General features: G+C 41.2%; 1 long non-coding RNA gene across 1 annotated transcript; it reads left to right on the forward strand.

The window, feature by feature from the left end:
* Nucleotides 1-6,793: 6,793 nt before the first annotated feature.
* Nucleotides 6,794-40,771, forward strand: LOC149119205 (uncharacterized). Its single transcript, XR_016228619.1, has 3 exons — nt 6,794-6,934; nt 39,801-39,899; nt 40,697-40,771. It is a non-coding gene; the product is annotated as an uncharacterized LOC149119205 (long non-coding RNA).
* The last annotated feature ends 31,318 nt before the right edge of the window (nt 40,772-72,089 follow it).

A 72,089-nucleotide genomic window follows, 5' to 3' on the forward strand; every position in this document is an offset into this window, starting at 1 on the left:
GCATGTTGTTCAATCTCCATGTGTTTGCATATGTTCTAGGGATTCCTGAGTTGCTAATTTCCAACTTGATTCCACTATGGTCTGAGAAGCTGCATCATATGATTCTAATTCTTTTGAATATGTGGAGACTTGTTTTATGGCCTAGTATGTGGTCAATCCTAGAGAAAGTCGCATGTACTGCTGAGAAGAATGTATATTCTTTGTGTGTAGGATGAAAAATTCTGTAGATATCTGTTGGATCCATTTGGGCAATGGTGTCCTTTGAATCTACTGTTTCCTTGTTGATCTTCTGCCCTGTTGATCTGTCTATTTCTGAGAGTGGAGTATTGAAGTCCCCCAGTACTATTGTATTGGGGTCTAAGTCTCCCTTTAAGTCCCTTTACATATCTTTTAAATAAACCGGGGACCTATATTTAGGTGCATATTCATTAATAATCGTTATATCTTCCTGTTGAATTGATCCCTTAATCATTATATAGTGCCCTTCTTTGTCTCTCTTAACAGTTTTTGTGGTAAAGTTTATGTTGTCCAATATTATATGGCTATGCCCGCTCTGTTTTCATTTTATATCTTTTTCCAGCCTTTCACTTTCAGTCCGCATGCATTGTTGTTGGAAAGATGTATTCCTTGTGAGCAGCAAATACATGGTTTTTGTACCTTGCCCCATTCAGCCAATCTGTGCCTTTTAACTGGAGAGTTGAGGCCATTAACGTTCAATGTGACTATTGATAGGAGTAATTTTGCCCTGCCATTTTCCCAAAGATATTTTCTAGCATATGCTTTGAACTTCCTGTGATCTTTTGCTGTGAGGTTTCCTTCCGTTGCCTTCTTTCATACTGATGACCGTGTTTCGGTGTTTCTCTGTGTAACACATCTTTCAGCATCTTTTGCAGGGCTGGATGAGAAGAGACAAATTCTTTCAATTTCTGTTTGCTATGAAAGGTCTTTATTTCTCCTTCATTCACAAATGGGAGCTTTGCAGTATATAATAATCTGGGCTAGTAGTTTTTCTCTGTTAGTACCTGGGCTATGTCTCGCCATTCCCTTCACAAAGGCACAGGTATTGTCCCATCTTCCCACCTCTATAGTTCCAACACCTGGCTTGGCCCTTGGCATGTACTGAGGCTCTGAGTTCTATCTGATAGAAAACTCCACAACATTAGGCACTACTGGAAGGCCAAGGGAAGTACATCACTTTCCTTGAGAGGAGGAGTGTCAAGGAGAGCTTCCAGGATAAAGACACAAGAGAAGTACTTGTTGATGTGGCAGTGGAGAAGCTGAGGGTCAAGAAGAAGCTGGGACAGTACTCTAAGTGGAGGAGAGTGTGTAAGTGCTGGGGAAGAGGGTGATGGCAGCAGATGATGGCTCAACTAGCTGAGTGTCTGTCATGCACCTGTGAAACTTGGATTTCATTTCCACCTCCTGGCTTCAGCCCCACTCAGCCCTGGCCTTTGTGGGCATTTCAGAAAGAAACTAATCGATGGGCGCACTCTACCAGTCTCTCTCTCTCTCTCTCTCTCTCTCTCTCTCTCTCTGTCTGATGCTCTCAAATAAATAAATAATCTTGGGCCGGTGCAGCAGCTCACTAGGCCAATCTTCCGCTTGTGGCGCCGGCACAGCGTGTTCCAGTCCTGGTCGGGTCACCGGATTCTGTCCTGGTTACCCCCCTTCCAGTCCAGCTCTCTGCTGTGGCCCAGGAATGCAGTGGAGGATGGCCCAAGTCCTTGGGCCCTTCACCCCATGGGAGAACAGGATAAGTACGTTGCTCCTGCCATCGGATCAGCGCGCTGCGCCGGCTCCAGCGCACCAGCCATGGCAGCCATTGGAGGGTGAATCAACGACAAAGGAAGACCTTTCTCTCTGTCTCTCTCTCACTGTCCACTCTGCCTGTCAAAAACAAAAACAACAACAACAAAAAAAAAAAAACAAAAAACAAAAACAAATAAATAATCTTGAAAATTTATTTTGGTGCAAAACCATTTAAAAACCATCATCAGTTTTTTTCCATAATATTTGCTTTAATGAACTTTTTGAAAATGCCTTACATTTGCCTAAAGCAGCCTATGCAGACCAAGACAGGAGCTATTTTGGCTTATTGATGAATTGACCCCTTTATCATTATGAAATGACACTTTCTCCCTACTACTATTCTTCATAACCGTATCAGCACTGGGACCAGCATTGTGGTGCAATTGGTCGGGCTGCTGCCTACAATGCTGGCATCCTATATGGGTGCTAGTTTTGAGGCCCAGCTGTTCCACTTCTGCTCCTGGCTTCTGTCTAGGCCAACCATAGCTGTTGTGGCCACTGGAGAGTAAGCCAGCAGAAAGATCTATCTTCCCCTCTCTCCACAACTCTCCTTTTCAAATAAATAATGTTTTAAACAAATCAGACCAGTACTTGGGATATCCCTAGTGTTACTTAAAGTCTATTTGGATGTTCATATAGCAACCCAAGCTTTCTTATGATTAAAGTTAGCATGGCCTATCTTTCTCTGCCCTTTTATTTGTGTCTGTGTCTAAGGTAGGTGTCATGTAGGCAGTATATCATTTCGTGTTGCCTTTTCATCCGTTTCAACAAAAGCTACATTTTGGAGTATTTAGATCATTTACATATCATGCTATAATTGATACAGTTGTGCTTAAATCTACCAATACCAAAAATACCAAAAGCTGCAATATATGTGTATGTGTATGTGTATGTGTATGTTCATATATATGAATATATATGGGGCCCTGCACCCACATGGGAAACCTGGAAGAAGTTCCTGGCTGTTGGCTTCAGATCGACCCGGCTCCAGCTGTTGGGGACATCTGGGAGGTGAACCAGTGAATGGAAGACCTTTCTCTCTCTCTCTCTCCCTGTCTCTCTCTCTCTCTCTGTGTGTGTGTTTAACTCCACTTCTAAAATAAATACATTTTTAAAAAGAAAAACTTTCGTTAAAATTAAAAACATAAAACTGTACAGATCATAGAAACCCTCAAGAACCCCTTGGGAACCTCGGCATGAGCACCTTGCTTCTACCCTATTTTCTTTCACAACAGCGGTAAGTTCCTCCATCACTGTAAGACAGAAGTTTGAACTTCAGAATATCTAATGAAACCACCTACCCAATCCGTGGCTATGAGAACACCAGGACCAGAAGATATACTATGGCTAATAAGTACACGAAAGATGATGAACACTCTGGGCTCTCAAGGAAATGTAAATTAACTGCACTGAGATTCCATTACACACACATTCTACTCTGCAAAGGCTATAGCAGCACATCATCCAAGTTTACAGGAGGATATGAAGTTAATGAAACTGTCACTCATTGTTAGTTGAAATAAAAAGGTGGTACAGCCACTTATTGGTATGCCAGTTTTCCCCTAAAGGTAAACATTCACTTACTATACAACCCAGCAACGCCTGTCCTAGGTAATTACTAGGTCAAAAAAGCATGTCTACACAAAGACTTTTACCGAAATGTTTGTAACAGCTTTGCTCATAACAGGTGAAAAATGAAGAGCCTAATTGCTCACCCCTCGCTAAACCCATTATCAATGGCACATGCACATGAGATAACTTAATGCAGGAGTGCTCCAAGGACACATGCAAGATAGCTGGATGAATCCATGTGGTAACCTGGAACAGTGAAAAGAGCTACACACCAAGGGTCAATACCACTTGAATCCACTTCCATGAAGCTTTTGAAAAGACAAAGTAACAACAGAAAGAAGTTCAGGACTCCCAAGGCCTGGAGTAGGGCACGGCATGAATGGCCAAAAACAGACATTCATTCTGTGGGGGCAGTATTTGATCTAGAAGTTTAACTTCTCTGCCCTATTTTAGAGTGCCTGGGTTCAATCCCTGACCCTAACTCTACCTTCCTGCCAATGCATGCCTTTGGAGGCAGTGGTGATGGCTCAAGTACATAGGTCCACACCACTTATGACATGGATTGAGTTCCTAGCTCCTGGCCTCAGGCTCAGCTAGGGACAGTTGGGAGCATGTGCAGAGTAAACCAGTGTGTCGGAGCTCATTTTATCTCTGTGCCTCTTGAACTAACAAATGAATGAATAATACATATTTTGAAAAGGAATGGTTGTAGGGTGACATATATTGCTGTAGTGGCAGAGCCATGATATATCTGACAAAACTCAGAAAGAACAGAAAGTTGTGGATTTTGTGTTTTTTAACCTTATTATGGTCTCCCTGATCGGCGACAACTAACTGAGCACCAAAGGGGAAACCCGTTGAAGTGAAATGGACACTATGAGAAACGCTGACTTGATCAGCCCTTGCCCTTACTGCGGATGAACAACTTGATACGTTATCCCACTTAGTATATTTTATGTTTGTTCTACTTTAGGTTGAATACTGTAATCAATACACAGTTATTCTTAAGTGTTGAAACTTAACTGAAAAGTGATTGCTGCTAAATATAAGAGTGGGAATAATAGAGGAAAGAGATGTGCAATTTGGGACATGCTCAAGCTGACTTGCCCCAAATGGTAGAGTTAGAAACATATCAGGGGATTCCAATTCAAGGTGGCATGTACCCATGCCATCTCACTAGTCTGAGTGATCGATTTCTGTTCACAATTGATCATAATGATAGGACTAAGAGCCAAAGGGATGACATAAGCAAGACTAGTGTCTGCAAATACTAACCGATAGAATAAGAAGGGAGAGAACGATCCACCATGGGAAGCGAGATACACAGCAGACTCAAGAATGGCGGATGTCCTAAACAGCGCTCTGGCCTCAGAATCAGCCCTTAAAGCATGTGGATCCAGCTGAAAAGCACATGAGAGTATATCAGGCATGGGAAGCCAAGACACACTGGGGGAAAAAATGACCTAAATGAAAGTTCTCCACAGGTGAGATCCCAGTGGAAAGAAAAGGTCATCAAAGAAGGAGGTACCTTTCTCTGAAGGGAGGATAGAACTTCCACTTTGACTATGACCTTGTCTAAATAGGATCAGAGTCGGTGAACTCAAAAGGCTTCCATAGCCTTGGCAACTCATGACAAGAGCCTAGTGTGATTACTGATGCCGTATACAAGAGTGTCAAGTTGTGAGCCGGCGCCGTGGCTCAATAGGCTAATCCTCCACCTTGCGGCGCCGGCACACCGGGTTCTAGTCCCGGTTGGGGCGCTGGATTCTGTCCCGGTTGCCCCTCTTCCAGGCCAGCTCTCTGCTATGGCCAGGGAGTGCAGTGGAGGATGGCCCAGGTGCTTGGGCCCTGCACCCCATGGGAGACCAGGAAAAGCACCTGGCTCCTGGCTCCTGCCATCGGATCAGCGCGGTGCGCCGGCTGCAGCGGCGGCCATTGGAGGGTGAACCAACGGCAAAGGAAGACCTTTCTCTCTCTGTCTCTCTCTCTCACTGTCCACTCTGCCTGTCAAAAAAAAAAAATAAAATAAAAAAAAAAGAGTGTCAAGTTGTTAAGTCAACAGGAGGAGTCACTGTGCACTTACTCCTCATGTAGGATCTCTGTCTTAATGTGCTGTACAGTGTGATTTAATGCTATAACTAGTACTCAAATGATATTTTCCACTTCATGTTTCTATGTGGGTGCAAACTGTGGAAATCTAGACTTAATATTTGCTAAACTGATCTTCTGTATATAAAGAGAATTGAAAATGAATCGATGACAATGGAAGGGGGGAGGGAGTGGGAAAGGGGAGGGTTGCAGTTGGAGGGAAGTTATGGGAGGAAAGCCATTGTACTCCATAAGCTGTACTTTGGGAATTTTTATTCATTAAATAAAAGTTAAAAAAAATTCGGGTTCATTCTTGAGGGGCACTCTATATATTTAAGAAAGAAATCTGCATGCTTCGATTAAATATTAAATATTTAACAGTACTTAACAAATTGTATTACCTGGCTATAATAATAAACAGAAGAGTAAAAAGAAATAGTAACTTGCTTTTCGGACCAAGAATGCCTAAAACCAACTTACATCAACCAAGTAATACAGAATCATTGGAAGCTTTTTCCCTGGGAATGGACTCAGACAAGCTCTCCTCTTTTCACTAGCTGCCTCCGACATTGCACTGAAGTGGTGCACTCTTGGAAACACGCTTTAAGGACTGACATTTAAGGAACAATATTTGAGAGTCACACTTTCGGATGAAAGGTAACTCCACATAATCCAAACCCAGCTAAATCAATTTACTGGATGCAATATCAATAACTGAAATTCACAGAATTACTATGTAGCAACAAACACAATAGGAAAATAAAACTAAACGACAAAACACAGAATAGGAACTACATATCTAAAGAATGAACCAAAAAAGGTCTAATCTATGTAATATATGTAAACATCTATCAGTGAAAACGGTACGTTAAGAAAAGACTAGGAAGACCTAACAGAAAAATAGATCGAGCATATGCAGAAAGCAATACTAAAAATGGTCCAAAGGCCACTGAATGTTCAGTGGACTGTTAAGGCACCTTCAGCAGGTTACTGCAAACTGCAGATCATAACTTGCTAGCGGGAACTCAGACACATGAGGTAAAGAGGGAAGCACGAAGTGGGACGAACAGAAAAGTGAGCACCCTCCATCTTTTGAGAGGTGTGGGACAAAACAGAAAGCAGCCGCTTCAAATCAGACCTCAAACCTCGACATTCACTTCCCCAGTCACCCGGCACAACTCCACGTGACCCCACTGTGACGGAGAGGGCTTTGATTGGCTGAGTCACTCGCTATGGCATACGCACACAATGGGCGTGCAAACTGTCCAATCAGCAGGCACGCTAGTTGCACCAATAGGTACTCCGACTCCGCGGGATCCCTTTGAGAAGACGCCATAGTTGCGCATGGGTTTGGCTGATAGACGTTGAACAGCGCTTAGCGCTTCAAACTCTCCTTTCTGGTGCCCTTCCTCTGCGCGGGGCGGAGCAAAGGAGAAGCTTGGGATCCCTTGGAAGCCGGAAAGTGGTGAGTGCACGAGGCTGGGCCTCTCATGGGGATGAGTGAGTAACCGGTGGCAACACACTGGAAATGACTAACGTGAGCCACAGGGCTCCCCGTGCTCAGTTTCATAAGTTTCAGAGCCTAGTTTTGTGCTGGGGCAGCAGCTACCTGGATCCCGCCCCATCCATGGCGTGTAGAATGGGCCAACACCGAGGACCCTAGTCATCCCAAACCCCTTCCTGCAAGCAGCGGCGTTGGCTCAGTATGAGCAGCTTTGTACCATCAGCCCGTGTCTACAGCGAGGCCACGGTGGTCACTAAGGAAAACCAGGACTGCAAGCGGGGATTGACGCAGAGAAAACCTGCTGTCTGTGGGGCCGTCAGTCACTCCTGTCCTGGTAGTGGTTATCGGAATCCCCTGAGTTTCCTGTCCCGAGTCCCTGCAGAATAGCCTTCCTAAGGGTCCAGTCCTTTTTCTCTGCCTGTTGACACAGAGCCACAGACAGAGTAAGTTGGAAACAAAACTTTTATTTTAGCTGCAAGTTATGGTCCTCTACATGGAGGAGGCCTGAAACTTCGCAGGACCTAATGTGGAGTCAGAAAGGATCAGCAGGAGACACCAAGCCAGTTAGCCTTTTTTAGGGACACTGCTGAGTTTCCTCAGGTATTCTTAAGGGAAAGAGCCGATGGGCCCTTAAAGAACCTCCTTTTTCTTTCTGATAATGGAAATTAAATTTTCACAAGAAATTCAGATGGGTGTCATCCCGTAGCCATCTTCTTTCATTTCTTTAACAGAGTCATGCTGCTGTTTGATTTCTCTGAGCCCATCCGTTTTGGAATTAGTTCCATGCTTTGTGCATGATTGTTTGATTTCGTAGGATTAACCTGAGTAGAAAGGATGATAGGGAAAATTCGTGAAGTCATTGTTTTCTGCTAACTTCTAGTAGGAATAGGTGCACCCATGGATTGACCACCCTGGTAGCTCAGTGAGTTTGGGTCAGTTCAAATGACTTCCTATTCCTGTCCACCTTTGCACCCAGAGGTGACCCATTCCTGTTTTTTTTTTTTTCCATTTGGTTGTACTTTATAATAAACATTGCCATTTCTACCAAAGAGTAATTTTGCAAATTTTGAAGAAGTTGCTAGGAATTATTGTTATTATACTGGAAAGAGTTTTCCCCCTTTTTTACACACATGTGTGTCTCAGGCTGTGCTTAGGTAGTTCACTGATTCAAGTGTTTAGGGGTCTTGGCTTCTTTCAAGTTTATCTTTGAAGGTGTTGGTAGTGCCATTCTTGCTCATGACAGTGCATTGTGATTTTTTTAATGTTCTGAGGAAAATCAGGTTGTAGGTTGTAAATAAATTTAAATTCAGTAGGAAGTGTTGTCAGTATAGAGAATAATATCCAGGTATATTATTCTTGTGAATTACCAATACTTGGAGTGGTCTAATGTATCCTTTCCATATAATTTAAGTAGCTTCACTCTATGATAAAACATTGCTAAATACTCCTCACCACTACTTTTGTATTTATGGAGTGCTATTTAATTACACTTTTTGTCATTAATGTGTCTGTAAATTCACTTGTAATTCTGTAAGCTTTTGCCTTATGCAATTTCTTCCCTGTGTAGGTGCATACATATAAGCATTTTTCTAGGTTGGAGAACTTTCTCCTTTATTTTTATCTAATTTCAATAATGTTTATACTTATACCGTTATAATTTCTAATGCATGATTTGTGAAAATCAGTGTCACCAATCCATTTCTTTGAGCTGCTGTTAGAATGGTTTTTCCTCTTCACCTTTATTTTAACCTAATTGATTCTTTTTATTATTTAAAATATGTAATTCTTTGTCTCAAAGCAGCAAATATTGAATATATTTGTTGGTTAAAGATGGAGCTAGTAAATACATCCAGAATGCAGAATGGCTAAATCAAGCTAATTTTGGTGTGTATTATACACATGTTTTATCAAAATAAAATTTGATACGTAATCTCCCAGCGAGTTTCTGTAGAATACACTGTTGTTAAACAGTGCCACCATGTTGTACAATAGATCACTTTATTGATTTTTTTAAAGATTTTTATCAATTCATTTGAGAGGTAGAGTTACAGACAGTGAGAGGGCGAGACAGAGAAAGGTTTTCCTTCTGTTGGTTCATTCCCCAGATGGCCACACGGCTGGAACTGTGGCGTTCTGAAGCCGGGAGCCTCTTCCTGGTGTCCCATGTGGGTGCAGGAGCCCAAACACTTGGGCCATCTTCTACTGCTTTCCCAGGCCATAGCAGAGAGCTGCATTGGAAGAGGGGCAGCCAGGACTAGAACCGGCACCATATGGGATGCCGAGCTGTAGGCGGAGGATTCACTCACCTCGCCTCGGCGCCCACCCCTGTAGGTCACCTTAATTTACTCTGATATAAATGAAATTTACCACCCTTTTGATAACATGGCCTCAAATCTGACTCCTCTGTGTGTCTTTATTCTTTTTGTGTTTTTGGACAGGCAGAGTTAGACAGTGAAAGAGAGAGAGAGAGAGAGAGCGTGCGAGAGAGAGAGAGAAATGTCTTCCTTTTCTGTTAGTTTACCCCCAAATGGCCGCTACAGCTGGTGTGTTGCAGCCCTTGTGCTGCGCCAGTCAGAAGCCAGGAGCCAGGTGCTTTCTCCTGGTCTGCCATGTGGGTGCAGGGCTGAAGGACTTGGGCCATCCTCCACCGCCTTCCCGGGCCACAGCAGAGAGCTGGACTGGAAGAAGAGCAACTGGTACTAGAACCCGGCGCCCATATGGGATGCTGGTGCCGCAGGCAGAGGCTTAGACTAGTGAGCTGCGGCACTGGCCTTTATTCTTAAAACATATGTTTTTTGGACACAGTAGTGTGTGAAGTCTCATTCCTCATGTATTGCATCAGTCTCTATCTTTTAATTGGTTATCTAGTCTTAATACTCCTTTATGTGTTCTGGACATCGATATCTTGTCAATAAATGTGTTGCAAGTCATTTTCTAGTTTTAGAATTTCATTTCCATTGTCTTTATAGTAACCTAGTTTAAAGTTGTTTAAGTTCAATTTGTCTAAATTTGAAATACAAATTTCCCATGAAATACAAATTTCATATACATATATTTAGGAACACAGTGATATTTTCCAACCTGCCCCCGTTGCGCCCTTGAACCCATAATCCCATGCTCCCACACTTCCAACATTTTCCCTCCTCTATCACCTTTTCTCATTCTTAGTTTTTAAAAGGATCTGTGTTCAGATTACTTCAGACTCTTAAGATTAAGCATTCAAAAAGAGTAGGAAACAATAGTAAAAACAATGATACAAAACACTTTTCTTCAACAATAGAAACTAAAGCTGTAAACGATCGTCAAATAGCAAAACGTCGATTTCAATCGTGTGTGTTTTAATATTAGGTACTCTGTTAGTTACCATAGATCAAGGAAAACATACTTTTGTTCTTCGTGTATCTAGCTTTTTTTTCACTAAGTGTAATGGTCTACTTGCATCCATTTAATCGCTAGAGACAGGGTTTCATTTTTTTTAATCATTGAGTAGTATTCCATAGTATTTCTCTACCTGTCCTCAGTTGATGAACATTTGACTTGAATGTATGTCTTTGGTATTGTGAATTGGGCTGCAATAAACATTAGAGTACAATCACTCCTTCATATGCTGAAGCTGTTTTGTTTGGGCAAATTCCCAGGTATCGGATCATTTGATCTATTTTCATACTTCTTTTTTTCTAAAGATTTATTTATTTGAAAGAGAGAGAAAGAGAGAGAGAGAGAGAGAGAGAGAGGACTTCCATGCACTGGTTCACTCTCCAGTTGGCCGCAACAGCCAAAGGAAGCCAGGAGCTACTTCCAGGTGTCCTAAATTGGGTGCAGGGGCCTGAGGACTTGGGCCATCTTCTACTGCTTTCCCAGGCCATAGCAGAGAGCTGGATTGGAAGAGGAGCAGCCAGGACTAGAACAGGTGCCCATGTAGGATGACAGTGCTTCAGGCCAGGACTTTAAACCACTGTGCCACAGCGCCGGTCCCTATTTTCATACTTCTGCGGTATCTCCATATTGTCTTCACAGTTGCTGCACCAGTTTACATTTCCACTCACAGTGGATTAAGGTAATTTCCCCCCCATGTCTTTGCCAGCATTTCTTATTTGTTGATTTATATATGAGAGCTGTTCTCATTGGTGTTAGGCAAAACCTCCTTGTGGTTTTGATTTGTATTTCTTGAAGGCTAGTGATCCTGGTCAGTTTTTCAAGTGTCTGATAGCCATTTGGATTTGCTCTTCAGAAAAATGCCTGTTTAATCCTTTGTCCATTTCATAACTAGGTTGTTTGTTTTGTGGTTGTTGACTTTCTTGAGGTCTTAATAGATTCTGGATAGTAATCCTTTATCATTTATGTGGTTGCAAATATTTTCTCCCATTCTGTTGGTTTCCGCTTCACTTTGCTAAGTATTTCTTTTGCAGTCCAGATGCATCGTTTTTTGCAATCCCATTTGTGAATTTGGGCTTTGATTGGCTGTGCTTTTGGGTTATTTTCCAAGAAGTCATTGCCTATGCCAATGTTTGTCTTTCAGAGTTTCCCCACTGTTCTCTATTAATTCAGTGGTATCAGTTCGTAGATTCTGGACCTTGGTGCAATTTGTGTGGGTTTTTGTGTAAGGTGTAAGGTAGGGGTCTTGTTTCATACTTCTGCATGTGAAGATCACATTTTCCTAGCACCGTTTGTTGAAGAGATGGTCCTTGATCTAGGGACTGATTTCAGTTTCTGTCTCTCTCTCTCTCTCTCTCACTGTCCACTCTGCCTGTCAAAAAAAAAAAAAAAAGATAATTGGTGAAGCCTGGGCTGTGGTATAATAGGTTAGACCTCTGGCTGTGGTGCCTGAATCCCATGTTGGCACCAATTTGTGTCGTGGCTGCTCCTCTTCTGATCCAGCTGTCTGCTTATGGCCTGGGAAGGCAGTGGCAGAAAGCCCAACTGATCTGTGTCTGTATCAGTTAAGCTACAGCCATTGTAGCCATTAACCAGGGAAGCAGTGGAAGAATGACCTTTCTCACTGCTTCTTACTCTCTCTGTGTGTAACTCCACCTCTCAAATAAATAAATAAATAAAATCATAAAAATATAAGTTGTGCCATTGTAATCCATAAGATGTACTTTGGAAATTTATATTCATTAAAAAAAGTTAAAAAAATAAGTTGTTTGTAGATGTGTGGATTGATTGATTGTCCCACTGCCCACACATCTATTTTGTGTTTTTTTGCTTGTATGCCATTACCAGTCTGTTTTGATCTTAAGTGCCCTGTGGAAGCCTTGAAATCTGATTTTATGATGCATCTGGCTTTGTTTTTGTATATAAGATTGCTTTAGCTATCTGAGGTCTTATGTTTCCATTTTAATTTTAGAGTCATTTTTTCTTCTAGGTCTGAGAAGAATGCCACTGGTATTTTGATTGAGATCACACTAAGACTCTTAAGTTGCTTTGGGTATTCTGAAAACTTTGATGATATTACCTCCTCTAATCCGCGATGAACAGAGACGATTTTTCCATTTTTTGGTGTATGTCTTCTATTTAATAGTTTGTAATTTTATTGTAGGAGTATTTGACATTCTTGGTTACATTTATTCCAAGGCATTCAATTGTTTCTGTATCTTATATCAGATGTTTCCTTAACAAGGAGATAAAGATGTTTTCCTACATTTCCTTTTACTAATTCTAAGGTTTTACTTTTCAGGCGTTAATTTGGTAATCTACCTATAATGGCTTACTTCTAGAAGTGTTGTGCAGAGGGGAATTTTTATAAGGAAAATTCCGGAATGTAACAGATGGCAGGTTTTAAAGGATTCGTAGAATTATGCCAACTGTCTAAGCAATGAAAGGATGTATCAGGAAGGGAGAGCAGCAAAAGTGGTAGTGAGAGGTCTTGCATCTGCTGCTTCACTCCCAGCTGGCTGCAACGGCCAAAGGAAGCCTGGATCCAGGAGCCAGGAGCTTCTTCCAGGACTCCCACCTTGGGTGCAGGGACCCAAGGTCCTGGCTGTCTTCTACTGCTATATATAGAGTGAGAGAGAGGAGGGCGGGGCTGGGAAGATGGTCTAGGCAGGATCAGAAACAAGATATTGGGATGAACAATACCAAGTGGATAAGGAGAGGAGAATAGGAGTGCTGTAATATGATCCACAATTAGCCCAGGGCAAGACAGATGTGGTAGAAGCACTGGAACTAGAACAGGAGAGGCAGTTTAGTTTGGTTCCAGAAGACACCATCTTTCCAGTTCGAAACTGTTGAAACATTGGATAGGAGCTTGCCTACACAAACATGTTGAAAGTGCTGTCTAGTACCTGACACATAAAGGCTGACATGGATGCACATTTGTCATTTACAAAATTCTTCGTACAGATGATTGCGATTACCCCATTTCTATTAGTAGTGTTTTTAATTGCAACTCAAGTAATCATTGTGTAAGGATAGGTGATACCGTAAGGGATGTTAAATCCTGTGATTTTCATCTAATGACATCAAGTGTTGTGCTTTAGAACATAGCTATTCAGTATGAATTAGAGAAAACTGGGAAACATCCATGCAGAATTATTCACATTTTGCTTAGAGTTCCTTTCACAGTACAACGCAGACATGTATGTATAGTCACAACAGAGATCGTGTGCACTGTCTTGCCTGAAATATTTTATATCTGTCCTTCATGAAAGTTTCTCAGCTTGTGATTTAAATCCTAGGGCAAATGGAACAAACTTCTCATCACCTAACATGAAAATAACCACAGTAAATTAACACTAGCTTATATGTTTTACTCATCATGCGAGGGAGTATCAGTCTCGTAGAGAAGGAAGGCAACAAAAGGATTGATTGATTGATTGATTTGAAAGTTTGAGTTAGAGCCATAGAGATAGAGAGAGGGAGAGAAAGAGAGAATCTACCATCCACTGTCTCACTTCTCTGATAGATGCATCAGCCGGTGGCTGGTACCAGGCCAAAACCAGGAGCAGCCAGTAGCTTCTTCCTAGTCTCCCATGAGGGTAGTTGGGTCACAGGCACTTGGGCCAACTTCTACTACTTTTCCCCAGGCCATTATCCGGGAGCTGAATTGGAACTGGAGAATCTGGGACATGAACCGCTGCCCGTATGGGATCCAGTGGTGAAAGGGGTGGCTGTACACTCTTCACCACAGTGCTGGCCCCAGGTTTTCAATTCTGATTTGGCATGATTGCATGAACACAGATACTTTGGGGTCTCAAATGTCTGAATTTCCATTGCCAATATATGAGTGTTAAGGAAAGCTAATGCAAAAAAAAAATTTACTGATTGAAATAAACTGTTTTCTATAAGAGTTATTGATATTCTCAATTATATTCACAATACATATAGATATAATATTTTCTCTGAAGAGTGGTGCATATTTTATTTTTATTTTTTATTTTCCTCACATAGGGAAGAAATTATGCTAATTTATCGGCAAGATTATCTTCATATAAAGACCACTGATCATGGTTTCCGTACTTTTTTGGTTCATTTAGATCCATCTTAAAATCCTGAAACATGTTGAGTGTATTTTGAGCTTGCTGACCTGGGTGGGGCCCATCTACTTTTTGGAAACTCTATTTGTAAATTATGAGGTTTACTTAGGTCTTTTATGAGGAACACAGTTTGTATTGTTCAAAATTTACAGCAAGTTTTATTAGAGAAGATATGGAATAACAAAGAATATGAAAGAATATGTAGTTGTACTACCCACTTCTTTATTTGTCTTTTTTTCCCCTTTGGTGTCTTGTCTATACATTCATTCAGTGTCCCCATTTGTTTAGCTGGCTAGTCTCTCTATTTCTCCATTTTATCCCTGTGCCCATTGTCTCTCCCTTCATCATTCCCTCCATTGTCATAGTATAAATTCCTCCTATCTTGTTTTACACTCAAAATGCCCATCCATCCATTCATCTAGACATCCATTTCCTACTTCTCTCTAATTAGGAAACATGGGTAATTAAACACCAAACAAAGATGGCACTACAAAGGGACAAGAATAGGTGAATTCAGATAAAAGAGATGCAAAATTCCCAAATCCACAGATAGTCAAAAAACACTTGGAACAGCATATGATAAGCAATTGTTTTACTGTCAATAAATGTGTAACATTATAAATAAACCTTTAAAAGTACAAGGTAAAATGAAAATAATCACTTCAATGAATGCTAAGACTTAACTTGATAAAATGTGAAGGAGGTACCTTTCTCTGAAGGGAGGAGAGAACATCTACTTTGACCATGGCCTTGTCTAAATATGATCAGAGTCGGTGAACTCAGGGGGCTTCCATAGCCTTGGCAGCTCATGACAAGAGCCTAGGGTGATTACTGATGCCATAAACAAGAGTATCAAGTTGTTAAGTCAACAAGAGGAATCACTGTGCACTTACTCCTCATGTAGGATCTCTGTCCTTAGTGTGCTGTGCATTGAGATTTAATGCTATAACTAGTACTCAAACAGTATTTTTCACTTTATGTTTCTGTGTGGGAGCAAACTGTTGAAATCTTTACTTAATGTATGCTAAACTGATCTTCTGTATATAAGAGGATCGAGGGTGAATCCTGATGTGAATGGAAGGGGAGAGGGAGTGGGAAAGGGGAGGGTTGCGGGTGGGAGGGACTTTATGGGTGGGAAGCCATTGTAATCCATAAGCTGTACTTTGGAAATTTATATTCATTAAATAAAAGTTAAAAAAATAAAAATGAAAAAAGATTTATATATTAACTTACTGCAAAAGCAGAGATGGAGACGGACAGGTTCTCTGGTTTACTCCCCCAGTGGTCACAGTAGATAGGGCTGGTCCAAGCAGGAGCCGGGATCGATCCAGAAACTCTATCCAGATTTCTCACATAGGTAGCAGGGGTAAAAGTACTTGGACCCTACTACATTGCTTTCCCAGGTATATGAGCAGGGAGCTGGATTAGAAGCAGGGGATCTGGGACTCAAGCTGTATTCCATTATGGGATGCTGACATTGTATGTGGTGATTTAAACTTCCTGACCACGTCCCTGGTCCTGCTTTGAACATATCTCTTTAAACTTGCTACATATTTGTAATGGAAGGAAATGTTTTAATTTGATAAAGCATGTAGCCTCAAAATGGAAAGCTTGTCCCATCTGTGATGGTAAAATAATCAGCAGCTTTCCCATGTATAAAAGCATGTAACAGAAGGAAGCCCATTCGCCACACTGCAGTCAGGCATTGAATTAGCAATATAAATTAAAGAGGGAATACAAGAGATAAAGGAGGAGACAGAGAAGATAGAGATCACATATCTTGATAGTCCAAGATACTCCATTATCAAATATAGGAACTAACAGTTCCTTCAGAATACAAGACATCCTACAAATGGGTAAGCAAAAACATGATAAGAAATGCATTGTATGTGTGTGTATATGCAATATAAAAATAAGCATAAAGCCATAAATCGTATGTATGTTGTATATAAAATAAGGTACAAATGTGTAATGTTGAGAAAAGATGATGATAGAAGGGTAATTGGAAAGGTGTATCTGTCTGTGAGTTTGAAAATTCACTATTGAACATTGATTAGTTTTCCTTCAAGTTAAACTATAAATTCAATACCTTATGGCACACATTGAGGAAAATTTGTAATATGCCATATGGTGGGCCAATTATAAAGACCACATTAAAGGAAATTCACAGAATTATCCTTAGGAAAATTATAAATAAACATATTGTACCACCATCAACACATGCTACATTCAGCATATTAAAAGTATAAAGCTTCCTTGGGGAAAATCTCAATGAAATAGATTCAGGGTTCAGAAACACATGACATCTTGTAATACCTGACTGCAAAAATTGTGTGGGTTTGTTTTATGAAATCACAAGTCATCCCAGCACAAAGCACACATGTTTCCTATCTGCTTTTACAATAATAATGTATCACTTGGAGATTTAATGCAGTAAAGTAGCCCGGAACTGGAGGCCAAAATTGAAAAGATGTCCTGAATCACCCTGACCCTCCCCTTGGCCCTGTGGTACACAGGCAGGAAAGTGACTCAGACATGCACCATCATGCTGAATGTCAGGAACTTGCTTTCATGAAATCTGTCGGGCAGGTTCCCGACTGGGAAAGCCATGGTGACTTCCCAGGTCCGAGTGACAGGTATCCCATGGCAGAGAAGAAAACAGTGACTGAACCTCGTTGCACATGGTGATACTACGACCATGATCAAAATGTGCTTCTGCATCATAAAGAAGAGAGGTTACAGGCCCGATTCCACAGCCATTTGGATCCAGAAAGAGATGGGAATGATGAAGCTAGGTGCCTTAGTAATAATTTTTTAAAAAAAAGGTAGGTGTCCCTTATCATTTTTCTTTCAGCAGTGACCTTTGAATGCTGAGTCAGAGTAATTACGTTGGGCAGAGCAGTGGAAATAGGCACAGTGAAAATAAGTCCAAATATGTTCTCCCGGAGATTGCCCATTGTGTCGGGACAGTAATTTTAAAGGGAAGAGCAGAGTAAACAGAAGTTGAGGAAGATGAGCAAGATGTAGCTTGGGAGACTGTTATTTGCAGGAGTTTCTAGAGGTATTGATATCACTGCATGTGAGCCTTCTGGCAATCTGGACACTTAAGACACTAATCCATAACTGGTGAGAAATGAAAATTGTCATTAGCTCAGCGTCAGCAAGTTGCTCTTATTCATAGCCTCCACTACCAAGAACCACATTGAACTAGTTGTCTCAAAATGTCTTCTCCTGTTTATCTGGACAACAAGTAAAAGAAGGCTATTTTGGGACCAGCGGTGTAGTGCAGCAGGTGAAAGCCCCAACCTGCAGCCTTGGCATCGCGTATGTGTCCAGGTGCAGTCTCAGCTGCCCACATCCATTCCAGCTCTCTGCTGTTGCATGTGGGAAAGTAGTGGAGGATGGCCCAAATCCTTGGGCATCTGAACTCATGTAAGAGACCCAGAAGAGGCCCCTGGCTTTGGTTCAGCTCAACTTTGGGCGTTATGGCTATTTGGGGCATGAACTGGCAGATGAAAAACTTCCCTCCTCTCTCTCTCTCTCTCTCTCTCTCTCTCTCTCTCATTCTCTCTCTCTTTCCCTCTCTCTCTCATTCTCTCTCTCTTTCCCTCCCTATCTTTTCAATAAATAAATCTTTAAAGAAAAGAAGGCTTTTTAGGAAATATTCCAAAATTCATAGTGGCATCTTTTTCATGATATGAGAAAGAATGCGATTATATCTTACTTAACTAGTATGTTCATAAGAACAACTTTTTTTATTCTCAAAAAGCACATATATATGTATACCACTGAATTTTTCTATGCTGTGTTCTAGGTTTATTCAGCAGCGAACAAGCAAGCAGTAAGAAACAATCATGAGACACATAATTTTCTAATGTTTAGGGAAATAAATGTGACCAATAATACTTTATATTAGTTGAGTAACGCTTAGTACCATAAAACAAATTGTAAATTCTTTCATACAACATGTTGGAAGTTTTACTGTGGTTGATCACTCACTAGATCATATTTGAGGGTACTGACAGTTCCCCAATACTGATTTTTTATAGTTGGAACGATGCTATATGTCTTTGCTAGTTTCAGTCTTCTAAGTGCTTTTCCATAGTTTATTTATTTTTAAGGTATGCCATTTTCTGAACTTTCATTGCATTTGTTTATACGGCTGGCCAACAGAGAAGAATGCAGGTGAATGTGCATACAGAAGCACACACATTTTTTCATTGCTAGTTTATTCCTCATGTCCCAGCAACAGCTGGGCCTGGATGAAAACTGGCTATTTAGGTCAATGCTCCATCTCTTAGGTGGGTGTTTGTTTCCTTGTTGTAGAGTTTCTTGATCTCTTTGTAGAATCTGGTTATTAATCTTTTATCAGTTGCATAATTTGCAAATATTATTCCCATTGGGTCGGTTGCCTCTTCACTTTCCTTACTTTTCCTTTTCAAGTAGGGAAACTTGCCAATTTGATGTAATCCCAATTGTTAATTTTGGCTTTGACTGCCTGTGCCTCTGGGGTCTTTTCCAGGAAGCCTTTGCCTATGCCTACATCTTGCATGGTACCTTGGATGTTCTCTAATAATTTGATGATGTCGGATCATAGGCTTAGATCTTTCATCCATATTGAGTGGATTTTTGTGTAAGGTGTAAGGTAGAGGTCTTGCTTCATGATTCTTGTTTTCCAGCACCATTTATTGAATAGACTGTCCTTGTTCCAGGAATTGGTTTTAGATCCTTGATCAAATATAAGTCGGCGGTAGATGTTTGGGTTGATTTCTGGTATTTCTATTCTGTCCATGGCCTGTCCATCTGTTTCTGTAGCAGTACCATGCTGTTTTGATTATAACTGCCCTGTAGTATGTCCTGAAATCTGGTATTGTGATGTCTCCGGCTCTGTTTTTGTTGTACAGTATTGCTTTTGCTATTTGAGGTCTCCTGTGCCTCCATATGAATTTCCACATCATTTTTCCGAGATCTGAGAAGAATGTCTTTGGTATTTTGATTGGTATCGCATTGAATCTACAAATTGCATGTGGGAGAAAGGACATTTTGATGATATTGATTCTTCCAACCCATGAGCATGGAAGATTTTTCCATTTTTTCGATATCCTCTTCTATTTCTTTCTTTAAGATTTTGTAATTCTCATCCTAGAGATCCTTGGCAGCCTTGGTTAAGTTTATTCTAAGGTGTTTGATTGTTCTTGTAGATGTTGTGAATGGAATTGATCTCGAAGTTCTTTCTCAGCCGTGGCATTGAATGTGTATACGAAGGTTGTTGATTTTTTGTGCATTGATTTTAATTCTGCTACATTTCAAAACTCTTCTCTGAGTTCCAGCGGTCTCTGAGTAGAGTCCTCAGCATCCCCTAAATAAAGAAGCATATCATCTGCAAAGAGGGGTAGTTCATCTTCTTCCTTCCATATTTGTATCTCTGATTTCCTTTTCTAGCCTAATGGCTCTGGCTAAAACTTCCAGTAGTATATTGAATAGCAGTGGGGAGAAGGCATTCCTGCCTGGTACCGGTTCTCACAGGAAATGCTTCCAACGTTTCCCCATTCAATAGATGCTCTCCGTGGGTTTTTTGATAAACTGCCTTGATTGTGTTGAGGAATGTTCCTTCTATCCCCAATTTGCTTGAAGTTTTCATCATGAAAGGGTGTTGTCATTTATCAAATGCTTACTCTGCCTCTATTGAGATATTCATATGGTTTTTATTCTGCAGTTTGTTTAGGTGGTGTATCACATTGATTGTTTTGCGAATGGTGAACCATCCTGCCTACGAGGCATAAATCCCACTTGGTCTGAGTGGGTGATCTTTCTGATGTGTTGTTGCATTCTATTGGCCAGAATTTTATTGAGGATTCTTGTGTCTATATTCATCAGGGAAACTGGTCTGTAATTCTCTTTCTCTGCTGCATCTTTTTCAGGTTTAGGAATCAAGATGATGCTGGCTTCACAGAAGGAATTTGTGAGGACTCTCTCTCCTTCAGTTGTTCTGAATAGTTTGAGAAGAATTGGAGTAGTTCTTCTGTAAATGTCTGATAAAATTCAGCAATGAATCCATCCGGTCCTGGGCTTTTTTCTTTGTTGGGAGGGGCTTTATTACTGATTCAATTTCTGTCTCAGTTATGGGTCTGTTTAGGTTTTCTGTGTCTTCATGGTTCAATTTAGGTAGGATGCAGGTGACCAGGAATCAATCCATTTCTGATAGATTTCCCAATTTGCTGGCATACAAGTCCTGTAGTAATTTCTGATGATTCTCTTTTATTTCTGTGGTGTCTGTTGTTAACATTTCCTTTTCACCTCTGATTATATTGATTTGACTCTTCTCTCTTCTTTTTTTAGTTATTTGGGCTGCTGGTGTATCAATTTTGTTTATTTTTTCAAAAAGCCATTTCTCGGGGGCCAGTGCCGTGGCTTACTTTGTTAATCCTCTGCCTGTGGTGCCGGCATCACATAGGGGCACCAGGTTCTAGTCCTGGTTGCTCCTCTTCCAGTCCAGCTCTCTGCTTTTGCCCGGGGAGGCAGTGGAGGATGGCACAAATGCTCGGGCACCTGCATTGCATGGGAGACCAGGAAGAAGTACCTGGCTCCTGGCTTCGGATTGGCACAGCACTGGCTATAGCTGCCATTTGGGGAGTAAACTAACAGAAGAAAACCTTTCTTTCCCTCTCTCTCTTACTGTCTGTCAAAAAAAAAAAAAAAAACAGCTGTTTGTTTTGCTGAGCTTTGCTAATTTTTTTAGATTCAATTCTGTTGATTTCTTCTCTACTTTTAATTATTTCTCTTGTACTAGCTTTGGGTTTGGTTTGCTGTATTTTTTCTAGATCCTTGAGATGCACTGATAGCTCATTTCTTTGGTGTCTTTCCAATTTCTTGATGTAGGCACTAGTGCTGTCAACTTTCCTCTCAACACTGCATTTGCTGTATCCCATAAGTTCTGATATGTTGGGTTGTTACCTTCATTTGCTCCCAGAAAGTTTTGGTTTCTCTTTTGATTTCTTCTGTGGCCCACTCTTAACTAAGAAACATGTTGTTTAGTCTCCATGTGTTTGCATATGCTCTAGGGATTCCTGAGTTGCTAATTTCCAGCTCATTCTGTGGTGGTCTGAGAAGATGCATGGTGTGATTTTGATTCTTTTGAATTTGCTGAGACTTGCTTTATGGCCTACTATGTGGTCAGTCCTAGAGAAAGTTCCATGCACTGCTGAGAAGAATGTGTGCTCTTCAAGTGTGGGATGAAAAGTTCTGTAGATATCTGTTGGATCCATTTGGTCTGTAGGGTCGATTAAATCTGCTGTTTCCTTGTTGATTTTCTGTCTGGGTGATCTGTCCATTGCTGAAAGTGGAGTATGAAGTCCCCCAATACTATTGTATTGGAATCTAAGTCTCCCTTTAAGTCCCTTAACATATCTTTTAAATATCCAAGTGCCTTGCAATTATGTGCATATACATTTATAATAGTTACATCTTCCTGAGAATTGATCCATTAATCATGATATAGTGCCCCCTTTGTCTCTCTTGACAGAGTTTGTTTTAAAGCCTATTTTTTTCTGATATGAAGATGGCTACGCCAGTTCTCTTTTGGTTTCTGTTAGCAGGGAATATCTTTTTCCCCACCTTTCACTTTCAGTCTGCATGCACCTTTGTCGGAGAGATGGGTTTCTTGTAAGGAGCAAATAGATGGGTTTTGTTTTTTAACCCACTCAGCCATTTGTGCCTTTTAATTGGAGAGTTGAGGCATGAACTATTCAATGTGACTATTGATAAGTAGTGACTTTGCCCTGCCATTTTTCCAAAGATATTTCTAATCTATGCTTTGGCCCTCCTGTGGTCTATTATTGAGAGATTCTTCCTTTACCTTCGTATTGATGACTGGGTTTCTGTGTTTCTGTGTGTAACACACCTGTAAGCATCTTCTGTAGGGTTGGACGAATCGTGACAAATTCTTGCTATTTCTGTTTGCTATGATATTTCTTTATTTCACCTTCTTTCGCACATGAGAGCTTTGCAGGATATAATATTCTGGTAAGGCGGTTTTATTTTTCTCAGTATGTGGGCTATATCTCGGCATTCCCTGCTAGCCTGTAGGGGTTCTGATGTTTCTGATGAAGTCTGCTGTTTCTGAAAGGGTTCTGATGAGACATCTGCTGTGAGTCTAATTGGAGATCCTCTGAGAGTAATCTGACACTTCTCTCTTGCACATTTTAGAATCTTTTCTTCCCATTTCACCTGGAGAGTTTGATTACAACGTGTCCTGGTGAGGATCTCTTCTGGTCTTGTTTATTGGGAGTTCTGTGTGTTTCCTGTACTTGGATGTCTCTGTCCTTCTCCAAACCCGGGACGTTTTCTGCTAGTATCTCACTAAAAATGCCTTGTAACCCTTTCTCTCTCTCCATGCCTTCAGGAACTCCTAGAACCCGATTGTGGGGTATTTTAATAGTATCCTGTAGCTTCACAACAATATTTTTTAGATTTCTAATTCCCTCTTCTTGTCTTTGGTTTGACTGTATACTGCATATGAAATCATTTTTAAAGTGACAATATTCCATTAAAATATTACTAATAGCACGTATTACAGACAACAAGTTTAAGCCAAAAGGCATCTGTGACACAAGAAAACGCCCGAGGGGCCAGAACAGCCTTGTGGGCACTGTATTAAGCCACTGTTTGCCATGACATCATCCCATATCAGAGGGGGCCAGATCAAGTCCCTGCTGCCTTGTTTCTGATCCAGCTTCCTACTGATGTGCCACCGATGGCATCAGAAGATCGTCTGACTTCCTGGGCTTCTGCCAAAAACGTGGCAGAATACGATGTAGATCCTAGCTCCTAAATGTAGCCTGGCTCAGGCTTGGCTGCTGTAGCATATTTGAGGGAGTAAACCAGTGGATTCTGTCGTTCTGCCTTTCAAATACATTAATAAATACATGATTAAGTATTTTTTAAAAGCTGAGTGAAGAGTAGGGGCCGTTAGTGGGGCATGCCAGGTAAGGCATTCCTTGGAATTCAGGCATTCCACATGGGTTCCAGGTATGTCCAAGCTGCTTCATTTTCAATCCAGTTCCCTGATAATGTCCTTGGAAAAGAAGAGGCAAATGGCCCAAGTGTTTGAGCTCCTGTTCCCCTTTTGGGGCACCAGGAAGAAGCTTCAGCCTCCTGGCTTTGGTTTGGCCCCCTCGGCCATTGCAGCCATCTGGAGAGTTTATCAGTGAATGAAACATTTTCGTCTCCATTTCTCTCTCTCCCTTTCTTTTTCCACCTGTCCCTTTCCCTCTCTTGCTGGACCTGACTTTCTAGTATAAAGAAATATTTAAAGAAGAAAGTGAACAATAGGAGATGTTTAAACAATAGATGTTTAAAATCAGTGTTTCCTGAAATTGTATATATGGAATGCAGAAAGGTTGTATACCTTAAAATTTTTTTCGAGGTAAAAAATGTTGAAATGTGAATTAGGAGACAGTTAAACTAGAAATCAGGATGAAGATATCCTATCCTATACTTTCATAATGAATGGTGATAACTAGCTGCTTTTAACAACATAAAAGATTCTGTTGAAATCTCATTTTTCATTATCTCTGCCATTTGTTATCTTTTCCAGTCACAGCGTGGCATGCCAGAGGTACAGTAAGCCTGGCTTTGCATATTATGTACTTTTTATCATTATATATTTGAGTACTAGATGCTTCTGAGATGAAAGCTATAGCACTCTCAATTAAGAGTAAAAGCGTTAGGAAAATGGAACTGCCTGTAGTGTAACTTTCTTAAAGAAGCATCTGTAATGCATGGCAGTTTCTTCAAATTGTACCTAATTCGAGGAAAACCTAGTGTGCAGCAAGATGCTAAAATATCCAAATGGGAAAGCTCTAGAAAGACTTTAATTCAGTAACAAAATTGCTGTTATATGCACCTGCTTTTACTAAAATTTCCATTGACCATTTCATTTTTCATTATTATTCCTGTTGCAGAAGGAGATAGCGAACAATCTAAGCCTGAGTTGTGGCCACTAGGTTAAAAGCTCCTTTGGGTCACCAGAGGAAAAGATTCATAGACTTGATGTAGATAAACTACAGGGAGTATGAGGAAGAGTCATAGTATAGAAACAGTTTCACTTGATTTTCTGTTGGTAGTGGAAAAACTGTCCCCCTTGCCACACATGCATTAAAAAGATTAAAGAACATAGTAATGCTGTCCCGCACATGAGATGCAAATTGGATCATCACATACATTTCATTCAGATTGTAAGTATTAATAGTTGGGAGGATATGCAGAAGTTTCCAAAGTTTTACAGGTGAGCATAAGGAAGGGCTGTTTTCATTTGGATCATAGTAGACTCTCCCCTAGAAATGGAAATAAGGAAGAAAAAAAAATAACTGGGCCAGAAACCAAGAAGAACAAACATTTTCTCTTGGAAAACTTGGGAAATTTTGAAGAATTAAGCTGATAAACCACAGATCAGAAATATTACCATACTGTATTTTTCAGTGACTTATCTCAGCAGTAGGAAGTGATCTCAGCCTTTGATTAGACCCACAGTTTGTGTGATGTGATCTCTCAGAATCATCAGACATCTAAATAGAAACCAAACAAAACCAAAATAAATCCACGTTAAGAGTTTGCACAGCCTCAGATCTCATTGCTATTACTCTTCTCAGTGACATTGTTACATTAGTTATCCACCCTAACTACTCAGTCATTAGAGAGGACTCTTGTTTTAATATGCCTTGCTGCATTTCCCACTTGGCTTTGTTTAACTGGGAACTCTCTTTTCCCTTGCAGCATGAGGTGCCCCTCTGTTCCAGGCAGCAGCCAGTAATGATCGTGGAAAGTTTCCCGGTGTGTGGAGATGGGCTATGAAATTGTGTGGAGCCCCATTCCGGCTATAAAAATCCTTTCTTCTGTTTTACTGTGTGTCTTTTCCAAATTCTGTCTTTTAGGATTGCCCTTAATTATATCAGTTACTCACTTTTCTTCCCAAGTGTTCAACTTTTTTTCTGAAATTTATTAGAGTTTAGGTTTCATTTCAGTCAAGAGTCTGCAAGGAATGATTTAGTAATCTGTCTGTGGTAATTTCAGGGAAATATCTTATGTTAATATTTCCCTGGCGTTCTCATAGTTGTTAGCATGGAAACTATATTTTGCTTGAAATGTGTTATTCTGCGTTGAGGAATACTTTTTCTAGGTCAATATATTATCGCATCATTTATAATGACCAGGCTATGGAGGGCTAAATAGAATAATTCACTTGAGCTTGAAGGAATGTAACCTAGTTCTAGAAGTATAGTTTTGGAATTCACGGTATATTTGCTCTCTCTTATTTGCAAAAATCTTGAGAGAACATGGATATTGGATGGTGTTCAAATATTCAGGTCTTCTCCGTAACACGGAACATTGTTAATCATAACCAATAGAGACAAACTCATGCCTCACATAATCCCAATTTTTGTGTGGGCTTGGGCCTGTGCTGTGGCTTAGAGTAAGCCTCCACCTGTGTTGCCTGCATCCCATATGGGCACCAGTTCATGTCGCAGCTGATCCTCTTTTGATCCAGCTCTCTGTTGTGGTCTGGGAAAACAGTAGAAAATACCCTGAGTGTTCAGGTATGAGCACAAATTGAGTTTTGTAAATACTTTTGCAAATCATGAGCTGGTGCTGTGGCATAGTGGGTAAAGTCACCCCCTGCAGTAGCCAGCATCCCATATGGGTGCCACCTCAAGTACTCGCTGCTCCACTTCAATCCAGCGTCCTGCTAATGAACCCAGGAAAGCACTGCAAGATGTCCCAAGTCCGTGGGCCTCTGCACCCACAATAGGAGACTAGGAAGAATCTCTTGGCTTTGGATAAGCCCAGCTATGACCGTTGTGGCCATGTGGGCATGAACCATCAGATAGAAGAGTCAGTCTCTCTCTCCCCGATCCTCTTCTCCCCCTCCACCTCTGCTTCTTTGTAACTCTGCCTTTCAAATAAATAAATTAACCTTTGAAAAGTAATACTTCAGATTCAGAGGGTAACCTTGATAGAGTTGAGAGCTTTGTTCTTATGTAGTGAAACATATCAAGGTTTCTTTCTGATCAGCCCTGTAAACCAGAGTCTGACTACATACTAGTACTAGGTTCAGACCAGATAGTTCTTTAGATTTCATTTTATTCTTGAGCTGTAGTGAGCATGCAGGTATGCCTGCAATATTAGGTTGGAACTTAATATCTGATGCGGCAGTATCGGAAGGCTGTTTCTTTCTGGGTTGATTATGTGCTGAGGCTCTCATGTTATGAATAGGATTAGTGTCCTTAGCAGAAAGTCTTGGTAGGAGTGGCAAGGGAGTAGTCGGACCCATAAAATCTCCTATGAGAGGGAGGATGAGCTGCCAGAAGGCAGAATAAGCTGGTGTCTTTATCTTGGATGTCCCAGTGTTTAGAATTGTGAGCTTCACATTTCTGCTTATAAATTACTCATATAAGGAATTTTTGCATCCTGAATGAATCCAAATATTACTGTGAAACCTTTCATAAATGTCTAAAAGGTGATAAATCTGGTAATATTTAAGAAGCCATGAAAACACAATTGCTCTTCCTGTATTCTTAGGAAATTTACATTTTCAGGTGTCACATATGTCTTTTCCTGTCAGCGCGCACGCGCGTGTACACACATGCACACAGTCACTAACACACTTGCATAATTTTAATTGGAGTTTTGTTGGATGCCTAACTTAGTTCAGTTTGAGGAGAATTGGCATTTGATGGTATTGAATTTTGTCATACACATGGAAGCTGTAGCTTAGTGTCTTCACTGATGGTAAAGATGTAATTGACTTTGAATATCAATCTAGTAACTGCCCATATTGGTGCACTCATTTGTGCCTTTATTAATGTTTGTTTATTGTTAGGATTTTCTTTATAAATGATTGGAGGAAGTTATTTCCACATATATTTCTCCTTTCCCTTTATCTTTGTTTTCTGTATTTCAAATACATTAATTTTTCTCCATTTAATTTTGTATGTAGTGGGTTTTTGGAGACGCTAGTTTTGTTAATGTTTTCTCAAAATGTATTTTTATGCTTCACTTTCTGTAATTGCATTCTGGCCTACTAGCTTCAGGTTCACTGATGTTTAACTCAGTGGTATCAAGTCTACTGATTAGTCTGTCAAGCACATTCTTCACCTTTGTTGATGTGTTTTTCACACACTTATTTTTTTCTGTTTGATTTTTTTCTCCTTTATGTCTGCTGAAATCTTTAGGGTCTCATCCAGATAATCCATCTGTTGTCAAGCAGACTTTAACGTATTAATGGAAATTATTTTAAATGCCAGTCTGATGTTGTGCTCATGTTTTATTTTTGTCCTTTGCTTTGTTTCATGAGTATTTTTGCTTAGTTTATTGCGTGTCTATCATTGTCACGTGAAAAACAGAGCAAAAGAGAGATGGAGGTAAATCGCCGCTGTGACTAGAGTTGGTGTCCCTTTCCCTATCTTATTTCTGGATTTGGAACCTGCATTGATCCACTCCAAACTAAACATATTTTGTTATTATTTCTTCTTTCTGTGGTTTGCATCAGAGTCCACAACTTTTATGTTCTTGTAACTTTACACTCCAAGAGGGCTCCCCTTCCAGGCCATTGCACCCAAGGTGGAGGTATTGCTTTTTGCATCATGTCCTTCTTTGCTCATGTCCTTCTTTGTTCACTTTCCTCTCTGGTGAGATACTGGTGCTGTGTGCTATTTTGTTGCAGTGACTTGGTGCATAGGTTTAAGGAAGAAGATTCACTGTTTTCTGAATAATTTTCACTAGAGGGCTGATACCGTGTCCCTGGTTTTGTGGGCCAGGCCTTCCCATTGATTCTACCCTATACCTGAGTAAAGCTCTGAACCCAGCCTCTCTGTCTGGTCCTCCCCACTGGTTTTCTATTGTGTTTTCCAAGATACAATAGGATTTCACCTGTTTCATAGAAGCTTTAGATTCTGTTTTACCTTGCCAAGTGTTTTTAAGTCTTTTTCATAAGAGGAATAGAGAAAGGTTGAGTCAGGACTTCAGCTTTTTCCACTTTCTTTGGAATTCCCTTCCCATAGTCCTTTACTTCAAAGACATGTTTTCTTGAGTAAGATTCATTGTGAGTGCCCGAGGGAGCCCATGAGGACAGTTTTGTAGGGTAGAATTCATTTTGTTTGTTTCTGTGAGCCACTTGTCACTCTATGCTGTTTTACTAAGTCGCACTATACTTTGCAATATATTCAGCTTTGTAGCTGAAGTCTTACCATGGCCTGGCAGCATCTACATCATGTAAGGAACTGATGACTTTGCGTCTCTCCATGTGTGGACTATCTTTCATCGGATTTTATTTTATACTAGCTGGTTTCATCCTCAGTGGGTTCAGGCTTGATGTAATTATTCAGCAGTTATCACATACATCATAAAATCAATCTGATTCATAAATATGTAGAATTTTATTTCTCAGTTGTGATTTAATAAACTGCATTGATGTTTAACATTTTATAGCTAAGAGTCTGCTCATGTCCAAACTCGCCTTATTGTTTCTGAGGACTGCAATAATGCTCTTTCTAAATTTCTGTTTTCTGAGTTAAACTAGGAGTGTTTCTGAGGTGGAGCTTTGCAATATTAAAATAGATTCCGACCACAATCAAAATAAGCAAATGAATATATAATTTTTACTTAACGTATTCTTACCACACACATGTTTATTTCTTGCTCCTCTTTAAAATCCACTATCTTAAGACGTGACTCTTCTCATTGTTCACTGTGTCATACTGAGATACCATAAACCCGATTCCTTCTGAAATATGTTCAGCTTTTCACCTGAATAGTTGTCATATCCACTTGGGAACTCATAGGATACACTGGAATTTGTCATTTCCATTTTACAGGAATTCTCAGTAACTTATGTCACTCTTATATACTTGCTTCTTTATGAAGCTTTTTTCCCATAGCTTGTTGAATCCATCCTTTGCCTTTGCTTCATCCTTCTGGGTCTCTTTATCAATATATGGTTCTTCTTCCAAAACATTACCTGTGGGATTTCCTGAAGTTTGGTATGAAAATCCTATTCATTTTCACTCATTTGCTCCTATATTCAACTCTCTGCTCCAAAGAGTTCCAAAGGCATGTATCCAAACCAGGTCTCTACCATAGTCTTCATTTTAATTTGATGTGTGGGGGTTCTTCAGCAGTTTGTTGAAGTGTGTATTTTGAAGAAATGAAGATGAAAATCCATGCATAAAAACAAGCTATTCTTTAATTTCATTTTCCCATAAACTCTTTGATGCCTTCTTGAATTTAAGGATATTAAAATTAGATTTTTGAACTCAGCTCAAATTCTTTCATCTTTATTCACTAATGAGTTCCCATTGACCTGGCTTCATAAACTAGAACCCTTAGGCTTACGCTAAGGACTCATTGCTTCCTCAAAACCGTATACTTAAATCAGCAATATGCCTTTTTTTATTTGTTACACATCCTGATATTTGTCCTGTTCAGATAACTTTTCAGCTTGATACTGATCTCCAGTTTTCCTCAACTTCAAAGAAACCATCCATTAGTGTCTCAAATAGCACTATTCTTTCATTTGTAGAGACTGCAGTGATCTTCCTCTCTTATGTATGTGTGTGTATATATATATATATATATATATATATATATATATATATATATATATGATATGCCTTTTCTTCTAAAAACTTCACTCCTCTATGTAGCAGACTTTCATTACCAAAAACACATGCTTCCTGATAAATAGCCTACCTCACATTTTCTTTTATTAGAGGTTCCTATGGAAATATAAAACTTTGTTTCAGAGAACGTTTTCTAACACTTCATTGAGCAGTGAATTCATAGCTGTGATCTTTATGACAGTGTAAGCTCTGAGGACTTTTTATTTTGACAGACATTTAAAGAGAGAGGCACAGACACACTCACAAACACACACACTCGCACGCGCACACACACACACACACACACACACAGAGCCTTTCATCTGCTTATTTACGCCCCACACGGCCTCAGTGGCCAAGGGAGCAGGAGCTGAGCTAAAGTCAGGAGCCAGGAGCTTCGTTCAGGTCTCCCATGTGGGTACAGGGGCCCAAGCACTTGGCCCATAGCCCATTGCTTTCCCAGGCCTTAGCATAGAGATGGATCAGAAGGAGGCCAGCCAGGACTCAAACCAGTGCCAATATAGGATGCTGCTGCTGCAAGGCAATGCTTTACCCACTGTGCCAATGCACCACCACCACCTCAAAATTATTTAGAAACAAGGTCTTATATCATTTAAGATGGTGTTTACAGTGATTTATGAAGAATCCAATAAGTATAAAATGTTCAGTAAATGACTGTTAAATTAATTTAGTTACCACATTTTATTTGCGTATAAAGAATTCATGTTGGTTCCAATAATTTGGGTTACAATGTAAACCGAAAAAAAAGATTCATTGTTCAAAATTCTATGGTGTTTTCTTTGTATTACTATATTTAAAATACGACCGTATGGCCGGCACTGCGGCTCAGTAGGCTAATCCTCCGCCTTGCGGCACCGGCACACCGGGTTCTAGTCCCGGTCGCGGCACCAGATTCTGTCCTGGTTGCCCCTCTTCCAGGCCAGCTCTCTGCTATGGCCAGGGAGTGCAGTGGAGGATGGCCCAAGTACTTGGGCCTTGCTCCCGCATGGGAGACCAGGAAGAAGCACCTGGCTCCTGGCTTCGGATCAGCACAGTGTGCTGGCCACAGTGCGCTGGCCACGGTGGCCATTGGAGGGTGAATCAACGGCAAAAGGAAGACCTTTCCCTCTGTCTCTCTCTCTCACTGTCCACTCTGCCTGTTTAAAAAAAAAAAGAAGTAGACAATGGGCCATTTGAGGCCTGCCAAATTTGGCACAGAAGGTTGGTCTACCTGTGAATAATGGTAATATCTGTATGGGTTGCAGTGATTCTCAGAATTTGATTCATAATTGCTAGAAATCTCAGAACAGAAGTCATATGTGCATAGATGCTGATAATCAGAAAAAATGTTTTATAATAGAGTTGATTGGGAAGAGGCATCATCAGTAACCATAAAGCTATACAAAAGTTGGCATTTCAAGAATTGCATGTCTGTGACGATGGGCATATATTCTGTTTCTTTTTTGGAAAGGCAGGCTTGGACTGGTGAAAATAGGTTCAAAATAGTACAGTTGGACCCTGGGAAAACACACATCTCATGATCTTTTTGTTCTACTCTGGATAACGCACTCTCTTCCTGAATTCCCTGAGTAGTTAAGACACAGTGTAGACTGGCTTACATCTAACCAACACTGGCGTGCTGATGATCATCTGACTGCTAAAATATGGGGTGAAGGGATATTTATGTCAGAGATTTGGATTACGTGAAAACAATTTTTCAGTATAAAAATCATTGCTTGGACCAAAGTCAACTTTATTTTTAACCGTAGTTACCATTTAGAGTTGCTGTAAATTCTCATGGCATTGATCCGTGGCTACTTTCTCCATCCTATGGTGAATTAGAAATCTAAACTTTATCTTCCTCTGATTACCACATCCCTGACAAGTAGGAAGGAAACATTTCTTATCCTCAGCAATTGTAGTTACTTAAAAAAGCTAAAAATATTTCAAGTCAAACATGTGCACCTACAATCTGACTGAGTGGGAGGATTACTTAGTTTACTCTCTGTCAGCACTGTGGTTGAATTCTGGAGATACAGTGTATAAGAAGTCAGTGTTAACTAATTTTTGTGTAACAGAAGCGACAAGAACTGCATTAGAACAGAATGATTATAGGCAGAAATTAAGTTGTGATTTTGGTTGGCATGTAACTGAGCTCTCACCACTCTGAACAGTTTGTATCCTGTGAACCAGCTGAAGACTTGAAGGATGCTTTCTGTGTTATCTTCCAGGAGGCATTATTTCAAGGTGTGATTTTCAGAATGCTTTATATCTAGCAGTTTATTCAAATATAAAAACCAGAAACGCGGTATTTTGCTTTGTGCAATAAATGTGCCACTGCAATTTTTTTTTTCCTTTTGTAAATGGAAACTAAATTGAATTTACCTGGGTGGCAGTTTGCCAGTTTAACGGATCCTGGTGTAGATTGTTTTTTCTCTCAACAATAAGTGCTTTTTATTCTATTTTGTGAATTCACATTTTGTTCAGTGAGTTTCATACAGCTGAGCTTATGTGTGTAGATTCAGGTAAATATTCAGGGTCATAAGTTTAGTAATAAGTCTTTTGTGGGCACCTCCCACACCTTCAGACCACAGGGGAATTTTGCAACTTGAAAGCAACACAAGTACTTTTTTTGAACAGGTATTATTCTCGAGGGAAAGGCAAAGAGGAAGGGAAGGAGAGGGGAAAAGGAAGAGGAGAAACTTCCATCTGTTGGCTCACTCCCCCCTGATGGCCTGAGTAACCAGGTATAAACCAGGTCGCAGCAGAAATAAGAACTCCACTCTGATCTCCAGTATCAGTGGGAGAGAGCCAAGTACTTGAGACGTCATCTGCTAGTTTACCAGGCACATTATCAGGGGGTTGGATTTGAAGCAGAGGTTCTGGCCCTTGAACAAACTGCCCAGGCATGGGATGCCAGCATCACAAGGAACAGTGTTACTTTACTGTGCCAAAACTGTGGGCCTACCGTCACCCATATGGACTTTATGGACTTTATCAAACTCTTCAACGAAATTGTCATTAGTTCAGACTCAAAACTCGCCTAAATCTCCCTACTGTGTTCCTAGTATAAGGCAGAAGAACATGATTGAAGTATAAAAAATGTAAAGGAAATAGGTAATCCTTTTTAAACACTGATGCTGCAGAGTCTTTCAGATATCTCCTACAATCTCATGTGGAAGATCACGCTACGTAACCACGTTTTGGAGTTGCTTAACCAGTGACAAGTTTTTTTTAACATCTTTGAGTATCAGTTAGCTCTGCGTGCAGGGCAGGACATTACCCTGGGGCATAATACACATTTCATATGTGGGTAATTGCTACCATTGTTGCTAGTATCATTATCATTGCCTTTACTCTTTCAGAGTCCTCCATTCTGCTCTGAGTGAATTAAGGCTCTAAAGCTCCTTGCAGTTTCCTGTTTCCCTGCAGTAGTCACTTTCTAGACCTTTATGTTGTCTGTTCTCTAGCTTAATTGCTTCAGAGCTATTGAGTTCCTGTGTTCTGGGCATCTGCAGTCACTCAGCACAACCTCAGAAAATGATCTGCTCATGTTTACACCCAAGCTGGGCCCTTCTTTTTTTTAATTTTGTTTGAGAACTACCGCTCCATGCATTTAATATATACAGATGCAAGATCATGATGCTTCTCTCCCCACTACCTCCCTACCACTCATACTTCCTCTTTCTTCTTCCTCCTTCTTCCTATACCCTTCTAATTTTTACAGAGATCAATTTTCAGTTAATTGATATACTTGAAATATTAACCCTACACCGGGTATGAAGAAAAAAACAAAGGAAGTAAAGAACAAACAAACAAACAAACAAGAAAAACATCGTTTCCACATAGTCAAGACAGGGGCTGTTCCGACTCAGCACATCTCAAAGTGTAAGGCTGGCTTCCATAGATTACATTTTAAGTTCTCTTTTGGCACAACACAGAGAGATCATATGGAATTTGTCCCTTTGTGACTGGCTTATTTCACTAAGTCTAACGGTTTCCAGTTGCATCTACTTTGCTGCAAATGAGGGAGGTTTTAGGATTCTGGACATGGAGTGTGATTAGCAGTCTGTCGTGCATGTTATAATCACCACCATTATTGGTATTTGCTGTGTAGGTACGAGGCAACTTTCCATTTAATAATGTGATTTGAGATGTGTCATTAAAGTTTGATTCTCAGCTTTCTCAGTTCTGAAACACTGTTCTTAGAGGATGAGGAAGATCAAGCGAAATAATCAGTTTAAAAGATTTAGCAACGTGCCTAGTACCTACAGAGCAAACTAAATGGTGGCCTCACCACAGTGTTACATTACCTACTCTGTTAGACTCATCATCCACTAATGCAGATATTGCGCTGATCCGATGGCAGGAGCCAGGTACTTATCCTGGTCTCCCATGGGGTGCAGGGCCCAAGCACCTGGGCCATCCTCCACTGCACTCCCTGGCCACAGCAGAGAGCTGGCCTGGAAGAGGGGCAACCGGGACAGAATCCTGTGCCCCAACCAGGACGAGAACCCGGTGTGCCGGCGCGGCAGGCGGAGGATTATCCTAGTGAGCTGTGGCGCCTGCTGAAAGTTGGTTTTGACTGCAGCTTTTTTCTAATCAGATGTGAGGGAGCAGCAGTAGTGGCTCAGGAAATTGATTTTCTGCCATCTTTGTGGGAGATCTCAATTGAGATCCCTGCTGCTGGCTTCTGATCTTTTGGGGAACGAAAAAGCAGAGGAGAGCCTCCCGGTCTGTGTGTCTGTGTCTCTCTAAAATAGAAACACAGATAGCCATTTCTCCTTCCCTCTCACCTGAAACTTCTAGTTCACAGCTCCTGCTCTAACACTGAATGCTCTGCTGCTTTGTGTCCTTCTCAGACACCCAGTAATATGCACCACAGTAAACATTCTCCTATGGATGTAGGATGATGCACTAGTAGTTAGTCCCTGTGGTTTCTTCTCCACATTTTTTATTCTTTTTTTAAAACTTTTATTTAATGAAAATAAATTTCCAAAGTGCAGCTCCTGGATTACAATGGCTTCGCCCCCCCATAACTACCATCCCACTCCTACCCCTCCCATCTCCCGCTCCCTCTCCCCTTCCATTCACATCAAGATTTATTTTCAATTCTCTTTATATACAGAAGATCAGTTTAGCATATATTAAATAAAGATTTCCACAGTTTGCACCCACATAGAAACAGAAAATGAAAAATACTGTTTGAGTACTAGATATAGCATTAAATCACACTGTACAGCACATTAAGGACAGAGATCCTACATGAGGAGTAAGTGCACAGTGACTCCTGTTGTTGACCTAACAAATTGACACTCTTGTTTATGGCATCAGTAATCACCCTAGGCTCTTGTCATGAGTTTCATAGGCTATAAAAGCCTTTTGAGTTCACCGACTCTGATCCTATTTAGACAAGGTTGTAGTCAAAGTGGAAGTTCTCTCCTCCCTTCAGAGAAAGGTACCTCCTTCTTTGATGACCCGTTCTTTCCACTGGGATCTCACTCGCAGAGATCTTTCATTTAGTTCATTTTTTTTTGGACATAGATCTTGGCTTTCCATGCCTGAAATACTCTCAATGCCTTTTCAGCTGGATCCACATGTCTTAAGGGGCTGATTCTGAGGCCAGAGTGCTGTTTAGGACATCTGCCATTCTAATCGTCTGCTGTGTATCTTGCTTCCCGTGTCGGATCTTTCTCTCTTTTTTATTCTATCGGTTAGTATTTGCAGACACTAGACTTGTTTATGTGATCCCTTTGGCTCTTAGTCCTATCATTATGATCAATTGTGAACAGAAATCAATCACTCAGACTAGTGAGGTGGCATTTGTACACGCCACCTTGGTGGGATTGAATTGGAATGCCCTGGTATATTTCTAACTCTAACATCTGGGACAAGTCAGCTTGAGCATGTCCCAAATTGTACATCTCTTCCCTCTCTTATTCCCACTCTTACATTTAACAGGGATCACACTTCAGTTTCAACACTTAAGAATAACTGCGTATTAATTACAGAATTTAACCAATAGTATTAAGTAGAACAAACAAAAAAATACTAAGAGGGATAACATATTAAGTTGTTCATCCACAGTCAGGGCTAGCGCTGATCAGTCACGGTTTCTCATAGTGTTCATTTCACTTTAAAAGTTTCCTTTTTGGTGCTGGTTAGTTTACTCCAATCAGGGAGAACATATGATATTTGTCCCTGGGACTGGCTTATTTCACTCAGCATAATGTTTTCCAGATTCCTCCCTTTTGTTGCAAATGACCAGATTTCATTGTTTTTGACTGCTGTATAGTATTCTAAAGAGTACATATCCCATAATTTCTTTATCCAGTCTGCTGTTGATGGGCATTTAAGTTGATTCCAGGTCTTAGCTATTGTGAATTGAGCTGCAAGAAACATTAAGGTGCAGATTATTTTTTTGGTTGCCAATTTCATTTCCTTTGGGTAAATTCCAAGGAGTGGGATGGCTGGGTTGAATGGTAGGGTTATCTTCAGGTTTCTGAGGAATCTCCAGACTGACTTCCATAGTGGCTTGACCAGTTTGCATTCACACCAACAGTGGGTTAGGGTCCCTTTTCCCCCACATCCTCGCCGGCATCTCCACATTTTAACATGGCTTGATGAAGAATGGCTGCTGCACAGTTTTCACAAAGGACTGAAGCCTGGGCATTTTCTTTGCCTTGTGGTGATTGAACCCTTGGCCCCATTTGCTTTCCATTCTCGCCATGTGAATCGCATTACTGAGGAGCAATGGTTGAGCATGGCAGTGGTAAAACGGTATGTTTCTGTGACTTTTCTTCAGTTGTTTCCTTGTGGGAACTGGAATTCTTGCCCTTCATTGTCTTCCTTTTCCTTTCCCTTTAATGAGCAGGTACATAAATGAGGTTCAGGCGATCATATTTTGCCATACTTGCAATCTCTGTGGTAACTTTTGTTTTTTTCTTGGTAGAGTAGGCTGGAAAATGCACCTTACCCCCAAAATATCATCTTCCCAGTTCCCTGCAACTTATGGATGTGAAACATTGTGTGGCAATGTAGACTTGCTGGAATCATTTAAATCAAGGACTCTGAACTAGAAGGTTTTCCAGGATGATGTGGTTAAGGTCAAATAACCACAGGGTTCCTTTTGAGAAAGGAGCGAAGAAAGTAGCAGTTGGAGTGAAGAGGTTACAGTGGCAGCAGGTGTTAGAGAGATTCTGTATGAAGATGAAGACTGAATAAGAGAAAAAGGCTACAGGCAACCTCTGGATGCTGCAGAGCTTTAGGCTCCTTTCAGGGCTTCCAGTCAGAACCAGTACTACTCACAGCTCCTCATTCCTATATTGCACTTCTGTTCTCCAGAAGCATGCAGCAACACATTGGCATCTTAAGACTCTTGATATCCATAACTAACGGGGGACAGACTTTTATTTTAAGCCAGGGAGATTGCAGTGCTTTTCTGTGTTAGTGAGGGGAAATAAAGTCAGAACATACCTTTTTCTTAGATCTAGAGGTAATATAGGGCATGTTTAATTTTTGACAGGCTAATTTCTTTTGCTGTTGAAATATTATGCAGAATTGAGTTAATAGTAGCCCCAGTCATTACCCTATTCAGGAAGCCACCTGAATTTCCTTCAATTCTGTTGTTCTTTTTTTTTTTAAATCTCTGCTCACCAGTTCTTTCTTGTTGCTCCTCTCCCTTGGCATAGACTTTAATTTAGTTGACCTCATCTCTCAGAAGTTAATTCCAAGGCCGGCGCCGTGGCTCAATAGGCTAATCCTCCACCTGTGGCACCAGTGCCCTGGGATCTAGTCCCGGTCAGGGCGCTGGAGTCTGTCCCGGTTGCCCCTCTTCCAGGCCAGCTCTCTGCTATGGTCCGGGGGTACAGTGGAAGATGGCCACTTGGGCCCTGCACCCACATGGGAGACCAGGAGGAAGCACGTGGCTCCTGGCTTCGGATCGGTGCGTTGTTGTCTACATGCTCTGAGATTGTTACAGAGATTTAATATGAATTTTGCCTCATGACATTTTGTTCGTTCATGTTCTTCCAATTAATTGGTGTAGTTGGACTTTCCTAATTTTTATCAGTTTGATATATGGTAGCTTGTTTGCATTGCTGACTTTAACTTTACTTTTTCTGGGAGGTAACTGGGGTAATTATTTCTTTATAAATCTCCTATCCTTCAATCAGTGGTCATGGTAAATGACAGAAAGCCTAGAGACAGGGAGACTGAATGAGGCTAGCCTTATGGGCATTGCTGACGTTCAAAGTAAACACATATTGACCATATGACTGAAGATGTGTTCTATACTGGATGGAAGGCAGAACAGAGGTGCTCCAGATGTGAACTTCTTGTAACAGGGCCCAGATGTTTTCTAGCCAGGGAGCCAGAAATTGTAAATCCAAGGGTTTTCTCTTCTCTGAAAGCAAAAGGGGAGTGACGATGAGCAGTGGCAGAAGAGGCAGGTCTCATTGTGAACCAACATGACACTGATCTCAGTAGAAACAGAAACTACATAGATGTATAGATTTAAAACATATATTTTTTGACTGGCAGATTGGACAGTGAGAGAGAGAGACAGAGAGAAAGTCTTCCTTTTGCTGTTGGTTCACCCTCCAATGGCCCCCGCGGCTGGCGCGCTGCAGGCCAGCGCACCGCGCTGATCCAATGGCAGGAGCCAGGTACTTATCCTGGTCTCCCATGGGGTGCAGTGCCCAAGTACTTGGACCATCCTCCACTGCACTCCCTGGCCACAGCAGAGAGCTATCCTGGAAGAGGGGCAACCGCGACAGAATACAGTGCCCCTACCAGGACTAGAACCCGGTATGCCAGCGCCACAAGGTGGAGGATTAGCCTAGTGAGCCGCAGCGCCGGCCTGGATATGTAACATATTTTTAAACTCTCACCTAGAAGCCAACATGCAGATTGAATTTTGAAATTTAAACCTTCAACTTTTCTTACCAATTTAACAAACATAAGACTTCTTTGTGTCATTTTGATATATATATACAGAGTGTAATTTTCAAATATTCTTCTTGTTTGTGTATGACATACACTACTAATAGTGTATTTATCTTAAATCTCGTGGTAGGATTTCCATTACTTAAATTGCGTCATCTTTGGTCATTGATGGTAGCAAATCTGTGGGCCTCCACCTATTTGCTGAACCCCTGGAATGGAGTGATGTCATCAATCTGTCACAGAATATTCCTGGTTACTGTTGACGTACTGTGTTCCAGGCTGGACAGTAATTAGGCGAAGAGAGAGACTCAGGCGATTTGTTCTTGGGTATTCCCATTTCATTCTTTATCAGAGGTGACTTGCTGGGTGCCCAGTTGTAGAGAGGAAGGTAGTAGATTTGAGTAACTTTCCGAAGGTGGAACATACTAATGGAAACCAAAGGCAAATTATTTAGAACCCATATACCATCTCCTGATTTCAAAGAGATCAAAAGGTATGTCTTAGGATATTATCTAGTAACCGGTAATCAAAAACTGCCTTCTGAAAAAGAAAGGGAATAGTCTAATTGTGGAAGAGGAGAGGAGAGAGGGGAAAGGTGGGAGATGGGCTGTGGGTGAAGAGGGGAGAGAGAGAAGGAGAACCTGTGAGTGTGAGTGTGTGTGTGTGTGTGTGTGTGTGTGTGTGTGTACCAGTCTTCCTGAGGATCCAGGTCACTGAGAGTAAATGACCTGTATTATTATCTGTGCAACACAGGGCCTGTGCTACTTTATGGACTTTCCGTGGGTTGCTACGCCACAGACATGGTGATGCACTATGCTTGACAAATGATTGCTTTCTGAAAGAATTGCAGAGGTAGGTGATCGTCTTATAAGTTTTCCACAAGTAAATTATCCTTCCTTTGTGAGGCAAGTGTGACTGCTTGAGATGAAAGCACACTTAAAACAGTTGGGGCAAGAAAACTTGTTTGAGCAGGGGATGACATTATGACATGGTGTGTTAACAGTTGAGATGCCAGCATCCTACCCTCTGACAGAGGATGCTGGGTGACTCTCTGTTGCTCTGCTTCCATTCCAGTTTCCTCCTAATGCACCTGGGGAAGCAGTGGAATACGGGGGCAAATACTTGGGCCCCAGACAGCCTCATTGGAGCCCCTGGTGAAATTCTTGGCATTTGATTTTGGTCTGCCTGGCCTTGGTAGCCTTTGGGGAACTGAATAAGGATATAGACATGTGTCTCAACCCCTTTCTCTCACTATGTTGCAGAAGAAATAAATAAAAAATAAGCAAATGGATAAATAGTTTAAAAAGAAAACTGAGCAAGGATGAGTTCAAAATCATGTGAAGAACTTGTTTACTAAGGGATTTATCCAATAGTCCCACCTGTTCAAGTGCACCCACATACAGTACAGAAACAAACCAGGGGTGACAGATGTTAATATATAATGTGTTGCCTACATACCGTCTTCCAGCTATAAAAACACATTACACCTGAATTTTAATTTGGAACAGACTAAGCTTTTATCAATAACCTGTGATCAACCTATTTCTTGCTTTTATAAGACTTCAGGATATATGGGGAGATCCTTAGGGAGAAGTCTTCATGTGACACATTATGGCCTTAGATTGATGAACACTTTCTCATCATTATAGGCAACTTGCATAGGAAACTTGGATTGTTACCATCCCAGAAGAACAGAAAAGGAAAGAGCATGAAGAGATACAGAGGTTTGTATGGGTGGTGGGTATGGTCATGCCTGAAAGGTGCTTTTGTCATTCCTTTCCTTTGACCTAGACGTATGCTCAGAACTATCAGTAAGGGAGGTAGGCAAATAAAACAACAGGTACACAGGTGGACAGAAGATTGCTTATGTGTTCTACTCCGTTGAAAATGAGACACTGTGCAGTACTGCCACCCATAGTATGCACGGATGGAATAATTAACAACTATCTTACCTTACAGCATTTAATTGCAGGAACAGAATGTGGAGGCCATGAGTGGTCATGGAATCTGCCACGTAGAAGATGCTTATTTAAGTATGGACAAATGCAAATATACACCAAATGTGAAACACATCTCTTACTTTATTAACTTTTTCAGTCAAGTATTATTTACAAATATGACCTGCACTGTAACCTAAAAGGACCATACCAACCTGATACCACAAAGCAAAGGCTGCTGCTTCCTTTTGTGCTACTTATCCTGCCTCTCAACTGAGGAGAATCTCACTGGGGCAGGGATGGAGAGACTCATGCAGGGAAAGTAGAAGCTTTCTCACAGTAGAAGGTTTTTCTCATAGCACAGAGATGAGCTGAATGATTCTACTCATCAGTTGACACAATTCTGCATAGTCCAGAAAAAAATCTCAAAATGTTTGTCTTGCCTTTTCAGTACTATCTTGGAATCTATGAGGCAGCCTAACTTCTTAAGGGAAAGGATTGTTTTAATTCTTGGTTCTCGAGATTTGAAGTCTGGGGTCCTTGTGTTTTGAAAGGGCAAGAATCCCAAGGTGATACCTAGAACCAGATGTCATGAGGCAGGTAAATAAAACAAGAATACATGAGTCTGTGTTTCTGTGTCAGTCTTACAGACACAGCAGAATTCAGTAAAGTGACCTCTGTGCTAATAATCTGATATAAGCCTAATCACTGCTTAGTGTCCCACCCCTACACCTTGTGGCATCTTATGGACCTAACAACTCAGGTATTTTCCGGAATGGTTTGTTGTATTTTCTTTAAGATTTACTTATTTATTTGGAAAGAATTACAGAGAGGCTGAGTCAGAGGGAGGGATCTTCTTCTGGTGGTCTACTCCCCAGACAGCTACAATGGCTTGAGGTGGGCCTATCTGAACCAGGAGCTTCTTGCTGGTTACCAATATGGATGCAGCATCCCTAGGTCTTGTACCGTCTTCCACTGCTTTCCCAGGCATATGAGTAGGGAAGTGATTTGCAAGTAGAGTAGCTAGGACAGGACTGGTACTCATATTGGATGCGCTCACTGCAGGCATTGGCTTTACCCACTACATATGGTGCCAGCCCCAGGGCTGGCTTCTCTTCTTGGGTGATGGAGGAGTGTCCTTCCTTCCTGTGGCTTCACACTGTCCTTGATTTTCTTCCCCTTCAACAAAAATCTCCAGCCTCTTGTTTCCACTGTCACATATCTCGCCATCCTTTTCACCTTCTTGCCTCCCAGCTTTAAATATCCTCAGGGTGACAGTGAAGACCCCACCATTGTACTCTAGGGTGATGTTCTCATCATAAAAGCCTTGGTCTTCCATCATCAGTAAATTCCCCCTTCACATACTAGGTAATATTCACAAGCTCCAGGGTTAGATTGTGGCCTTCGTGGGCTACATTATTCAGCGTTTCGTAACTATAATGGAGCCATAAAACGCAGTTACAGATAAATGAATACTAAAGTGTGTTACATTTAGTGACAGCACATATTTTGTGACAGCCTTGTTTCATGAAACACATTACAAGTGGGTTCCAAAAGACAATGAAATACACCCTGTTTGCACCAAGCCTAGCACAACCAATTAAACCTCAAAGTTACTTAAGACTTATGTTCCAAAACTTTGGTCATGATCTGCGTGAGTGGCATGCAGCAAACATGAAGATTCACTGAATGGTGAAGCTGGCCTTATTTTTGTGAGCACAACTTCGTTGGGTATCCCCATGCCTGAAACAACATGATTCACTTTCCTACTCTTCTTTTGGATAGATGCACAACCCAGATGAGGTTGCATCTCAAATGGTCATTTTCCCACTGCATTCCAGAAGCCTCAAGAGGCTGCTTTTGAGATTCGTTTGAAGACCTCATGCCATCTTAAGAAAGATGGAGATAGTTCACCCACCTCAAATGATGTGCATTCAGTTTCTTCCTGGAATAGGCCCATTCTTATTGAAGATGGTAAGACAGATGCAAAGGGAAGGTGTGAACTTAGGTGAGAGTTACAACTGAACTGCCGTGGCCAATCCTTTCTCACTCAACTCTTCCCTCAAGATAATGAAGTGCTTCAGGTCACAGCAACTAGACGAAGACTGTGGGGAGTGACACATAGGTAATGTGGCCCCAATAATGGGTCACAGCTCCTCAACACGAACTCGCCATCTGTGGTCACGGAGAGAGCTGCAAACGAGGTCACGGGCACCACTGACACATCTGGAAACCTGTGGCCCCAAATATTGGGAACGATCCCCTGCTCACATACTCTGCTTTTCTATTCCTCCTCACTCAGCTGTTCTATTCCAAAATTTCCCCTGGAACCAATCTTCTCTTATCCTCCTTGCTTGATCATGTGCTTCCCATTGCCTAGTGGAATTGCACAGGGGCATGCCTGCACCCTCAATTATGTACCCCTTTTCTCTAACTAACCTCATGAATACTTCACACCGCATCACACAGATAACCTGTTTTAACTACCCAGCTCTGGAGCTCATATATGAACACTCATCTGTCTGATGAGAATTCACTTTTGCAGACAGCATTCCCTCTTACATATCCACAAACTCTTACTGCACTCACAGCACCTTCAACCTTTCAAAGTGCTGTATGTGGTGAGAGCTGCTGCATGCTTCCTCCAACATGCAGTATCTAGTGTCTCATGGAGTAACACACTTCTGAACCCCTCCAGCACAGAGCACACAAATACCTATGCCTTACAACACACACACACACACACACACACACACACACACACACACACACACACACACACCACAGAACACCCATCTGTATGTAATACAACACACACTCAAATCCACGTGATGTGACATGACATAGAGCCATGTGTGCTAAACACACAGACACAAACATTTTCTTTCTACCTAATTAAAACTTACTGCAGTATTCATATATGTAAGTACTGAATTTATTTCATATTTATTTCAGACCAATTCAAGCCAGTATGTTACAAAGTTACATACATGTGGCACATGATTTCACCACACTGTTTCACTGCAATATGTGAGTGCATCATATACAGCACACCACCTTCATGGCACAACTTGATAATCTTAAGAATTCAGTAACAATCAGTGGACTGTGTTAACATTTAACAGCAACAGTGGCATGAGACAATCATGAATATGTATTTTATTCAAGTTCAGAATTCAGCCATTGTTTCATTGGCATGACAAATTAGTGGAGGCCAACAGGGCCAAAAGCAGTAGCCAAGGACTGTGGTACTGAGGAGACCTGAGGGCTGGACCCGGGAAGAAATATAGACAACCCAAAGGGTAGCAGCCCCTTACGCATTTTAAATTGAACCTAAGAGGAAAATGTCATCTTGGATGTGGGAAGGGTGCTCACTGGAAAAAGTCAATCAAGGAGAATAGAAGAAGCTGTGTCCCTGCAGGGAACAATACAGAATATTTAGAGATGTTGGTTATTCTGTAGATAGGATAAGGCCCAATACAGGACTTAAGTGAGGTTACATAAGATATGTGTACATAAGCTTTGGTAAAGCAAGAGAAATGCTAGTTGTATTCCTTCACACACTCTGACACCATTAAAAAAAGAGCTTTAGCACATAGCATGAAGTCCAACCCAATTATATGACTTCTAATCCAAACTCCAGCATCCAATGATGAGACAAATGTGCTGTGCACATGTATGTTATAGTTTTTATCAGGACATGTATTTGGTTGCCTGTGAGATTATGGAATACGTCTATTCTGAGAACTCAGATCATGATCATTAGAATATGTGTGGTTTGGATAAATCAATGAATGAAACATCAACAGCATATTCGTGACCTCTCATTCACATTGCAGACATCTCAATCACCCAGTGTGATCCACAACCTAAAAACTCAATGGAGGGGAAGACCTTGGTCATTGAAGCAGAAGAAACATCTGATAAATTGGAACCCCACATCAGCCACTCACCTTCACCTTTACAACCTCATCCTGGTAAGGACAGCGACAGGTGAGGCTGGGCACATCAGTGCAATGTGTGTGGGTATGTTCAGCAACCATCACGGAAGACAAATGAACACAGAATAAAATAGTGTGCTTAGGGCAAAAAGAACAGTCACAGTCACACAAGGTCAGGGATTAAATATGACAGTTTAACATAAATATGCCAAAGAAAGATGAACACTAATAGTGATTTAAAGAGTCTATTCAGAAAAAAAAAAAAAAAACTGGCAAAGGAATTGGCAACCAGCAACAAATCTGAGCTCGGAGATCGCATATTATATTATTGAATATAGATAGGTCTTGATTATTCAAATTCCCAAGAGAGAATAACTAATTCACAACAGATAGAGCAGCTGTGATTAAAGTGCTGAATGACAGTAGGATGTCCGATGCCGACTAGAAGCAGAAGTATTCTGTGCTCCTGTTATTGCTTGAAATAGGGTTAAAACTGATAACTCAAAGGGTACTGAACTCAGGAAACAAAGAGAATTAGGTAAGAAGTGCCCATTCATGAGGTACAAAGATCCTGAATTCACGCATGTGTATGTAATTATCTCCTTTGAATCATTCTTGGAAATTACCCTAAGTTTAACAGCCTAAAACAATGTATGGGGCAGGGGAGGGAGAGAAATTCAACCTATGTTTAAGGGGGCTGCGAGTCAACGTACTGGCATGACTGGTTTCTTCTGTTGGCTGCCAGACGAGTGTCCTTGCCTGCTGAGGCTTCACTTGCTCCTTGTTTTTCAGCCCCTTTCATTCCCTTCCTCTGTTCTTTGCTTCCATTGCCTCATCTGTCTCCCTCACTTTGAGCTTCCTGCATTTCTCTTGGAGATATCTTAGGGATTACATTCAGGAACCACCAATGTGATAATGGTTATCTTCCCATCTCAAACTTCTCAAATATACAGCATCTTCTAAGTCCCTTTTAACTTACCAGGTAAGATCCACAGGTTCCCGTTGTTAAGACATGGAGATATTGGTTGTGGAGCATTGTGCAGCCTTTCACAACTATCATGGAATTTTTAGACAGTAACAGGGGCATGAATACTAACAACACATGGATTGCACTCTGTGTGACATTACTGTTTCAAGACACACAAAGCAAGTGATAGTATAAATGTGTGCTCTGTCTTTTGAGCCAGCAACACCTGGACAAGAATGAAAGTTATTAAAAACATCTGTTTTGAAGCTTTGACCAGGCACATTTCATGGTCTTCATGAGAGTCTGGCATGTAGTGGACAACTGACATTCACTAAATGGATGAAGTTGCTTTCATTCCTGTGAGAGCAAGTCTCATGTGTGGCCACCTGCCCGAAACAACATATCCAGTGATACATTGCCATTTAGATGCAGAAACTGGATGATGTCACATCTCATGGATGTCATTTTGTTGTTTTTCCCCAGCACTGCAAAAGCCTCAAAAGGATGCCTCTGAGATGTGTTTGCAAGGCCTGGTACATCTTAACAAGGACGGAGAGAGTTCATCCAACTCAGATGATGTCTGCTTTGTTTCCTCTTGGAACGAGTCCATTCTTATTGAAGACGGTAAATCAGATGCGAAGGGAAAGCATCAAGCTATGTGACATTTGAAATTGGGTACTGTTCCAAGAAAAAGTCACAGGTTCTCAGCACAGGTCACGAGGAATGAGCACTAGGGGACTTTGAGGGTGTGACTATGGGATGCACTTAAAGTATGGAAACCAGAACAGAGAACAGAATAAACACATGAAACAAATACCTGTGCACAGACTAACTTGTTATACTCCTGACAAAAAGAATGTAGGCTTATTCTACATGATAGTCTGAAATTCTTTTGTACTCACATAAAGATCCTTGGGATGACATTTATAACCAACATGGATGATAAAGGGTTATCTGTGCACCACAAATTCTGAGAAAAATGGCATCTAAGTGTCATCATTGGCAATCTCGGGAATGTCCAGGGGCTACAGTGATGAATCCGTGAACAGTGTGGGGTGGGTGTATTACGCAAGCTTTCACAGCAGTCATACAAATGTTAGAGAGAACGAAGGAGACATAGATAAGTGAACATCACAGTCTCTTACGTCAGTTGTACCCTGACAGCATATTTTTAAGACAACGCACCTACAGTGGCTCCACAAAAACTTGTTATGTACATCGTGTCTAATTAATTAGCCTTTGACACCCAGATACAACTGAAACATTTTTAAACACTTCCCATTTGAAATTTGTCCAGGAGGCAGACTGTGGTCTGCATAGGACTGGCACTCTTAGGATGGTTGCTAGTCAATAGATGGGGAATTCAGCACCATTCCTTTGAAAGCAAGTCCCCTGTGGGCTCAAATGCCTTGAACAATATATGCATTTGACGTGCTGTTCATTTGAATAGATGCAGAAGCCAGATGAAGTCACATCTCAAGGTTGTCTTATTGTCATCTTGTCCCCCCAGAAGGCTCTCAGGCACTGGAGAATGATCCTGAGTCATGTGTGACGTTCCCATCCCATCTAAAGTCAGAAGGAAAGAGATCCTCAACATCAGATGATGCCCGCTTTGTTTGCTGTCTGGGAGAATCCATTCTTATTGAAGATGACGGTAAGGCACGTGCAAAGGGAAGGTGTGAACTTTGGTGAGTGTTGCAGCTGAGTTCCCCAGGCCAACTCCCGCCCACTCCTCTTTGGGCTCACATAGGAGTATGTTTCAGGGTACAGAACCAGGATGAAGCCCCAGGGGAGAAACCTGTAGGAGTGTCCCAGGAATATCCTGAGAATGGCTCAGAGATCCTCTCCAACAAGTTGCCATCCGTGGGCACTGGGAGGACTAAAGATGAGTCCATGGGTGGTGCGCTCGTGTGTGGAATCCAGATAGAGCCTCCCAAGGCACACTGACTGGCAGGATTTCCATTCCGTACTCATGTGTTGGACTTCTCTACCAGGGGGGCACTGCCATTTCCCTTTCCTCTTTCAGATCATCTCACATCTATCATCTGCCTTCACCATTTCTTTCCTATCCTCTAGTGGCATTGCACTGGGATAGCCTGTCACCCTCATTCCTGAAGAAACCTGCCCCTTACTCTTGTCATGATTGCTTCACACCACCTCACATGTATCAGTATGCCAGACGATCCTGTGTGTGAAGGGCTTTGATTTGCCCAGACAGCACATGTTCTCCATCACAGGGCACTTCATCCAAAGTGAAATCAGCCCTTCAAAGAGATGCATATGCTGCGAGTTGCCGTGTGCTTCCTCCTGCATTGTGCCATCCTCTGAATGTACTGACGTGATAGTGAACCACTCCAACACAGAACATGCTTGCATTTGCCATGGCACAAAACACACACACACACGCACACACACACACACACACACACACACCCAGGAATTCCCCAGGACATGCCATCAACAGAAATACAGAAGTGAATGATGCACACACTGAGGCAAATCGCACCTGAGTTTCCCACCCATTTAAAACTCAACTTGTGACTTAATTGATGATAGCAAATCAGTTATCTATGCTCAGTGCACAAATTTGAGCCAACATGTGACGTTATAACACTTTGCACACTGTAAACACTATACTGTTTTACTTCCGTGTGTGCCTAATGCTCAACCAGAGAAAATCCTGAACAAGTAAACGTCTTATGATTTAAATACCGAGTGTTGAGCTGTGATGACTTAGAAGAGCAACAGTGAAATTTTGAATGATGAATATGTGTTGTGTAAAGTAAAATATTGTATTGTTTCATTTGAGATAGTGTTCTTCTAGGCATATTGTAATGAGAGAGGAAAACTGCCAGAAGAGGTGTGGGCAAGCAGAATATGACATCTCAAGACAGAGAGTGGCTTTGAGGGTTCTAGAGGTCAAGAGCTGTGAAGAAGTACAGACAGGTGAAAGACACCAGGCCCTGGTAGATAGAACTTTTAGGACAAAACGTCTTCACTGTGTGGCGAGGAGAGTTGCTAGCGCTCAGTGCAAGAGAGCAGTGATGGAGGATAAAAGCAACAGTGTCCCTACAGGAACAGAGCAGTTTTCTCAGTGATGTTGGTTTCACTGTGTATGGAAGAGAGACCCCCAAAAAACTCAACTGTGAAAGCAGTTACGCTGCATGTCGGGAGTTTTGAAAGTGAAGTTTGGCAGAACATCACAGTTCTATAGTGAAAAAACTAACTCTTCCAGAGCAGAATTTTGGTGCATGTGATGGAGTAAAACCCCAATGCATGACAACTCAACATTTTCAAACTCCAAGTGACAAGTCAGGTGCTTTGGTGCACATGTGCGTTAGGATATTATAGGTGTGAATTTGTATGATGTCTGGAGCCCTGTCTGTTCTCAGACCTCAATATGTGACCTTGAGAATATGCAGGAATAGGAAAAAGCAATGAGCTTTGCCACATGTGTACACCCATGACCACTGTTGCATGTTCCAGAAAGCTCAACCCTACACCAGTGTGATGCACAACCTGCGTACTCTTTGGAGGAAAAGACCCTGGCCAAGAAGTCAGATGAAACATCTGATGAAATGGATTGCCACCTCGGCCACTCAGATTCACATGTGTCCCCTATTTCTGGTAAGGGCAGTGTGAGCTGAGGTGGGGCACACCAGTATATAGGAGAGGGAAACAGACGTGTGGTCTCCAAGCTGTTTAACATTTGTCGCAGAGTGAAGTAGTGTACCCCTAAGAGCAGTCACCCACTTACAAGAATAGGGGTGAAATAAAGACATTTAAAAAGGTTATCAAAGGAAGAAGTAAGTGCAACAGTAGCTGACGCAGTTTGTACATGATAAAATCGACTGAACTCATGGTGTGGCCCTCAGGAACAAGTTCTGAGCTAAGTCTTTTGAGAGTATGTGACTGCATATAAGCTTCGATGGCTTAAATCCCCAAAACAATAATACCAATTCAGAACTGATAAATCAGCCCTGATTAAATTGCTGAATTCAACACCATGTCAATGACCCAAAGTAGTCGTATTCTAAGGTCCTGCTATTGTTCAGATTATGGATAAAACTAGTCCTACTAGCAACTATGAACTAGGGACCTAAGAGTATTAGGTATGTAGGGACCTCCCGTGTGTTAGAAAAAGCCTTAATTCAAGCTTAGTATATAAGCTTATACCGTGTAAAGCACTGTTACATATCACCGCGAGCTTACCTATTAGAAATACACATGCAGTAAACTGTTCTCTTACAGACCCGGCAGCAGGGGGACAGATAACACAAAATATGGCTTGCGAGGTTCGCATTCTTTATATTTGCAGGACTGGTCAGTCCCCTGTTGCTTGTAGTGGAGAATGCCCTTGCTTGTTAATACTTGGATTATGGTCTTAGTACTCTGGGATTGATAGCTTCTCAATTCTTAGCTCCAGCTCTTGCTTCCATCTGTCAGAACTCACCCATTTTTGACCTTCATGCCCTCTATTAAGTATCCTTTGGATGGCATTTATAACCTACATATGTGGTAAAAGATCATCGCCCCACCTCAAAATCCATGATTCAGTACCATCTGTAAAATCATCCTTGACATACTAGGGACCATCCTGGGGCTTTCCTGATGGAGACATGAACAGTTTGTGAGGGCAGGATTACGCAGCCTTTCACAGCGATCATGCATTTGTTAACGAGAATGAAGGAGACATAGATAAATGAATGTTACAATTTCTTACATTGATTGCACACTGACAGCATATTTTCAACAGATGCATCAAAAGGGACTCCACAAACAGTGTGTATGCATTGTGTCCACTTAGCCTTCAACACCCAGATACAACACTTTCTTTAGAACCTTTGTCCAGGAGGCAGACTGTGGTCAGGGTACTTATGCAGCTCAGAGCAGTTGGTTGGTATTCACTGAATGCTGAAATCATCTCTATTCCTGTGACAGCAAGGCCCCTTGGGGACAAATGCCTTAAACAATATATGCATTCTGTGCACTGTTCATTTGAATAGATGCAGAACCCAGATGAAGTTGCATCTCAGGGTTGTCATGTTGTCATCCTGTTCCACAGAAATATCTAAGGCGCTGGAGAATGCTTCTGAGTCATGTGCGACATTCTCATCCCATCCTAAGTCAGAAGAATATTTCTCCAACTCTGATGTTGACTGCTTTGTTTCTTCTCTGAGTGATTCCATTGCTGTGGAAACAAAAGGTAAGGCAGATTCTAAGGGAAAATATGAATTTTGATGAATGTTGCAGCTGAGATCCCCGTGCCAACTCCTGCTCACTCTGCACTGTGCTCACAATATGAGAGTGTTTCAGGGCACAGAGACTAGGATGAGGACTCCAGGAAGAGACCCATAGGGAGTGTAAGAAGAATGATTCACAGTTCTCAGTAACAATTTGCCATCATTCAGATGGCTTTAATTGAGCCCTGGGCTGTGCTAACATTATGATGGTGTAGGCCGAGCTTCTCCTAGCACACTGACGCAGTCTCCTCATGCAGTTGTTCCTCCAGCTCCATATCATAGATGGCCAGATTTTCTGTTTCTCTGGGAAGTCCCCTCAAATCCACCTCCATTCCTTTCATTCATCTCTTTTTTTTTTTTTTGACAGGCAGAGTGGACAGTGAGAGATAGAGAGGCAGAGAGAAAGGTCTTCCTTTTGCTGTTGGTTCACCCTCCAGTGGCCGCTGTGGCCAGCAAGCTGCGGCTGGTGCAATGCACTGATCAGATGGCAGGAGCCAGGTGCTTCTCCTGGACTCCCATGCAGGTGCAGGGCCCAAGGACTTGGGTCATCCTCCACTGCACTCCTGGGCCATAGCAGAGAGCTGGCCTGGAAGAGGGGCAACCAGGACAGAATCCGGTGCCCCGACCGGGACTAGAACCTGGGGTGCTGGTGCTGCAGGCGTAGGATTAGCCTGTTGAGCTGCGACGCTGGCATCATTCACTCTTATGATATTTTATGTGAACACTCTCATACTCTCCTTCCTGCAGCAGCGTTCCTTTACATTTAGTCATCCTTCACATCCTCTAACAGAAATAACACATCGATCTTCCTAGTTCAAAGTCACGCACTAGAATACATTTATGTCTGAACAAAATTCACTCAGTTCACTCACAGATAGGCGCACAGCATTTCCTCACATGTCATTGTGTCTAAAATGCCCCTCAGCCCTCAAAGAAATGCAGATGCTGAGTCTTCTGTGTGTGTTCTCCAACATGCTCATTTACCATCTCTTAGACCTATAGAGGCACAAGCCCGTTCATCAGACACACACACACACACAAATACCACTTAACGTGTACACCATGAAGACATTGACCACACACACACACACACACACACACACACACACACACCCCACAGAATGCATGTCATGGCAGAGAATGCATACACACCATAATTTCCTTTCAGAAACACCCAAAAATTACCAGATATATAACAGAACACATCAGCCTCCACCAGACTCATGCACTCTCTTCCACATACTAAGAGATGGTAACCAAACACCTCACCTCACACATAGAAGACTGTGCCTCTCACACACATGACCCTCAGACCAACTTGAACCCCACAGATTTCAGGACGTTCTGCCAGCATTCTTACATTTGACGTTCTCTTGCCTAGAAATCTGCAAATCAAAAAAAGAGGCCCTGTGTATCCAGTCTAGGAAGATACCTCTACTCCAGGATCTGAAGCAACATCAGACTCCCAACCCGACCCAGTGCCGCTGCTTTAATTTCCATTTGGCTCATGAGCCCTGCACACCAGAAACACATATGAGGAAGGAGAGGCTCATGAAAGTCTATTACACGAGAGTCCAGAGGAAAAGAAATGCCAGCGTTGTCTGCTACACTCAAGATGAACTTGTGCCTCCCGGAAAGAGATCAGAAATTGAAGATGTAGCTTTTCCTGTCAAGATTCGTGCAGATCCCAGCTTTTGCTATCAGTCTTCAGAGTATCTTGTAACTGATGACTCCACGTACAGTGTGGAAGACAAAGAACAGGATCAGGAGGCTTCCAGCTGCCAGGCAGTGTTGTCAGCTGCAGAAGAGAATTTGCAGGCGAGGGCCAGCACACCTGAGTGGCTGGTGACCCCAGAGAGAGGATTCAAGTGCATGGCCTGCTGCCAAGTCTTCTCCAGCCTGGGGGACCTTGTAGACCATGTGAAGCATGGGGTCAAGGGGGACTTTAGTTGCCAGGTTTTCCATCTTGCCTTCACCTGGCTCGAAAGCAAGAGGCACATGATGGAGAAGAGGAACAAAAGAAAGAAGTCCACCAGGAAGACATCTGGATACAAGGAGAAATAGCTAGATAGGCAGAAATTCCCACACCAGTAATCTAGTCCCTTACCAGCCCCCATTAGCGAGCAGCCACGCCCTCCTGAGACAGCCTATCAGCACTAAGAAGCCCTAGTCCCCCTGTTATCTCCACACTGCACCATCACTGTTATCAGAGGACTCCTTAGAGTGGGATCCATTCCTCTCCATAGGTAAAAGAGAGCCAATTTTTTGAGGAGTATGAATGGAAAGAGACAAGTAAGAAACCCCAATTACTCCAAGACCCGTATTGAGTAGATGACTTTACTCTATCCTCTGGGAAAAATTTTCCACGGTATTCACTAGGAACCCTTAAGTGCAGACTTTTTCCTTAAATATAAGCAACTACATAAGAGGGACAACAGGGCTTTTCTCTCCTGTCCTGGATCATGGCTGGTTGTTTTTATTTATGATTTGCCTTCTAGAGGACTCTCATGACCACTTTAGGAAATTTAAATAAATCTTACATCTTACTCTCTTTCTTACAGCATCAAATTTTCATACCCCAAGTGACCGCCTGCGAAGTATTAAGTGTAGCATAGAGTTTTTGCAAGGTCTGGTTCATATCCAAGGTTATATCACTAACTCATGGACACATCAAGTGCCCTCCTATTTTCAGCAGATCACTTAAGCAGTGTTTCATATAAATTGTCCTCAGTTTACCAAACCATGCAGGAGATTTTTTTTTTCTTTATTGACAGGCAGAGTGGACAGTGAGAGAGAGAGACAGAGGGAAAGGTCTTCCTTTTGCCGTTGGTTCACCCTCCAATGGCCACCGCTGCAGCCGGCGCACCGTGCTGATCCGAAGGCAGGAGCCAGGTGCTTCTCCTGGTCTCCCATGGGGTGCAGGGCCCAAGCACCCGGGCCATCCTCCACTGCACTCCCTGGCCACAGCAGAGGGCTGGCCTGGAAGAGGGGCAACCGGGACAGAATCCGGCGCCCCGACCGGGACTAGAACCCGGTGTGCCGGCGCCGCTAGGCAGAGGATTAGCCTAGTGAGCCACGGCGCTGGCCCATGCAGGAGATTTTGAGAGTGACTGAGAGCAATAAGACAAGCTTCCAACATTTCCTGAATTGATTGTCTCACAGCCAGGCCGGCACAGGGCCTGAATTCAGGTGTCCAGTGTAGTGCAGCATTCCAGTGAACGAACAGTCAAAGCTGGGCTGGACATAGATGGAGCAGGTTTTCTGTGCTGCTTCTAAATAACCCTCAACAACATGAAAAACCAGTTCTGAACAAAACATCCACAGAGCTGTGAGGAGCCCAGGGAACCCAGAGCACACTTCATCTTCATCAGGACACTCCCCGATACTCTGAATCCCACAACAGGAAGAGGACACTGAGAGGGCTTCTGTGGTAACTTTGTGAAGAGGAGAATATAGGTAGAGAGATTTTCAGAACACAAAGAAAATTTTATACACATTGATCTATCCAGTAGTGGGTTGCTCTATTGAGAGAAGATGTAAGGTATTCTCGTTCTCTTCCCATGTGGAGGCCTAGTCTATCTTATGAAATACCTACCTTTAATTTCTTGTATACTTGAATACCTGTAATCTCACAGTTCTTCCAGGCAGATACTGAATTTCACCCATTCCACTTAATGCTTCCACACTACTGTCTCCTATATAGAACATCTATGAATATGTGCTTGACACAGGAAAAAAGTGAAATGCGGAACTTAAGTCACATGAATTTTAATACCCTTCTGTCCTGCATTCATCTCCTCTCGGTCCTTCCATGTTGACTAGTAGTTCATCACATGTTTCTTAATCTTTCTCTGAACATAACCCAGACCTTGTCCCAACTTTCCCCCAGTGCTCTGTCTTTGCATTGTCTGGCTGGAGGGCAGGCTTTTTATGGAAAGAAGGAAGTAAGATCCTTCATGGGTGAGCCAAAGGCCATGGTAACCCACCACTTGGCCTCTCCGAGCTTGTGCAGACACACAGGTGAACACGCACTTCTCCAGTGACAGTAGGAAGGATGGATATGTGTTAAGTGACCCAGGACAAACACCTGTATATAAAGGTGCACCCCAAGCCATAAGTTTTTGTTCTGCTTGAATGTAGTCTGGGTCGCTTATTGTTGTTTGTCATGTAGTACAAATTAATCTGTGCCTGTTAGCATCATACATGTGAATTTCTTCCATTTTGGTTATTTAAGACTTGTATTCCTAAAATGAATGGCAATTGATGTCCTCACATTGATGTTGAAACAGTAGAGGATTTTCTTAAGCTCAGTCAATACACAGTACCCTTGATTGATTAGAGACATTGAAATTGCTTGAACATCTAAGTGGAATTGGACAGCAGTACAGTCGGTCTGACCTTGAAGTTCCTCAGTAAGTCCTGAGCTTAAATTTGTTTACGCAGCACTGTGCTTTGCACCCGGTATCTCATCATGAAAGGAGATGACAGCATTCAGCAACTCATTTAAATACTACAGAGATGAAGTACGCATCATATGTGTGAGGATAGTGGGCTGGTAGAAGCACAGCTTTAGTATACCTCTTTATCATAGTTATTATTTCATACACTAGACATTCTAATTGCCGATGCATCACAAATCAGGATATTAACATTTATAGTGGTTAAAACATATACTGAAAATCCACTGTGTTTTTGACTGCCAAACCCTTTACTGTCATCATTGCCCTTTTACAACATATTATCTGAATGCCACACACACAGAGACATACTTTTAATCTGACTTCAGCCTCATTCCTCCTTTTAAATATAAACAATACTACATATTTACGGGAACACTGACATTTAAGCACAAGCTCAGGAAATGTGCAGATCAAATCAGGATAAGTAATATTTCTCTTTTACATTACATTGTGTAGGAACGGAGGTTTGGAGTTACTTCTGTTTGTTCATAAGAGGTATACTAGTTATTGTGAACCAGAGTGACCGCACTATGCTATTGATGCTAAGAACATATTCCCTCAATCAAGTGTGGTTTGGCATCTGTTATCCCTACCACTTCAGCCTGTGATAATCAGTCTTTCTTCAGATTGAAGTTTAGGTTTTTGATTTTAGCTGCCTTAAGAGAGAACATGCAGTAGCAGTGTCTCTGCCTGGTTTATTTTTCTGAGCATTATATCTTCCACTATCATCCATTTTGGCCTGTTATTTTCACTGAGCACTTACAAGAGAACTTCAGAGATCCAATCATGATATAATGACAGGGAAGTGGTGGTTTCCCTGATTTGAGTACACATTATACACTTTTTTGGAATGTCCTAGTGTACCCTATAAATATATGCAATACTGCTAATCAAAAAAGAAAGGTTTTGTACAAAATGCAGATGAAAAACTCATGTGTAGATTTCAAAATTTTTGCAGCAAGCAAAATTTATTCCTATTTTCCCACAAGCTGCTTAAAGTTTCCTCATACATATTCAGTGTGTGTCACTATTTGAGGAGCTAGTGTATATAAATTATACATATGGATGATATGTATAAACATTATATTTTATCAAGAAACTTATGCTGTGATGGCCTAATGAAATATCAGGACAGATGAAGCAGCACAAATAAGCTTTATATGTTCTTTACATTTTTGAAGCTGCATTATTACTCTGAGGAAGGAAAAGTTGCTAAAGTGTTCTTACTGGGCTAGGGTGTTGAATATGCATAGACAGGAATAAAAGCAAATTTGTACAAGAAGTACTTTTTTAACTTTTATTTAATGAATCTAAATTTCCAAAGTACGGCTTATGGATTAAAATGGCTTCCCTCCATAACGTCACTCCCACCCGCAACCCTCCTCTTTCCCACTCCCTCTCCCCTTCCATTCACATCAAGATTCATTTTCGATTCTCTTATATACAGAAGATCAGTTTAGCATACATGAAGTAAAGATTTCAACAGTTTGCTCCCACACAGAAACATAAAGTGAAAAATAATAGATGATGAAATTAAATCAGACCTATAGTCATGTTTAATCCCAGTGAGGATCCAGTTAGGAATTGATAATTTCTTCTTTCTTCCTTTTTTTGTTTTACAGAAGATCAGTTTAGTATACATTAAGTAAAGATTTCAACAGTTTGTACCCCATAAAAACACAAAGTGAAATATACTGTTTGGGTACTCGTTATAGCATTAAATCTCAATGTACAGCATGCTAAGGACAGAGATCCTACATGAGGAGTAAGTGCACAGTGACTCCTGTTGTTGACTTTACAAATTGACACTCCTGTTTATGGCATCAGTAATCTCCCTATGCACCAGTCATGAGTTTCCAAGGCTATGGAAGCCCCTTGAGTTCCCCAACTCTTATCTTGTTTAGACACGGTCATAGTCAAAGTGGAGGTTCTATCTTCCCTTCAGAGAAAGGTACCTCCTTCTTTGAAGACCTGTTCTTTCCACTGGGATCTCACTCACAGAGATCTTTCATTTAGTTTTTTTTTTTTTTTTTTTTTTGCCAGAGTGTCTTGGGTTTCCATGCCTGAAATACTCTCATGGGATTTTCAGCCAGATCCGAATGCCTTTAGGCCTGATTCTGAGGCGAGAGTGCTATTTAGGACATGTGCCATTCTATGAATCTGCTGAGTATCTCACTTCCCATGTTGGATCACTCTCCCCTTTATTTATTCTGTCAGTTAGTGTTAGCAGGTACTAGACTTGTTTATGTGCTCCCTTTGACTCTTAGTCCTTTCATTATGATCAATTGTGAACTGAAATTGATCACTTGGAATAGTGAGATGGCATTGGTACATGCAACCTTGATGGGATTAAATTGGAGTCCCCTGCTATGTTTCTAACCCCACCGTTTGGGGCAAGTCAGCTAGAGCATGTCCCAAATTGTACATCTCTTCCCTCTCTTATTCCCACTCTTATGTTTAACAGGGATCACATTTCAGTCAAATTTCAACACTTAAGAATAACTATGTGATAATTACATAATTAAACCAGTCATATTAAGTAGAGCAGACAAAAAAAAACTACTAAGAGGGAGAATGTATTAAGTTGTTCATTAACAGGGCTATGCTGATCAAGTCACCGTTTCCCATAGTGTCCATTTCACTTCAGGAGGTTTCCTTTTTGGTGTTCAATCATTTGTCACCGATCAGGGAGAACATATGGTATTTGTCCCTTTGGGACTGGCTTATTTCACTCAGCATGATGTGTTCCAGATTCCTCCATTTTGTTGCAAATGACTGGATTTCGTTGTTTCTTACTGTGGTATAGTATTCTAAAGAGTACATATCCCATAATTTCTTTATCCAGTCTACCGTTGATGGGCATTTAGGTAGGTTCCAGGTCTTGGCTATTGTGAATTGTGCTGCAATAAACATTAGGGTGCAGACCGCTTTTTTGTTTGCCAATTTAAATTCCTTTGGGTAAATTCCAAGGAGTGGGATGAGTGGGATGACTCAGGTTTCTGAGGAATCTCTCCAGACTGACTTCCATAGTGGCTTGACCAGTTTGCATTCCCACCAACAGTGGGTTAGTGTCCCTTTTTCCCCACATCCTTGCCCGCATCTGTTGTTGGTAGATTTGTGTATGTGAGCCATTCTAACCGGGGTGAGGTGAAACCTCATTTTGGTTTTGATTTGCATTTTCCTGATTGCTAGTGAGCTTGAACATTTTTTCTTGTGCCTGTTGGCCATTTGGATTTCCTCTTTTGAAAAATGTCTATTCAGGTCCTGGGCCCATCTCTTATTGGGTTGTTTGTTTTGTTTTTGTGGAGTTTCTTGATCTCTTTGTAGATTCTGGTTATTAACCCTTTATCTGTTGCATAGTTTGCAAATATTTGTTCCCATTCTGTCGGTTATCTCTTCACTCTCCTGACTGTTTCTTTTGCAGCACAGAAACTTCTCAATTTGATGTAATCCCAATAGTTGATTTTGGCTTTGACTGCCTGTGCCTCCCGGGTCTTTTCCAGAAATCCTTTGCCTGTGCCAATATCTTGCAGGGTTTCTCTGATGTTCTCTAATAACTTGATGGTGTTAGGGCATAGATTTAGGTCTTTAATCCACGTTGAGTGGATTTTGGTGTAAGGTGTAAGGTAGTGGTGTTGCTTCATGCTTCTGCACGTGGAAATCCAGTTTTCCCAGCACCATTTATTGAATAGACTGTCCTTGCTCCAGGAATTGATTTTAGATCCTTGATCAAATATAAGTTGGCTATAGATGTTTGGGTTAATTTCTGGTGTTTCAATTCCGTTCCATTGGTCTATCCATCTGTTTCTGTAGCAGGACCATGCTGTTTTGATTACAACTGCCCTGTAGTATGTCCTGAAATCTGGTATTGTGATGCCTCCAGCGTTGTTTTTGTTGCACAAGATTGCTTTAGCTATTCGAGGTCTCTTGTGCCTCCATATTAATTTCATCACCATTTTTTCCAGATCTGAGAAGAATGTCTTTGGTATCTTGATTGGTATTGCATTGAATCTATAAATTGCTTTTGGGAGAATGGACATTTTGATGATATTGATTCTTCCAATCCATGAGCATGGAAGATTTTTCCATTTCTTGGTATCCTCTTTTATTTCTTTCTTTAAGGTTTTGTAATTTTCATCGTAGAGATCTTGAACGTCCTTGGTTAAGTTTATTCCAAAGTATTTGATTGTTTTTGTAGCTATTGTGAAAGGGATTGATCTTAGCAGTTCTTCCTAAGCCACGGCATTGCTTGTGTATACAAAGGCTGTTGATTTTTGTGCATTGATTTTATACCCTGCTACTTTGCCAAATTCTTCTATGAGTTCCAACAGTCTCTTAGTAGAGTTCTTTGGGTCCCCTAAATAAAGAATCATATCATCTGAAAAGAGGGATAGTTTGAGTTCTTCCTTCCCAATTTGTTTCCCTTTAATTTCTTTTTCTTGCCTAATAGCTCTGGCTAGAACTTCCAGAACTATATTGAATAGCAGTGGTGAGAGTGGGCATCCCTGTCTGGTACCAGATCTCAGTGGAATTGCTTCCAGCTTTTACCCATTCCATAGGATGTTGGCTGTGGGTTTTTCATAGATTGTTTGATTATATTGAGGAATGTTCCTTCCAAACCCAGTTTGCTTAGAGTTTTCATCATGAACGGGTGTTGTATTTTATCAAATGCTTTCTCGGCGTCTATTGAGATAATCATATGGTTTTTCTTCTGCAGTCTGTTAATGTGGTGTATCACATTGATTGTTTGGCACACATTAAACCATCCCTGCACACCAGGGATAAATCCCACTTGATCTGGGTGGATGATCTTTCTGATGTGTTGTTGCATCCTCTTGGCGAGAATTTTATTGAGGATTTTTGCATCTATGTTCATCAGGGACATTGGTCTGTAATTCTCTTTCAGTGCTGCATCTTTTTCCGGCTTAGGGAATAAGGTGATGCTGGCTTCATAGAAAGAATTTGGGAGGGCTCCCTCTTCTTCGATCGTTCTGAATAGTCTGAGAAGAATTGGAGTCAGTTCCTCTTGAAATGTCTGGTAGAATTCAGCAGTGAATCCATCTGGTCCTGGGCTTTTCTTTGTTGGGAGGGCCTTTATTACTGTTTCAATTTCTGTCTCAGTTATGGGTCTGTTTAGGTTTTCGATGTCTTCCTGGTTCAATTTAGGCAGGTTGCATGTGTCCAGGAATCTATCCATTTCTGATAGGTTTCCCTGTTTGCTGGCATACAAGTCCTTATAGTAATTTCTGATGATTCTTTTTATTTCTGTGGTGTCTGTTGTTACATTTCCTTTTCCATCTCTGATTTTATTGATTTGGGTCTTTTCTTTTTTTTAGTTAGTTGGGCTAATGGGGTGTAAATTTTGTTTATTTTTTTCAAAAAACCAGCTCCTCGTTTGGCTGATTATTTGTAATGTGTTTTTTTTGGATTCAATTCTGTTGATTTCTTCTCTGATTTTAATTATTTCTCTTCTCCTATTAGATTTGGGTCTGGTTTGCTGTAGGTTTTCTAGATCCCTAAGATGAATTGAAAGCTCATCTATTTGGTGCCTTTCCAATTTCTTGATGTAGGCACCTATTGATATAAACTTTCCTGTTAACACTGCTTTTGCTGCGTCCCATAAGTTTTGGTATGTTGTCCTGTTATCCTCATTTACTTCCACAAGAAGTACTTTTAAAATTTACTATAAATTCCCACTGAGGAAAGCTAGTTCTTAATTGTGTCAGTCCATGTGTGTGTGTGTGTGTGTGCGTGTGCGTATCTGTGATAATGTCAACTTTTATTTTTTAAGATTACTTGGTTTTATTTGAACAATAGTGTTACACAGAGAGAGGTAGAAACAAAGATGTCTTCCATCTGCTGTTCGTTCCCAAAATGAACACATATGCTGAAGGCTGGGCAAATGCAAAACTTGATTCAGGGAGTCCATCTGGGTCTCTGAAATGAATGACAGGGGCCCGACCACTGAGCTATCCTGTGCTGCTTTCCCATGCACATCCATAGGAAGCTGGATCAGAAGTGGAGCAATGGGGAATTTACCCAGTGGCAATATGGAATACAGTAATGCAGGCTTTCGTTTAACCGGGTAAGCTTCAGTGCCAGTCCTAACTGTTCTCCTTACAAAAGCAGTTTTCTTTACATCTCCACATGCATTCCATCAGAACAAATAATTTTAGGTTTGCTGACATTTGTTTAAGGATATGCATTCTTTGTGCCTTTATTTTCGTGTGATTTTATTTATATAGGGTGAACTAATTTCATGCATTCCATATGTACACATTTAGAAGCATAGCATTATGTCTTGCTACCCGCCAACACACCCATGATCCCATCCTCCTCCCTTTTTTATGACTGACTTACACGAAAGGTAGAGAGAGGGAATGCTGTTCCATCTACTTGTGCACTCCTCAAATGGCCATATTGTTCAGCACTGGTCTAGACTGAAGACAGAAGCTTAGAAATCAATATATGGGTCTCTCACATGGGTGTCAAGCACTTGAGCACTGGGGCTGGGCCCCTCCAAGCTCAGGAGGTTCATCAGGGTCTCCAGTGTGGATGCAGGGCTAACACAATTGGGCCATCTGCTGCTGCTTTCCAAGGCACATGAATAGGGAGCTGGATCAGAAGAGGAGCTGCAGAGACTTCAGCCAGTGCCCATATGGGGTGCAGGCATTGCAGGTGGGAGTTTAACCTGTGTGCCACAGTGCTAGTCCCCAACGTGCACTCTTAGTTGCTTTCAATAAGAAAGTTAGTGATTAGATGTACCATTACTGTTTATAGCCTTGTCTCTATTCCTGCTAAACACCGATGTTTTTATGCTTTTATGCATTGAACAGTTTATTTAGTGGACCATTAAGTCTGAAACTGCAGATTCAAATAAGTCATTACGAAAGTTAAAAACATGGAAATACATGAGTGAGGGAAGGAATACCCAGGGCTGGCTCTGCAATGGCTCTGGACCCCAAAGAAGCCCCACCCAGCAGATGCCCCACCGCTGGTTCCTGGATTCTGACTCCTCCTGCATCCCTTCATTGCAGGATCTCTCCCAGATGCCTGAATCCCTCCTCCCTGATGAGCCCTGAACACTCTGCTGGCACTTTCTCTGTCCATCTGAGGAGCCACCACCTCTGCGCAGTGAGCGGAGCTGACACCTGTGGTGTGGCCTGCACACTGCAGACCTCTGGCACCCCACTTGAGTGTCTCAGGTTGTCCAGGTTGCAAAGTCCCTGACGCTTCAGCCTGGCCAAACTGAGAGTCTCAGAGGCTGAGGCCAAGCAAGAGACAGGTGGCTGCTGCTGTTCATGACACCGCCTCCAGGATGACCATGACTGGTCACTAGTCACAACAAATGGCAGGGTAGCCAAGATGGCACTGGAAAGCAGCAGCTGGCCAGGCCTAATTGAGAATTCAGGAAGAGCATGTCTTCCCGCAGAGTTTCTTAAAAAGAATTCTTGAGGAGAAGGTGCATGGCACCTCTGGCTGTTGACAACTGTGATCCAGCCATTCACCTGCCTGAGGAGCACAGAGACAGTACGCACACAGAGATGCCTGGGGGCACAGTCTGCCCAGCTGCTGGGTCCTGGTGAAGCATGCTGGCTGTGCCCTTCCTGTTGTGGCTATAAGACTTCACATTGGAGAACAATGAAACCTGGGCTGGGAGGGAGTGAGTGGCGCTCAGGTGCTCACTGTATACAAACAGAAGCCACGTGCCTGTTAGCCCAGCTGCTGCCCCCTGCCACCAGATCTCTCCTCCTCTCACTCACTCCAGTTTCCCCTCCCTCATTCTTTTCTCTCTCGAACTCCTGCCTGTTCTCCTCCTTGACCTCATTCCTTTCTTCTGGGAGAGAAATGTGGGCAGTCCCAAGCACACCTGGTACCTGCTGCCCATTCTTAAGTTCCTATATTGTCTGGCTCAACACTGACAGCAAAGCATGGTGTGAAAGGGGCAGGCTTGTTGTCTGAGGGGGCCTCTGTTTCCAGCATCCACTCCAAAATGAGCCTTGTTAGGGTAGCCCCTAAACTTCCTTTCTTAGCATAGGCAGTAGAAGAATCTGGAGGATTTTGAAAAATGGCTCTTAGCTTACAGAGCTTCAGGAGGGACCGACCCAAATAAGTGAATTGTGTCAGATATCTTGGAAAATGCATCCTGTTCCAGAGATAGACTCCCATGAGCCAGGTACTCTGTTCTGTTCCGTCTGCATTCAGGGCTGGAAGAGGTGAAAGTGCTCCTCTGTTCACAGAGGTAGAAAGGAAGCCAGAAGCAGTCCACTCTGTCCTGAGCCAGGCACCTGTTTCAGAGAGGCAATGGTGAGGCCAGTTTTGGGACCTGAGTGAAAGGCAAGGACAGACAGATGCTTGACGCATCACTAAGTTGTACCAAATTCCCTGCCATCCACCAGTACCAAAATTATTATTTGTAGGGAGCATTTTGAATAAAAAGATATAGCCTATAGCTTCCAATTTTGGTTTGCCTGCCCCCTCCCTCCCTTTGGAATGTCTGATGTCTCATTGCTATACATGGATTCAACTGGAACAGTTGAGGTGCAAGAATGAGCACAGCCCCACTGAATCCCATTAAGGGGATTCTTAAGGGAGGTAGGGGGAAACACAGAGAACAGCTTCTCAAAGAAAATAAGTCTTTAGAATACTATACCGCAGTAAGAAACAACGAAATCCAGTCATTGGCACCAAAATGGAGGAATCTGGAACACATCATGCTGAGTGAAATAAGCCAGTCCCAAAGGGACAAATACCATATGTTCTCCCTGATCGGTGACAACTGATTGAACACCAAAAAGGAAACCTCCTGAAGTGAAATGGACACTATGGGAAACGGTGACTTGATCAGCATAGCCCTGACTGTTAATGAACAACTTCATACATTATCCCTCTTAGTAGTTTTTTTGTCTGTTCTACTTAATACGACTGGTTTAATTCTGTAATTAATACACAGTTATTCTTAAGTGTTAAAAATTAACTGAAATGTGATCCCTGTTAAACATAAGAGTGGGAATAAGAGAGGGAAGAGATATATAATTTGGGACATGCTCAAGCTGACTTGCCCCAAATGGCAGAGTTAAAAACATACCAGGGGATTCCAATTCAATCCCATCAAGGTGGCATGTACCAATGCCATCTCACTATTCCAAGTGATCAATTTCAGTTCACAATTGATCATAATGAAAGGACTAAGAGTCAAAGGGAGCACATAAACAAGTCTAGTACCTGCTAACACTGGGGTGCAAACTGTTGAAATCTTTACTTAATGTATACTAAACTGATCCTCTGTAAAAAAAAAAAAAAAAAAAAAAAAAAGAAAGAAAGAAATTATCAACTCCCAACTCCCAACTTGACTCTCAATGGGATTAAACATGACAATAGGTCTGATCTGATTTCATCATCATTTAAAAAAATCATCTATTATTTTTCACTTTATGTTTCTGTGTGAGAGCAAACTGTTGAAATCCTCACTTAAGGTATACTAAGCTGATCTTCTGTATATTAAGATAATCGAAAATGAATCTTGATGTGAATGGAGGGGAGAGGGAGTGGGAAAGGGGAGGGTAGTGGGTGGGAGGGACGGTATGTGGGGGAAGCCATTGTAATCCATAAACCATACTTTGGAAATTTATATTCATTAAATAAAAGTTAAAAAAAAAGAAACTGCTAAGAAAATAATAGGTCAATTACCAGGCAACGTCATCTGCAACTGCAACTGCCTTTTTAGTTCTTGAACTTCAACATTTGTCTTGAGTTTCAATTTGAAATGAGATCAAGAGTGCTGGCGGAAAATAATTCTAAAGACTGCTAAAGGGAAATTGAGCTATCCTATTCACTGTCAAACAAATAAGAGACAAAGAAGAACAAAGAAACAAACGAGAAGTATATTTTCCAAGCAAGGTTTGTTCAAATCTCATGTTGAGTGGGCAAGTAAAACACATTTTTAAAAATCACTTCGATAAAGGAAAGCAACTTTACTGTATTTACTAAATCACAGATGTTGGAACAAGGCATCCAGAGTTGTAGCAAGGTAGTTTCAAGCAAATCTCAATTTCCTGGCAAGGCCCTGTTACTTGCGTGTCTTCAGTCACCCTATGGCATGTTCGTCAGAAAGTGTACCTTTCGAAATGAGTTTTGTAATACAGTCTTAGGATATTACTTCTAGAGGCTAGTACTAAAATCCCCAAAAATATAAAACTAGAAAGCTAAGACTAGAAATCTAAGGCTAGAAACGTCTGATGGGACATTTAAAGTAAAAGAGCAGTCTAAAAGTTTAACTTCTCATTTTATTTCCTGCTTATTTCTACTACCACAATAATACATGAGGATTAATTGCATATTACAAAGTTAAATTACTTTTGACAATAGTGTGTGTTACCAAATGTTTACCTTCTTTGTTTAGAATTTTGAAATATTTTGAAAACTCCAGGGGCATGGAACAACGTTCAACACACATTCTTCCATAACCTAACTGCATGGAGCAGTGGAAATAAATCTCATTCTTGATTACCTGATAGACAACTTGTGAAAGATGTGAAAGATCTCCTATTAAATCAACTCCTTGGAGAATCAGGGTGGATGGTAGCTTATAAAATACTTGGAAAGGCCCTGTGACTAACACTTCCAAAAGTACATTATATGCCATTTTGTAACCACCCACTTTTTAAAACAATAAGATTTTTTTCTCAGAAATGTCTTACCATATTGTAGATTTTAGTGTTATTAAGAAAATGTCTCAGGAATGTTTCCCTAATACAGAGCAAAATAAAGCAGCAGCACAAAAAAAAAAAAAAAACAGTAGGCAGTTTATTAGTTTTTTTTTTTTTTTTTTTTTTTTTTTTTTTTTTTAACTTTTATTTAATGAATATACGTTTCCAAAGTACGAATAATGGATTACTATGGCTTCCCCCCCATACCGTCCCTCCCACCCACAACCCTCCCCTTTCCCACTCCCTCTCCCCTTCCATTCACATCAAGATTCATTTTCGATTATCTTAATATACAGAAGATCAGCTTAGTATACATTAAGTAAGGCTTTCAACAGTTTGCTCCCACACAGAAACATAAAGTGAAAAATAATAGATGATTTTTTTTTAATGATGGTGAAATCAGATCAGACCTATTGTCATGTTTAATCCCAGTGAGAGTCAAGTTGGGAGTTGATAGTTTCTTTTCTTTTCTTTTTTTTTTTTTTTTTTTTTTTTTTTTACAGAGGATCAGTTTAGTATGCATTAAGTAAAGATTTCAACAGTTTGCACCCCCATAGAAACACAAAGTGAAATATATTATTTGAGTACTCATTATAGCATTAAATCTCAATGCACAGCACATTAAGGACAGAGATCCTACATGGGGAGTAAGTGCACAGTGACTCCTGTTGTTGACTTTACCAATTGACACTCCTGTCTATGGCATCAGTAATCTCCCTATGCTCCAGTCATGAGTTTCCAAGGCTATGGAAGCCCCTTGAGTTCTCCGACTCTTATCTTGTTTAGACAAGGTCATAGTCAAAGTGGAGGTTCTCTCCTCCCTTCAGAGAAAGGTACCTCCTTCTTTGAAGACCTGTTCTTTCCACTGAGATCTCACTCACAGAGATCTTTTGCCAGAGTGTCTTGGCTTTCCATGCCTGAAATACTCTCATGGGCTTTTCAGCCAGATCCGAGTGCCTTTAGGGCTGATTCTGAGGCCAGAGTGCTATTTAGGGCATCTGCCATTCTATGAGTCTGCTGAGTATCTCACTTCCCATGTTGGATCACTCTCCCCTTTATTTATTCTATCGGTTAGTGTTAGCAGGTACTAGACTTGCTTATGTGCTCCCTTTGACTCTTAGTCCTTTCATTATGATCAATTGCGAACTGAAATTGATCACTTGGACTAGTGAGATGGCATTGGTACATGCCACCTTGATGGGATTAAATTGGAATCCCCTGGTATGTTTCTAACTCTACCATTTGGGGCAAGTCAGCTTGAGCATGTCCCAAATTATATATCTCTTCCCTCTCTTATTCCTACTCTTATGTTTAACAGGGATCACAATTCAGTTAAATTTCAACACTTAAGAATAACTGTGTATTAATTACAGAATTAAATCAGTCATATTAAGTAGAACAGACAAAAAAACTACTAAGAGGGATAATGTATTAAGTTGTTCATTAACAGTCAGGGCTATGCTGATCAAGTCACCGTTTCCCATAGTGTCCCTTTCACTTCAACAAGTTTCCTTTTTGGTGTTCAGTCAGTTGTCACCGATCAGGGAGAACATATGGTATTTGTCCCTTTGGGACTGGCTTATTTCACTCAGCATGATGTGTTCCAGATTCCTCCATTTTGTTGCAAATGACTGGATTTCGTTGTTTCTTACTGCAGTATAGTATTCTAAAGAGTACATATCCCATAATTTCTTTATCCAGTCTACCGTTGATGGGCATTTAGGTTGGTTCCAGGTCTTAGCTATTGTGAATTGTGCTGCAATAAACATTAGGCTGCAGACCGCATTTTTGTTTGCCAATTTAAATTCCTTTGGGTAAATTCCAAGGAGTGGGATGGCTGGGTCGAACGGTAGGGTTATCTTCAGGTTTCTGAGGAATCTCCAGACTGATTTCCATAGTGGCTTGACCAGTTTGCATTCCCACCAACAGTGGGTTAGTGTCCCTTTTTCCCCACATCCTCGCCAGCATCTGTTGTTGGTAGATTTCTGAATGTGAGCCATTCTAACCGGGGTGAGGTGGAACCTCATTGTGGTTTTGATTTGCATTTCTCTGATTGCTAATGACCTTGAACATTTTTTCATGTGCCTGTTGGCCATTTGGATTTCCTCTTTTGAAAAATGTCTATTGAGGTCCTTGGCCCATCTCTTAATTGGGTTGTTGGTTTTGTTTTTGTGGAGTTTCTTGATCTCTTTGTAGATTCTGGTTATTAACCCTTTATCTGTTGCATAGTTTGCAAATATTTTTTCCCATTCTGACGGTTGTCTCTTCACTCTCCTGACTGTTTCTTTTGCAGTACAGAAACTTCTCAATTTGATGCAATCCCAATAGTTAATTTTGGCTTTGACTGCCTGTGCCTCCCGGGTCTTTTCCAGAAACTCTTTGCCTGTGCCAATATCTTGAAGGGTTTCTCCAATGTTCTCTAGTAACTTGATGGTGTCAGGTCGTAGATTTAGGTCTTTAATCCATGTTGAGTGGATTTTTGTGTAAGGTGTAAGGTAGGGGTCTTGCTTCATGATTCTGCACGTGGAAATCCAATTTTCCCAGCACCATTTATTGAATAGACTGTCCTTGCTCAAGGAATTAGTTTTAGATCCTTGATCAAATATAAGTTGGCTGTAGATGTTTGGGTTGATTTCTGGTATTTCAATTCTGTTCCATTGGTCTATCCTTCTGTTTCTGTACCAGTACCATGCTGTTTTGATTACAACTGCCCTGTAGTATGTCCTGAAATCTGGTATTGTGATGCCTCCGGCTTTGTTTTTGTTGTACAAGATTGCTTTAGCTATTCGAGGTCTCTTGTGCCTCCATATAAATTTCAGCACCATTTTTTCCAGATCTGAGAAGAAGGTTTTCGGTATCTTGATTGGTATTGCATTGAATCTATAAATTGCTTTTGGGAGAATGGACATTTTGATGATATTGATTCTTCCAATCCATGAGCATGGAAGATTTTTCCATTTCTTGGTATCCTCTTCTATTTCTTTCTTTAAGGTTTTGTAATTTTCATCGTAGAGATCTTTAACGTCCTTGGTTAAGTTTATTCCAAGGTATTTGATTGTTTTTGTAGCTATTGTGAATGGGATTGATCTTAGAATTTCTTCCTCAGCCATGGCATTGTCTGTGTATACAAAGGCTGTTGATTTTTGTGCATTGATTTTATACCCTGCTACTTTGCCAAACTCTTCTATGAGTTCCAATAGTCTCTTGGTAGAGTTCTTTGGGTCCCCTAAATAAAGAATCATGTCATCTGCAAAGAGGGATAGTTTGAGTTCTTCCTTCCCAATTTGTATCCCTTTAATTTCTTTTTCTTGCCTAATAGCTCTGGCTAGAACCTCCAGAACTATATTGAATAGCAGTGGTGAGAGTGGACATCCCTGTCTGGTCCCAGATCTCAGTGGAAATGCTTCCAACTTTTCCCCATTCAATAGGATGTTGGCTGTGGGTTTTTCATAGATTGCTTTGATTGTATTGAGGAATGTTCCTTCCAAACCCAGTTTGCTTAGAGTTTTCATCATGAACGGGTGTTGTATTTTATCAAATGCTTTCTCGGCATCTATTGAGAGAATCATATGGTTTTTCTTCTGCAGTCTGTTAATGTGGTGTATCACATTGATTGTCTTGCGCACATTAAACCATCCCTGCATACCAGGGATAAATCCCACTTGGTCTGGGTGGATGATCTTTCTGATGTGTTGTTGCATTCTGTTGGCGAGAATTTTATTGAGGATTTTTGCATCTATGTTCATCAGGGATATTGGTCTGTAATTCTCTTTCAGTGCTGCATCTTTTCCCGGCTTAGGAATTAAGGTGATGCTGGCTTCATAGAAAGAATTTGGGAGGATTCCCTCTTCTTCAATTGTTCTGAATAGTTTGAGAAGAATTGGAGTTAGTTCTTCTTTAAAAGTCTGGTAGAATTCAGCAGTGAATCCATCTGGTCCTGGGCTTTTCTTTGTTGGGAGGGCCTTTATTACTGTTTCAATTTCTGTCTCAGTTATGGGTCTGTTTAGGTTTTCGATGTCTTCCTGGTTCAATTTAGGTAGGTTGCATGTGTCCAGGAATCTATCCATTTCTGATAGGTTTCCCTGTTTGCTGGCATACAAGTCCTTGTAGTAATTTCTGATGATTCTTTTTATTTCTGTGGTGTCTGTTGTTACATTTCCTTTTTCATCTCTGATTTTATTGATTTGGGTCTTTTCTCTTCTTTTTTTAGTTAGTTGGGCCAATGGGGTGTCAATTTTGTTTATTTTTTCAAAAAACCAGCTCCTCGTTTGGCTGATTTTTTGTAATGTTTTTCTTGATTCAATCCTGTTGATTTCTTCTCTGATTTTAATTATTTCTCTTCTCCTACTAGATTTGGGTCTGGTTTGCTGTAGGTTTTCTAGATCCTTGAGGTGAATAGAAAGCTCATCTATTTGGTGCCTTTCCAATTTCTTGATGTAGGCACCTATTGATATAAACTTTCCTCTTAACACTGCTTTTGCTGAGTCCCATAAGTTTTGGTATGTTGTGCTGTTATCCTCATTTACTTCCAGAAAGTTTTTGATTTCTCTTTTGATTTCTTCTATGACCCATTGTTCATTCAGGAGCATGTTGTTCAATCTCCATGTGTTTGCGTATGCTCTAGGGATTCCTGAGTTGTTCATTTCCAACTTCATTCCTTTATGGTCTGAGAAGCTGCATGGTATGATTCTAATTCTTTTGAATTTGCTGAGACTTGCTTTATGGCCTAGTATGTGGTCAATCCTAGAGAAGGTTCCATGTACTGCTGAGAAGAATGTATAATCTTTAGCTGTAGGATTGAAAGTTCTGTATATATCTGTTAGATCCATTTGGGCTATAGTGTCGTTTAAATCTACTGTATCCTTGTTGATCTTCTGTCCTATTGATCTGTCTATTTCTGAGAGTGGAGTATTGAAGTCCCCCAGTACTATTGTATTGGGGTCTAAGTCTCCCTTTAAGTCCGTTAACAAATCTTTTAGATAAACCGGTGCCCTGTAGTTAGGTGCATATACATTGATAATTGTTATATCTTCCTGTTGAATTGATCCCTTAATCATTATGTAGTGTCCCTCTTTGTCTCTCTTAATGGTTTTTGTGGTAAAGTTTATGGTGTCTGATATTAAGATGGCTACGCCTGCTCTTTTTTCATTTCTGTTGGCATGGTATATCTTTTTCCAGCCTTTCACTTTCAGTCTGTATGGATCTTTGTTGGAAAGATGTGTTTCTTGTAGGCAGCAAATAGATGGGTTTTGTTTTTTAACCCAATCAGCCAAACGGTGTCTTTTAACTGGACAGTTCAGGCCATTCACGTTCAATGTGACTAATGATAAGTGGTAACTTTGCCCTGCCATTTGCTAAAGATAAGTTCTAATATATGCTTTGAATTCCCTGTGATCTTTTGCTGTGAGCTTTCCTTCCTTGGTTTCCTTCCTTTACCTTCTTTCATATTGATGACTGTGTTTCTTTGTTTCTGTGTGTAACACATCTTTAAGCATCTTTTGCAGGGCTGGACGAGTGGCAACAAATTCTTTCAATTTCTGTTTGTTATGAAAAGTCTTTATTTCACCTTCATTCACAAATGATAGCTTTGCAGGATATAATATTCTGGGCTGGCAGTTGTTCTCTCTTAGTACCTGGGCTATATCTTGCCATTCCCTCCTAGCTTGTAGAGTTTCTGATGAGAAGTCAGCTGTGAGTCTGATTGGAGATCCTCTGAGAGTAATCTGACGTTTCTCTCTTGCACATTTTAGGATCTTTTCTTTATGTTTCACTGTGGAGAGTTTAA

The sequence above is a fragment of the Oryctolagus cuniculus genome, chromosome Y, assembly GCF_051225735.1.
Source record: "Oryctolagus cuniculus isolate XC-2025 breed Fujian yellow rabbit chromosome Y, ASM5122573v1, whole genome shotgun sequence".
Classification (NCBI taxonomy): Eukaryota; Metazoa; Chordata; class Mammalia; order Lagomorpha; family Leporidae; genus Oryctolagus; species Oryctolagus cuniculus.